Raw genomic sequence first — 65,084 nt, forward strand, 5'->3', positions numbered from 1 at the left:
TGGTGGCACAAACAAGAGATATATTTTAGCTTATCACCAGCTTTGCAATGGAATTGAAAATGTAGGAGATTAAAAAAATAACTAGGATTTATAAAAGTTAGAGTTTACACTCATATACATCACATCATATAGTATATATATTACATAGTTGTATTTAGTAATATTATTATTACCCACAAAGCATTTTCAATAAGATTTAACTGATGTTACTTTTGCAGTGCTCAAAATTGACCTCTTGAATAGCTCTCAAATCTCTAAGAACAACAACGCTTGTGGAAACACTAACAGCTCTTATTTAGTAAGATAAACAGGACGCTAAATTTGTTTCATTTTGAAGAAAGATGGTGCAGTCAATGCTGATTTATACAAATCGCTATACATGTATTTTAAAAGTGAGAGTGTTATCTGATTTCAAATGTTCAGTATTTGTTATGAATTGGTTGTTGTTGTAAAGGGTTTTCTGTGTAGAAATGTAAAAATAATTCGTGAAGACATCATGCCGATTATGCAAAAATAAAAACTCAGGAAAATTAGACCCCTAGAAGCTGAAAAAAGATAAAATGTGTTAATGAATTTTAGGTTTTCTTTTGCATTGACACAAATAACTATGACTGGTCCATCTCTGACTATTATGCTAATGCACTTTACAAACAGTGTTTAAAAACATTAATCTGAAATTCAGCTGAGATCAGCCTACCCGCGTTAGATCTGCTTTGACAAAATCTTGACAAAAATGCTGCTAGTTCCTATTAGACATCAACGATGTAAAAATGGTGAGAACATGCATGAATATAGTTCCCTAAATTCCTGCCTTTTTCTTCTTGCAGCCTAGATTGGGAATATCACTGAAGGAAGCTTTAGTGATATTAGAAATGTCTTTCAACCTCTATGCTGCTTTCCTCACTTCTCATTATTCTATTCATGCTGGTTACAGATATATACATGCATGCTGTCATGTCACTAACTCTGAATTCCAGAGAGGAGAAGAGGAGTGGGAGGGAGCAGAGAGAGACAAGGGAGCAATGTGAGAGAGGAAGGAGCAATGTCAACAGCTTTGATTCTAGTATAGTCAGCTTGAAATCCAGACTCTGGTGCAGTAGCACTTAGGTCTCTCCGGGGTGGAAGTATCAGTTTTTCTTTTTTGCTTTTTATACTTTTGAGCATCATGGTTTAACAACGCAGTATAAAATAAAAGAAAAAAGATCAGTAGGTCTAAGAGGGATTTGATGTCTACATTTAAAGGGCACTAAAATCTCTTTTTGAGCTGACAGGTGAATAAAACAAAGATGAGATATCCAAAAGGCTGGTCTCTGAAGGGGGTAAGTATTTGCATCCTTCCATGTTCTGTAAATTTAATGTTTAAAACTTCTTTATAAGATCAGATGTATATGAAGAATGTAAAAGAATCCATTTCAAATAGCAAGATGTAAGCCAGTCAGTCAAAAATAGCTGTTTGCTGGTGTCTGTGACAGCATCTTTGGCTGAGTAACCACCTATATTGGAGTCTAGGAAGAGTAACGCTTGAAAACTATAGGCAAAAATCAGCGGTAACATTTTCTCTATGAAGACTGTATATATAATACATTATATATACCTGATTAAGGAGTATATTCTTAAGGTATTATAATGAATGCATAATGCATTATAAATAACTGGTTATAATATGCTTATAATGTTTACTATTTATGAATATAGCTTTTTTTAAGAAGTATGTTAATTTCAGAACACATTTATAACAGTTTATAATCCATTATAACTATTAAGTTTTTTTTGAATTAGTTTAAGATTATTTTGATGGCACCTTACCTAACTAAGCTATTCTGCAATTTACATGTCAACTTCTAGCCTTCATTAGAGTATTAGTAGTGTGTCTGCTGGATACATCGCTATCTTTATTTTAATGGTTTCTCAACAGACTATACTGAGTATATGTTATTTTACAAATATGTTTAGCATTCAGCTCATCTTTACCTAAGTCTACCTAAATACTCCTAGAGTCTATATAATAAACATTGCTTTTTTTTAATGTTGAAAGTATTAGTTAACTCATCTCCTGGCCTCATATTACCCTTGCCACAAGAAACACTGGGAATATAGCATCTGCTACATACATACTAACACTGCATTTTGTGATGGTTTTCAATGATATGTCTGGTCTATAGGATACTTTGCAAGTATGTGCAGGCATTCTACCTACTCTACCTATGTCTACTCTTAGGTTTATATAATAATATTTACGTTTTTTCAGCTGAAGTATTAGCTACATTAGCCTCACAGAGAAATCACCTTGTAATCACTGTTCACAGAGATGTTGTAAGGTACTGTGCGGATCTCAAATAAATAAATATCTACATATGATATAGTCCATTATAAATGAATTAAATTTAATATGGTATTTACTGTATTATAAAAAATCACATACCTACATTTTATAATGCATTATAATTCAGTTTATGATTATTTCTAGATGTTATAATAAATCATGAGGTTTTATAATGCATTGTGCATTCATTTAAATTGCCTTAATTGTATGCGAGAGAATTGTGCCATCAATGGGATTAGAGGACTAAATAAGGAAAAAGTTTGATTTCTACACACTACGGGATGCTCAGGGACATATGGGAAATGCTCTAGTATGATTATAATGCCACTCTCACCTTTGCGTAGTTGTGACACTTCATTTCTAAGCGATTTGATTATACAGACCAGCTCTACATTTAATAAAAAATTAAGTACTTAATCTTACATCATAATACATTAATACTATCACTCTGTTGTATCCTATTTCCCAGTACTCTTAGGTGCTTTATCACAATTTGTTTTCTTAAAAGCACTACATCAATAAAAGTGATTAATTGATATAATAGAATGTTGGAACATCTAAAACAACCAGTGTTCAGTTCATATCTGTCACGTGTAGTGTTAAGCAGGGAGAGCACACAACCAGCATAAATGAAAATAAAGTGTTTTAATACCCAGAGAAGAAATAAAACAATATAAATACAGGTGGTCAGGCAATAGCAAGAAAGGATAATGTCCATACATGAAATAAAGAGCGAGATCGGACAAACAGAACTGAAACAGACAGGACTTAAATACACCAGGTAAAACACTAAATTAACTACACACAGTTGAAGACAATAAAGACAATTAACTAAAGTGGATTAAACGGAATTTACATGTCAGACGACAAAAACAATAACACTGCAGTCCAGAGAACGTGACAAGCGGAGAGAGGAATCTGAGGCGACGGATGGTTGACGACAGACCACAGAGCGAGCCGGAGGGACGATGGGAGCCTGAAGTAGAGCTGGGTGAAATGACGGACCATGGTAGAGAGGACAGGAGCGCACGTGGCGCGGGCACGGAGCGGAGCGCACGTGGAGGCGGGATGAGCTTTGGGGATCCAGCAGCCCCAGGTGGAGAGATCAGCTCACCCTCGGCCTGTGGTGCAGATCAGCGAGCTCCACCGCACTCTCCTTGCAATCGCCGGTTGTCTCCACCGCGGGCGAGCGCTCTGATGCCGCTCACGCACCCGGTCTGAATTAACTAAAGTGGTTTTAAACGGAACACATGGCACACGACCAAAAACAATAGCACATGTCCAGAGAACGTGACAATATCATCTAATCCATCTATATATGAGGTTCAACAGACAATGGCAATATCTGCTTGGGAAAAAGAAAGTTGAGAGTTCCTGCCCAATTGCCACATCCTATAAAACATCTGTTTCTAGTGGGCTTATTCTAAAAATAGTTTTTCTCTTTTTTTTTATCGCATTGTTTATTTTTTGAGCATTATTATTTTATTATTTTTGGATGCCTTTTAGAAAACCTGTAATGTGGAGATCTGGAAAAATCTGGAAAGTGTTCTGAATAAGACTGGAGAGGGCTATAGGGATGCATTAGTTGGAGTCATGATATAAATTTGTTGTGACATTGTTAATGAATACACACAGAAGTGCGACCATGTAATGTGGGAAGATGCTGCAGTGTAAATAAGATAAATAACACAAGGCTATCTAGTTTATTATTAACTTATTGTTAACTTAGCAATCATTAACCAGCCTTCAGGAGGAAGGATGCCGCCCCTAAAATAATGGCAGAGGAAACATTTGTATATGTTTTGCAGGATTATATAACATTATAATGTAGTATAACATTTAGTTTTTCCACATCTAGGTGAAAAAAATAATATTAATATCATATCATTCATTTAGATGTCATTCCTTCTTATACTGCTTTCTCAAGCTTCCCTCATTTCTTTTCATGCTGGTTTACAGATATACAGTCCTCTGACAAAAGTCTTGTCGCATGTGTACAAATTTACCTGAAGTGCAGCTTGAAATATATTTCTAATCAAGATTTATTTACAAAGAATATGACTCATTTTAAATCCCAACAGCTTTTGTAATAATGTTTCAGTGCAAAAGCCAGAAACTTTCAAAAGTATTCTAATATTCACAGCTTGGTAAAGCCCATTGAGTCAATTTTGCAAAGACATAAGTGTTTTTGCCATGTCATATAGGCTTCACCTGTGACTAAGAATGGATCAATTAGGTCTCAGGTGTATAAAAAGAACCCCAGTACACTCAGGGACCTTCACATTAACTCTCTGCAACTGGAGCCTCTGCAAACATGCCCCAAGATTCACCTAGGACTAAAGTGTTGATTATCAAGAGGCTGAAGACCAGATCCACTGCTGATGTGGCAGACACCTTCAATGTGTCTCAAAGGCGTCAAGTACAGAGGATAAAAAAAAGATTTGAAGAGACTGGAGACGCTTTTTGACAAGCCCAGGTCAGGCCAGACCCGCTAGATAACTGTTTAGGAGGACCGTTTGTTGCCTGAAAATCCAGGCAGCCATTTTTCCACTGCAGGAGGCTCCACAGGAGACCTGGTCACTAAGTCCCCCGTGTCAACCAGAACAGTTTGTTTGATTCTATCTCGAAATGGCCTCCATGGCCTAATCAGTGCCCAGAAGCCAACACCTCAACAAAAGACAGAAGAGTGGATTTTTCAGATGAATCTTTCTGTTGAATTACACCACAGTCTCCGCATAAATATTGCAGGAGATCTACTGGAGCCACATGGATCGGAGATTCAACCAGAGAAAACAGTGAAGTTTGGTGGCGGAAAAATCATAGTCGGGGTTACATCCAGTGTAGGGAGTGTACGAGAAGTCTGCAGGAGTGGAAGGGGTAGCATCAATAGTCTAAATGCCAAGAAATCTTAGCTACCTCTTATATTTCCCAACCATAAAGAGGCCCAAATTCTTGCAGCAGGATGGTGGCTCCATCGCATACTTCCATCCCACATCAAAGTTCCTCAGGAGAAGAGAGATCAAGATGCTCCAGGATTAGCCAGCTGATCACCCAGACTTGAACATCACTGAGCATATGTGGGGTAGGATGAAAGAGAAGCATGGAAGACCAAAACCAAAAAATGTGTGATGAACTCTGGGGCTTGCCAGGGACTGCTTTCTTTTACTATTCTGATTGACTTCATCAATAAGTTGTATGAATCATTGCCAACCGCATGGATGCAGTCCTTCAAGCTCATGGATCAAGTACAAGATAGCTAAATTTGGATCTCAGAAGCACCACTCACTTAATTTGCTGACATATTTTTGTATTTGCGAAGTCAGAATTTGTTCAATTTCTGTATAGAATGACAAAACTTTTGTCTTGCCAAGGTGACCTTTCTACTTTTGATTAAATGATAAATCTTTTTCTCAGTGAAACTAATTTATTCAGTGCATTAAACATCATTTGGGAGGAGTTTTAGCTGTTCATTAAGAACTATTTCTAACACTAATTGACTGTTGCTCTGTTGCTTAATTTAACCATAGTAAATAATAAAAGTAAGTAAGTTAATAGCAGGTGTTTCTACAAAATAGATAAAGCGACAAGACTTTGTTGTCAGGACTGTACACATGCATGCTGTCGTGTATATAATGATGATTGATTTTTAAATAATACACATGCAGATACACATACAGATAATCCAACAAGCAGAGGTGGCACTCACACGTAGTATAGACAAGACCGGATGGAAGAAACAAAGTGCAAAGTGGAATAATGACATTAATTAAATGAACATGATAACACAAGATCCAGAGAACACGAGATGGCACCTGTGACCGCGCGAGACGGGATCCAGAAGACTGAGGTGAAGCTGCCAAGGAAGAAGCTGACAGTGCCAGAAGGATAGTTTGACAAGGTGTAGCTGGAGAAGTGGAGTCCTTAGGGAAGCAGATGGTCTGCCAAGCAGCAGACCAAGGTGGAGCCTGATGGATGAGGGGAAGTGGAGAGGAGGAAGTTAGGAGTTATAAGTGAGCTTGGCAGGTTGATTAGCCAAGACAAAGTCTGAACTCAAAGGCTGGAGGCAGAGACATGGTGATGCAAACATTGCATTATTCCGTCTGGTTCTCTCTGACCCATCCAGATACAACCAATACACATGTAGCTGTAGCTTTCTATGCCTCTCTCTACTTTTAGTCCTGCTCTGGCTGGCGTGAAGTATGGTTCTCTGGCCTGATTTCACTTCTGGACAGCTCTCCATGGAGAGATTCCTTTTATCTTTCACCCCACCTGAAGCTGTGGAAGCTGTGGGTGGCCCCTGAGGTGACCACAGCTCATAGGTTCTGGTCTCCTCAACCGAGTTATTGACACCATCCTCTAATCCAGAGCTCCCTTAACAAGAAAGCTTATATGACCTGGAAGTGAAACTTCATCACCATGGCAGTACGATTAGACCAGCTCGACCCAGTCAAATTACCTGATTGGTACAGTTCTGGAGTTCTAAGAGGCCAGATTCTCTGCAGGAGGTTAACCCCAGACCAGAGCTTAAAGTATGACATGATGGTGATATCGGTTTTATAAATTTGGATGGATAAGTATCTGCCTGCTATTTCTCAGCGTTGAGAATACCTATAGTCCTGACAAATCTCAACTCTATTTGCAGAAGCATGACCTCAAACAATCAAGTGAACCTCCACCATGCTGCACTGTTGCCTGCAGATACTCATAATTATACCGCTCTCCATCCCATGCTGACCGACAAACTGCCTTCTGCTACAGCCAAATATTTCAAGAAATTTTAACTCATCAGTCCAGAACGCACCTGTTGCACATTTTTCTGCACTCAGTTTCTCTGCTTGTGCATACTTAGAGTCCCTTGGCCTTGTTCCTCACGTCAGGTATATAGCTTTTGGCTGCAATTGTTGGTTTGAAGGCTAAAAGGTAGTAGCACGCCAAATATTGATTTGATTTAGATTATTCTTTTATTATATATATATATATATATATATTTGAGTCATATCAGGAATTTCAGTATGGTCCGAGTCCAGGGAGGGAATGGAGATCTATCCAAGAAAGTGTATTTAATTGCACTGCATGCTTGATGGCATGATGTGTGCTGTGTCTTGATCATTAATTTAGTTTAATTTCCACAAGGTCAGACAACCTCCTTCTTGAGCAGGGATTATGATTAAGTCTTCATTTGTATAAAATGTTGTAAGCTGTCCTCCTGACAGAGTCTGTTGATCGGCAATGAAAAGACAGCAAAGCAGTTGGAAAAGACAGCAGCAAAACAATTGAATTTCTTCCGAGGTAGAAATCAACGGTATGTCATGATTTTCCGCTCTTAAAAATACAACATCACGCTGTAGAGGTGAAACAGGGAACTGAATTCCACCCCAGAACACCTGTAATTTTACTTCTGCATTCACACACGGCGAAATTCTATCAATTTACTGCAGTAATGTTCTACAATCTCATACTGGTATATTAGTGGAGCGAATTTCCTGAGATTTTATAAAAAAAGCCTATTCACACATCTTTAGTTCACACAACATTTTGATCTAGTTTCAAAGCAATTTATCCGGTAATTTTGCTGAATAGTCTGTATTTGTGAAAAGGAGTTTAAATATAAAATTCCATTCATATTTGTTATGATGGGTCTGAGGCGTGCTGATCCATTTTATTCAACAAAGGCATGGTCAAAGCAGGCAGACATGAAACACAGCAAACAGGACTATAAGAGGCAAGGCAACAACAGAATCCAAAAACAGGCAGATGTTGGGCCACACAGCAAACAATCAAAAACCAAAGTCAAAACCAAAGAATGTACAACAAGAGAAAAACAAGGCAAGAATGAATAAACAAGGCTATGCTAACTACAACAATGCTACATGCAGGTGAGGGGCCTGCTTCAGGATTTTGTAGTCCCAAGTAAGTAGGAACAGGAAGTAGCAGCAGAGGAAGCTCTCAGTTCATCCAGAAGGTTACGACTCCTCTGCTGGCTTGGCGTAACAGTATTATTGATACTGAAATTTATATAGCAAAACTATTGTTTCATTCAATTAAATTAATATTTGATTGTTTGAAATTCAAGTTCAAATATTATGTGGCCAAAACATCAATAGTTCTAAGCGTCACATTTCAGCTTTAAATATTTACTGCATCACATCTTATGTATGTGTATTGGATAAATTGTTAATCAAATTAAAATTAAATCTGAATTTATGAATGAAGCACTAACCTGTTGATCTTTTGATTTTCTAAAAGATCAGGATGAGCAAGAAAAAACACTTAACAAGATTTGATGTGCCTCCTGTGGTCTGTTTTTTCCACCTTTATCATCTGTATTCAATTCAATTAAATTCAAGTTTATTTGCTATAGCGCTTTTAAAATGGCTATTGTTCCAAAGCAGCTTCACAAAAGCAAATCATTACACAACAAAGCAAATCATTACACAGACAAAAGCAAATCATTTACACAACAAAAAGCAAATCACTACAGCAGGATGAATTCCAATACAAGAAAATTCAAGATAGAATTAGTTCAGGCGGAAGGTTAAGTTTTTCCTAGAAGCATCGACAAGGTCATCTCCTCCACGGGAGTCCACTGGAGGCTCGAAATTACCTAGATGCCTGCGGGATGTGCATCCCGAGGTGGAGACAAAAGGATAATTAGCGTAGCGGCCATTCATACTATTGGGAATCACGATGTACTGTAGCATAGAGTTTTATGTGAATCTTTATGAAGTATGCTTGCTAAAAGATATGTCTTTAGCCTAGACTTAAACTGAGAGATTGTGTCTGATCCCGAACATTAGCAGGAAGAGTTATTCCAGAGTTTGGGTGCCAAATGTAAGGCAACAAGACCACCTTTAGTGGACTTTGCTATCGAGGAACTACCAGGAGCCCTGAATGATGATATTGTACTATTTTTTGAAATATAATAGATACCTGTATTTTTCTAGTACCAGTATACTGGTGCATCCCTAATGTACATAAATAATACATATAAATATACATGCAGAATTCATCTGTCTACCTAGATGCCTCTTCGGGATGTGCATCCCGAGGTGGAGACAAGGATAATTAGCGTAAGCGACCATTTTCATACTATTGGGGAATCACGATGTATGTACTGTAGCATAGGTTTATGTGAATCTTTATGAGTATGCTTTGCTAAAAAGATATGTCTTTAGCCTAGACTTAAACTGAGAGATTGTGTCTGTCCCGAACATTAGCAGGAAAGGTTATTCCAGGTTTGGGTGCCAAATGTAAGCAGCTCGACCACCTTTAGTGGACTTTTGCTATCGAGAGAACTACCAGGAGCCCCAAAATGATGATATTGTACTATTTTTGAAATATAATAGATACCTGTATTTTCTAGTACCAGTATACTCGCATCCCTAATGTACATAAATAATACATATAAATATACATGCAGAATTCATCTGTCTGCTTCTGTCATCACTAAACACCAGATTGCACACTTAAAATCCACTCCAGGTCTTTTATCTCTTTATTTTTATATAAATAAGGAAGAATAGCCCAGATGTGAGCATTAGATTAGGTTTGAATTTTTATGTTTGAATATTGTTGCAACAATGCAACAATACCATTTTACACAGAATGATGTAATGCTTGAAGCAGCTCAGAATAACAGCACTGCGGGCTATGAGACAGCATAAAAAAGTTAAAATACTAAGGGAAGAATAGAAGAGGACAGACAACTGCACCTAGAGAGAAGTTTATAACAAGAACACAGAACAGTATATGCACGTAATACGGGTTGGATCTGTCTTGTCTCACGATACCTGATCTGCCAAAAATTTGCCTCTAGCAATCCTGAGTGTCAAATTGATGCATTCCTACTATTTATGAGTGAATTAAACAGATTTATCAGTACTCTTTATGAATCATTGCTTTCCTAGCATCAAAAATATTTTTATAGCCGCTAATCCACTCCAACCTCTAAACCATAACTATCTCTGTACAGTGTAAAGAAAAACATGACAGACAGATTGATGCAATTACATTCATTTATTGCAAAAATGTCAAATGAAGTACAAAAAGTACCTAAAATTAGGATATTTTGCAGCCATAGTCCTCTTGTGCGTAATGCAGTAGGTTTGTGTAAAGTGCATAGCAGAATTTATGTTGTTAATCGATAAAAATGTTCATCAAGATTATTTTCCGATCCTCTTTTCATGAACCCTGTAGATGTGTGCATCATTCGAATATACGTAACCAGAAATACAGCATGTCGCATGATCTGTGACAAATGTTAAGTAACCTTCCTTAAAACCCGTAGTTTGAAACATTTGAATTTATAACCAGTGTGTTAGATAAATAGAGATTAGTTAATTGTTATTTTATTGTTCTATTGTCAGTCACAGCATGTTGTTGGTGAATTTGTTATAGTGAATTTAACAACAACAAACAGAAAGGTTCATTAACTACATTGAAGATTCAAGTCGTAGAAAAATTGGAGATCCCACAGAAATGAATGATTTTATGATAAACTGTAAACCTCTGAGGTACTTCCAGACTTGACACAATTTCAGTTTAACAGAAATAGAAATCGCAGAAACAATTAATTAGATGCAACCTAAAAAACTGCTGGGCGGATGGGATACCTATAGATTTTCCAGTCCAAGAAATTTCAGTCCAACTAATTTTACAAGAAAATTGGGTAGCTTACTTCCTCAGGTGGTGGGAGTAGACCAAAATAGATTTATCCAAGGCAGACAGGACTTTCATAATGTCAGACGAGTGCTCAATATTTTACATAGCCAGAGAGAGGATAGAAGATACAGCTTCACTCTTTCTTGATGCAGAAAAGCCTTCAAATCGTTGAATGGCACTACCTTTTTGAGTGCTCCCGCATTTTGTAAACAGGTTAGATTACTCTGCACTGGTCTTACACATAGAAGTTTTGACCAATAATGTAGTATCTAAATCTTTTAGTATTACTACAGTAGGAGTTGCCCATAAGTGTCACCAAAGCCAGCAGAGGGAGCCCTTACCTCTGGATGATCTGTGATCACTCCCTCTGCTGCTACTTCCTGTTGTAAGACTATAAATACTGAAACAGGCCCCTCACCTGGAGGTTGCATTGATTGTTTGTTTGTTCCTAGTTAGCCTAGCCTTGTGTTCCCCTTGTTATAGATTCTTTGGTTTTGACCCTGCCTGTCTCTGATACTTTGATTGTTTTGCTGCCTGACCCAACCTCTGCCTGTTTTTTTGGATTTTGTTGTTGCCTTGCCTCTTATACTCCTGTTTGCTGTGATTCGATGCCTGCCTCCTTTGACCATGCTTTCATCAAATAAAAGCCTGCAAATGGATCCGCACGCCTCAGACCTCTCATTCATTTACAATAAGAGTCTCTTTCACTTTTATTATTTATCCTTGCAAGAGAACCATTCTCCATGGTGGTGAGGAGCATAATTATAATTCTGAAATCCGAGAAGAGTCATCTGGAACATAAATTATAGCACTGTTTGCAGATGACATTATTTTGTTCTTGAAAAATCTTGAAGTAGTTCTGTCTCTGCACTCCTGGATCTCATTGAAACTTTTGAAAAAATTATCTGGATATAAATTAAATATAAATAAAATATAAATTGTTAATCACTCCAAATCTATCTAAATCTCCAAATCACTCTAAAATGTTACTTAATAAATCAAAGAGATAAAATAACCAAGATTATGCTTCTCTCTGTCACAGTATTTGTTGTTTTGGTTTCGTTTTCAGTGTTCCTGTTTTTCCTCCTTATTTGGTCATGCTCCTGTTCTTGTTTTGTTAATACATTTTTTTAATATACTACATCATCAGTAGAATTTTTATCTATTTCAATGATTGGCAGGATAAATATCTTAAAAATGAATAAACTCTGAAAATGTCTGTATTTATTCCAAAACATTCCCTTACTTCCTCCTTAATCTTTTACTTACTAGAATTGTTTACTAACTTTATTTGGCAAAATAAATGCTCCAGGCTACGATCTAACCTTATTATGCCATCTGATAGAGGAAGACTTAAATGTCCAAACACCTAGTTGTAACTAACTGGGCAGCCCAACTGCGTACAATCAGGTTTTATTTTTCAATGTACAATAAAGATGACGTAAAATACCTGCAAATATTGTATTCTAAAGACTAATTGTTTTCTTCAATTTAGAAGTTTTATTTCCTCATCTCAAAATCAATCATTAGATACCCCTGTCATCTTCTTCTGATAGAGCAGTAATAATGGAGTTGCTCTTATAGAGGTTTGGTTTCTTCTTTCTATGATCTGTTTTTGTCTGGGTCTCTGGAATCTTCATGCATCTAATTTAAGATTATGGAAAGAAGATATAAAGGATGATTTTTTTTTAGAAGATTGGAATGAAAGATTGGAATGTGTAATTGATATGATTGACCAAATTCTGTCAAAGGATCCTAAGGTTTTTATTTTCTGTATATATCCTCTCAGCCCTGTCTTACAAGGCAAAAAATGCCCAAACAAGCAGGAGGTATGTTAATGTCAATAGATTGCAACAATAAAAAAAGACAAATGAATCAATATCGAATGGAATCAAGGACATCAGGACATAAATCAAATCAAATATAGAAATCCATATTGTCATAAAATTTAAATGACTATTGGCCGGCATTTACAGCTCCTTCTGTACAATGTATTTGTTTTTGTGAGAGCTTACATATTTTTGTACAAAATTGACTTGACTTGTTTTGTTTGTTACATGTAACAGTAAAAGTTTTTGAAAAAATTCTCTAAAGGCTGTACTTTTACTGTGTACTCTTATCTGACAAGACAGAGAGGAAGTTATTTGGAGAGAATTGAGAAGAGATAGAAAGGGTTGGGTTTCTCATAATCTCTGGTGCACAGACTTAAAAGTGCTGTATTTTATATTGACAACTAGCATATATTATGGGTACTGCATAAATTATTGGATAGCGTTGTTTTCCCACCTTTTCTCCTCAGACACAACACTTTTTGTTGCCAGATTAAAGGGTTAGTTCACCCAAAAATCAATCACGCTTATTTATATAGCGGTTTTAACAACACAGATTGTATCAAAGCACTGAACAGTATAAAATTATCCAAGAGAAAATTATCCCATGTTTTACTCATCCTTAAAGGGATAGTTCACCCCAAATTTTTATTTTATGTTTATCTACTTGCCTCCAGGACAATCAAGATGTAGGTGACTTTGTGGAAACTCAAAGTGTTGCAGTCTGTCAGTCATATAATGGCAGTCAGTGAGACTCATGGCTTTAGAGTCAAGTCAAGTCAAGTCAATCAATCATTTTTATTTATATAGCGCTTTTAACAACACAGGTTGCATCAAAGCACTGTACAGTATAATGACAGGGATATATAGTGGCGAGTGACCAATTTCTTATTAAATGCAGAGAGCGGTCTCTGTAGTCAATTCAACGATAGTCACTAGAAGTTAAGTGTCCCCAACCAAGCAAGCCAGAGGCGACAGCGACAAGAAACAAAACCCCATGCATATAGAATGGAGAAAAAAAACTTGGGAGAAACCAGACTCAGTTGGGGTCAGTTCTCCTCTGACCGGACGCCCACTTAACCTCCAGTTCAATTTTAAAGCGCAGCTGTGTCAGATAGTGTAAATGACTTGGTGTGTGCGTGTGCGTGTGTGTGTGTGCATCAGGATCTGGTGATCTGTCGGCGGGCGCATCTAGGTTTTCTGGTCTCTGATGAACATAATCTCTGGGTGCTGATCCACCATCTAGTCTGGATACAAACTGTGAAAACAGATTGAGAAAGAAACAGGACTAATATTAGCGTAGATGCCATTCTTTTCACGATGTCACAAGTACATCGTATTTTAGGAAGTAGTGTTCCCGGTTCCAGCAAATCTAAGTAATGCAGCCTAAAAATCCTTTAGCAGTTTGAATAATAAAGGTGTGTTGGTGTGTTATGTGTAGGCTAAGTTAAAAGATGTGTCTTTAATCTAGATTTAAACTGGCAGAGTGTGTCTGCTTCCCGAACAGAGTTAGGGAGATTGTTCCAGAGTTTAGGTGCTAGATAGGAAAATGATCTGCCGCCCATGAGTTGATTTTGATATTCTAGGTATTATCAAATGGCCAGAGTTTTGAGAAGCATGAGCGGGCGTGCAGGACTATAATGTGATAAGAGCTCGCTCAAGTATTGAGAGCTAAACCATTCAGGGCTTTATAGGTAATTAATAGGATTTTAAAATCTATTCGATGTTTGATAGGAGCCAGTGCAGTGTTGACAGAACTGGGCTAATGTGATCATACTTCCTAGTTCTAGTAAGGACTCTGGCTGCTGCGTTTTTGGACTAGCTGAAGTTTGTTTATTAAGCGTGCAGAACAACCACCCAATAAAGCATTGCAATAATCTAACCTTGAGGTCATAAGCGCATGAATTAATATTTCTGCATTAGAGGTTGAAAGCATAGGTCGTAATTTAGATATATTTTTAAGATGGAAAAACGCAGTTTTACAGATGCTAGAAACATGATTTTCAAAGGAAAGATTGCGGTCAAACAGCACACCTAGGTTCCTAACTGATGATGAAGAATTAACAGAGCAGCCATCAAGTGATAGGCTGTGTTCTAGATTATTATATGTGGGGTTTTTAGGTCCATTATTAGCACCTCTGTTTTTCAGAATTTAACATTAAGAAGTTACTCATCATCCAGCTTTTTATATCGACTATGCATTCTGTTAGATTCTCAATTTGGTGTGTATCACCAGGCTGCGCTGAAATATAGAGCTGAGTATCATCAGCATAGCAGTGAAAGCTAACACCATGACTCTGATAATATCTCCCAGAGGTAACATGTAAAGGTTGAAAATGCTAGGTCCTAGCACTGAGCCTTGAGGAACTCCATATTTCACTTTTGATCGATATGATACCTCCTCATTTAATGCCACAAACTGATAGCGGTCAGATAGATATGATGTAAACCATGCTAAAGGCGCTTCCTCTAATGCCAACATAGTTTTCTAGTCTATCCAAGAGAATGTTGTGATCGATAGTATCGAATGCTGCGCTAAGATCTAATAGCACTAATAACGAGATAAAACCACGATCAGATGATAGAAGCAGGTCATTAGTAACTCTAATGAGAGCAGTCTCAGTACTATGAGTGCGGTCTAAAACCTGATTGGAAATCCTCACAGACACCATTTTTTCTAAAAAGGAATACAGTTGTGAGGATACTACCTTTTCTAGTATCTTTGACAGAAAAGGGAGATTAGAGATTGGTCTGTAATTTACTAAGTCTTTGGGATCAAGATGTGGTTTCTTAATGAGAGGTTTAACTACAGCCAGTTTAAAGGTTTTGGGAACATATCCTAATGACAATGATGAATTAATAATGTTCAAAATAGGATCTATGACTTCTGGAAGCAGATCTTTTAATAGTTTAGATGGAATAGGGTCTGAACATACATGTTGCTGGTTTAGATGATTTAACAAGTTTGTACAAGTCTTCTTCTCCTATAATAGAGAAAGAGTGTAATTTTTCCTTAGGGGATCTAAAGCTCATTATCTGATGTGAAACTGTAGTTGTGGCTGCATAGTTACAATTTTATCTCTGATGGTATCAATCTTAGAAGTAAAGAAATTCATGAACTCATTGCAGCTATACTCTTGGGGCATATTAGCACCTGCTGATGCTTTATTTTTGTTAATTTAGTCACTGTACTGAATAAATACCGGGGTTGTGTTTGTTTTCTTCTAAAAGGGATGAAAAATAATCAGATCTTGCTATTTTTAATGCTTTTCTGTATGACAGCATACTCTCCCGCCAGGCAATACGAAATACTTCTAATTTGGTTTTTCTCCACCTGCGCTCCATTTTCCGGGCTGCTCTCTTTAGGGTGCGTGTGTTGTCATTATACCATGGAGTCAGATTGTTTTCTTTTATCTTTTTTAAGTGCAAAGGAGCAACTGTATCTAAAGTGCTAGAAAAAAGAGAGTGCATAGTTTCTGTTACATCATCAAGTTTTTGCATCGTATTGGATGAACTAAGGAATTGAGATAAGTCAGGAAGGTTATTTAGAAAGCTTTCTTTTGTGGTGGAAGTGATGGTTCTACCATACTTGTAATAAGGTGCAGAGTTTACAGGTTTAACTATACAGAGTTCACACAAGACTAGATAGTGATCTGAAATGTCATCACTTTGCTGCAGTACTTCAACCATTTTAACATCTATTCCATGTGACAGTATTAGATCTAGAGTATGATTTTGACAATGAGTAGGTCCAGAGACGTGTTGTCTAACCCCAATGGAGTTTAAAATGTCTAAGAAAGCTGATCTAATGAGTCTTTTTCATTATCAACATGGATATTAAAATCGCCAACAATTAAGACTTTATCTGCGGCCAGTACTAACTCAGTTAGAAAATCAGCAAATTCTTTAATGAAATCTGTGCTGTGTCCTGGTGGCCTGTATACAGTAGCCAGTACAAACATGACAGAAGATTTATCACTAGCACATGATTCTGTAGATAATGTTATATGCAGCACCAAAACTTCAAATGAGTTATATTTAAAGCCTGCCCTCTGAGAAGTACTAAGAATATTGTTATAAATTGTAGCAACACCTCCCCCTCTACCTTTTAAACGTGGCTCATTTTTATAGAAATAATTTTGGGGGGTAGATTCATTTAGAGTAATATAATCATCTGGTTTTAGCCAGGTTTCTGTCAAACAAAGCAAATCTAGCTTCTGATCATTGATCAAATCATATACATAAAGTGCTTTTGTGGAAAGTGATCTAATATTTAGCGAGCCAAGTTTTATCGTTTGCTTATTTGAATTATAGGTAGTTTTAATTTGTTGGACATTAATTAAATTATTGCTTTTGATTAGGTTTGGACGTTCTCTGCATATTCTAATTCGGGGAACAGACACAGTCTCTATAGTGTGATATCTAGGTGAAAGAGTCTCTATGTGCTGAGAATTAACTGCCTTCTGTGGCGTGAGGCAGCTAGCAGGCAGTCAGTTTAGCCGGTCTGTCTGCTTCTGACCTGGGCACTAGTTGGTCATGTTGGAGCTATAAGACTATATGCCATATTTCTAGATGAAAGGCGGCACCACCCCAAGAGGGGTGAAGACCATCTCTTTTCAACAGGTCAGGTCTGCCCCAGAAACTCATCCAATTGTCTATAAAGCCTATGTTGTTCTGCGGGCACCACTTAGACATCCAGCCATTGAGACCCAGCAATCTGCTGTGAATCTCATCACCCGGTAAGCAGGGAGGACCAGAGCAGATTACATTGTCCGACATCGTGCTTGCAAATTCACACACCTCTTTAATATTATTTTTAGTGATCTCCGACTGGCGAAGTCGAACATCATTAAGCGCCCGGCGTGAATAACAATCTTACGAAATTTCACGTTTAGCATTAGCCAGCACTTTTAAATTTGACAAGATGTCAGGCGCTCTGGCTCGGTAAGCATTGGACTATGGTGGCTGGTGTCTCTATTTTCACGTTCCGTACAATAGAATGCGCCAATTACTAGGGCACTTTGATCAGGTTTCTCAGTGGGTGCGTCACTGGGTGGGGAGAACCTGTTTGATGTTCTGATCGGAGCGGATGAGCGGTGTTTTGACCCGCGACTAGCCCGCCTCACGGTCACCCAATTGCCCTGCTGCCGCGGGCTCTGAAGCTGGAACCGAACAATGTACATGATTCACTGTACTAGTCGCATCCAAAGCAGTATCTACAGCCCTCGCATTCTTACTGTCCTCAATTAAAGTTTGGATACGTGTCTCTAATTCTAAAACCTTCTCTGTCAGCCTAGCTATTTCCCTGCATTTATCACCGTGAATCCTGATCGCTAACAGAGAAGGACAAGCTATACATGTGACAGACAGTGCAAGTGATGATGCAGGAGAAGCCATTTACTCACCGTAAGTTCACTTACCACTCTTGTTTTGATGAGCTTGTGAAAATGGAGCGAAGCAGCGCGAGAACAAATGAACAGGAGCGGGGAAAAAAAGCCCACAATCGGTAGCGCGGGTGGGAGGCGAAAGTGAATCGGCTATGAGTACTAACTCACCGCCGAGTTTTAGATTAAAGCGAGCGAACTAACAGCAGTCTAATTAGTTAGATTAATTTAATAGTATCAGCGATATGTACACAGTTAAATTATATTTGATCGTTAGAGAAGAGGTGATAAATTGAAAGCGAAGCTACGCAGCTACAAACAAACCAACCTCTCAGCAGACAGGAGCAATCGAGCCTCAGCAGACAGGATGGAGAGGCAAGTCTCCTTTATTTATAGTGATTTTAACAATACGGATTGTATCAAAGCACTTAACAGTATCAAATAGGAGAATAGAGTGCCAGTAATGTAAATGACAAGATTAAAGACTGTAACTTTTCAGATTGTATAAAGGACAGGGTTAGCATTTTTTGACCATATTCTAACTGCCTTAATCATTGGCCCAGCAGTCTTAATAGTGGGTTTATAATGGGAAGCAGCATAAGGAAAGATATGGCCCAGATGAGATTATGCCTGGACTTTGTAAGCATTAGTCACATTGGTCTACAGCTGTTCTGGTATTTTGTCTCAGCAGGTTAGACAATTCACATTATGGTGGAATTTGTGAATTACAGTCTTTAATTAGTAGTCCTTGGTGGCCTAGTAGTGTGCAATGCAATTAAAAAGCTCACATAAGCTCTCAACACAATGGAAATAAAAAAACAAACATAAGCTAACAACACAACAAAAATTACACAGCACAGCGGAAATACTCCTGACCACTAGGCAGCAGTTGGTCTACAAAAACAGCAATTGTATGCTCCGTCGGGTGTTCCAGTGTTGCCAGTGTTGCGATTACATTTGGATAAAATTACAGACCCACTGATTGCGTTTTTGGGGTTACTTTTATAATATACTGTAGCCACCTAAAGTGAAGATAGATCCTCATACTAATGTGTATTATACTTAAAATATACACCTGGTAACTTAAGAAGGGAAAGACAGATGTCTGAAAGCTATTACATGACATGAGTTTTACCCACAGCATAAGATGTTAAGGCAGAGATATGTAGCATTTGGAACAATCAGACACACAGTTTTCATTAGATTTAACAAATAATGTATTCATTAGATTAGCAAATAATCACAAAACTGGATGCCAGGGTGTCTGGTAAAAGACCCCAGTCGAGAGTTCTCCCTCTAAAATACCTTACCTATACCATGTTTAGTATTCATGTTTGAATTTGTCTTTGGATGACCTAATCGAGAGAGTATATTACATGTTGATACCTATGTGACATATTAGTGTTCCAAGAACACCCACTTGAATCACATATTAAATCACATAGTAAATCAAAGAGTAGTAAACTTTCCTTTCGAAAGTGAAAGCTTCCCTTTGTATGTACATGTGAGTATATGTTTCTTTGTTTGTTTGTGTAGACTGGTTATGTGTTGCTGTTTAGTTAATAAAACTTTTGTACACAAATTATGAGTTTCTGATTCTGTCACCACTACACAATAATGTCTCTTTACGATTTTGATCCAGCTTCATGCTTTATTGCATTAATACTGTAGGAACTACAGGATCTCCAGCCACTAAAATATCCTTTTTAAAGAGTTTTTATATCCTTACACTGAATGTTGCTGGACTAACAGATTAGTTGATAGCAGTTTAATTCTGCTTTTTGTTACTATTGGCAGCTGATAAATAATTGAAATTAATCAATTAATTGTAATTATTTATATAAATCCTTTTGATCTAATTTGCTACTCACCCAACAGCCACTCAAAGTGTGCTTGTCTTTTATAGGCCTGCATGTTCCACGTTTCTCTGTTTATATGAATAAACCCATTTTTTTCTACTACACAAACTCAAACTCACGTGAAGCTCATAGTAATTTCCACATTGCATTTTATCAGCTGTATTATCTCCAAAGCCAAAACATTCAATAAAAACACACTGTTCTCATTCATGTTGTGTCTTACTTTTGCCTTGATGAGCATATGTGTTTTTAATTTCATTGTGTTGTGAGCTTAATTTTTTAATTATTATTTTTTTCTAAGATACAACATATTTTCATGTCTGATCATGGTGATCATTGCCAAAGCGAGAGAGAGAGATGAAAGTATATCCAAAAGCAATAAGAGCTTAACCATTCAGGGCTTTGTAAGTAATTTGTAAGCAATTTTGTAAGCATGTTTTAAAATCTATACAATGTTTAATAAGGAGCCAATCCACTGTTGACAGAACTGGGCTGGTATGGTCATACTTCCTAGTTCTAGTTGCTGCATTTTGACCAGCTGTTGTTTGTTTATTAAGCATTCTGTTTCTCTGTATGTTTTTTTTTAATATTAATTAAACATCATTTTTTTGTTTTTGCATAATTGATTTAAATTTTTTTGTATTTAGTTTGGGGAACAGACACAGTCTCTATGGCTTGATATTTCAGTTAAAATCTCTATGTGCTGAAAATTAGCAGATTTTTTGTGATGCTAGTCAGCTAACACACGTTTTTAAGCCTGTCTGTCTGCTTCCAGACCTGGGCCCCATTAGTCAAGTATAAACTCTAAGGCTATTTGACATATGTCTAGAGAGAAGTGGCACCACCCTGGAGGGATGATATTAAATATTAAAAAAATTCATTGTCTGTAATTGTTTAGAAGTAGCATGGGTCCTTAAACATGTTGAAAAGCACAAAACTTGTGCTGCATGTTTTTTTCTCTCTACATCAAAGTAAAATGACTCTTAAAATATTTGTGGTCACCAATTTTATTTATGGTTGCCTAGAAACTAGGGGTGGCCCAACTTCCCCAGAGGTTTAAATCAAACAGTAGAATATGTAGGTATCTGTTGACATGTCACTTAAAAGAAAAGCTAGAAAAGGAAAGGGAAAACTTATGGTTTTGTAGAAAAAAGACAGGTGCTGATGATCACACAAGCAAGAAAAAGTAATGGAAGATATAGAAGCCATTTGAGCAGTGTGTGTTAGGAAATGCTACTCACTCTCTCCTCCACTGACCTACTTGCAGCAGCACACAGGACAGTGTGATGTGGTTGAGGGCTGAATGAGAAATGGCAACAGCCATCCCCTCCACTCTAACCATCTCTGTCAAATTCTCTGTTAAGGGGCAGCATGACGTTATTAAACATCCATGTAGTATTACATATATTGCTAATACATTTTTTTGTTGTTTTCCAGTGTTTCACACATCCACACTAATATGCATTTATATTAGTGTTTTTCAATATCATTAAAGGAACAAGGGAACATCTTTTCTAACTCTCCTCACAAGCATTTGAGACTTGACATAATAACAGTAAATAATTAAAGTTATATACTAAATTTATCCCAGTGTTAAAGTTTAAAGTAGCATTAGCCTTATGTATTTATAATGTCGCTTTAAGACTTTAACAAAGAGTTAGAGTTAGACTGATTGTTTGTTGTAACCATTGACAATCTATAATGCAATTCTATCCATTTTATTGTTTATTTGTATTCTTTAGTGGTAACAAGTCTTTCTTTTAGTCTTTATCTCTCATCACATTTCAATTCCAATAGCAAACTTTGGTAAAACATAAACCATTAAATGATTAATAGAAAAATTTAAATTAAATAATAGATTAAAGATTATAGAAAAAATAGACATTAAACGCTATGCAATTTAAACTCTAACACTGTTAGGGAAAGCCATCTTGATATAGTGGAAGCTAAGTCTGGTTCTCGTGTTTCTTTTTAGCCAGCTGATACTGGTCTAGTTTGCTAATCACCTTTGTTTTATCTAGGCAGATAAGCTGTTACTGGTTATATCGACCTTGTAACTTGCAAAAATCCATGTCATACTACTGTGATATTAAAGGGGTAAAGAACTGCCACTATTGTGTGATGTGATCTTCTTTTGCGGAGGAACCGCTTTTTTTATTTCTCAGTTCATGACCCTTTACTTTTTGTAGCAAACACTTGCAGATTGCACTTATAGTTTTGATATAATCAAGGCTGACAGAATTTCCTTGTTATAATTTTGAAACCACTACCAATATGAATATGGTGGACTTAATCGTGAGAGGAGGCAGTCTAGGAATGATGGGCTTTCTTCTCTTTTGTGTCTTCACTGTTCTTCTGGTGAATGTGATAGGTAAAACCGCCTCTTCTGGCAACTACTCCTGTCCTTTCTCATTTTCCTTCTCTTTTGCCATTGGCCAACATTGTAGCCTGAAAACAGAGAAGTCTTTGTACTACCCGAGGGTTATTTCAGCACATCCACAGAGGTGCCAGTCGGTTCCATTCTCTATGCCCACATGGATCAATGAAGTTCTAGAGAATGATGAGAGTGGTTGCTTTTGAAAAACCCAGTTCTTTTATGGCCTCCACACAGCTGAAGGGTTTGTCCAGTAGAACAATAGCCTCTGTATTTTATTGATGTTCCCATTCTGATGTTGTGCAATTAAAGTTGTTAGACTACTTTGAAACTGCTTTAAATTCAACATGAGTTTAGGGAACACCATCAGGGAGAACTGAAGGCTTTAAAAAGGATAAAAAATAATATATAAAGGAGAAATTAAAAATTTTAATAAGAGGTTCAGCTTTGCTCAAGAGTTAATTTGGGCTTTTTATTTCTGTGACTTACTTTTTGACACAGTTTTTTGACATAGGTCTTAAAGGGATGGTTCACCCAAAATGAATTATTTTAAAATGACTCATCATTTTCTAACCTTTAAGGTGTTTAAATTTAATGCTTTTTTTAGTAGATCTAAAACCGTCTAGTTTGTGATTTTAATGTACATGTGTGTATGTGTGTATGTATTTGTTTTAATCCTGACTGGTTCTTTTCTCTCTTTAGATAATGCCCCTAGATAGCAGACTCTTACGCCTCACTGGCTGTTGGCCCTCCAGATTGTGAGAGGATGCCTCCTCCCCAGGCGCGCACACGGCCCACCCTAGGCTTCCTGTGCTGCTTCAGCAGCAGTGAACCCCTGAGATCAACCTGAAAGACAGTGTACCGCTGCAGCTGCTGGAGTTCAGTGCCCCTATGCCCCAGAGGAAGAACTGCATGCCCGTTTCTCTGAATTAGTGGTTAGTATTTTCCATCTATTCTGGTGGTCCATAATCCATAATCTATGTAACATATAAGTGGAAAATTTAAGGGGCTAACTGTACAATCAGTAGGGCCTTTTGCACTGCAGGAACTCTGTTTGGAGGAACTAAATAAGCTCCTACTTCAAAGTAGGGTCTAAAACGTTCTAGGAACTATCAGTGATGTAAGTGTAAGCTGATTGGCTAAACACATACAAAAATGCTGTGATTTTAAATGCAGTGTAAACATTGTATCATCTTATTACTTTTGTAAACAACATTTACCTGAACACTTTGTCTACTGTCTACTTCTAGTTTTAGTTTAGTAAGACCCTGCTGCTTTTGACCAGATTAACCACAAGAGTTTTTTTTTTTTTGCCCTATTGGCAAAGGGCATCTCAGGCACCACACTGCTATGGTTTGAGCCTTAGCTCTTAGATAAGATCAACTCAAAATTGCCAGTACAGAACTGCTTGTGATTACATCAAATGCATTGTTTCATCACAGTTTCACCATCCATGCATGTCACACTTCTGTTTATTATTTTGCAATGGATACCTATAGCTGCATAAAATTCAAGGCATTGTGATAGTCTCCCCACAGATTACACTCTACTGACTGTAAATAACTTAACCTTATTTATAGGTGTAATGCTACTTATAATCAATATTTTGCAAAGAGGCACAAAATCACAGATTTTTAAATGAAATGTTCCGTCCTGGTAGAATGCTCTGCCCAACTCAATCTGAGCAATTGATTCTTTAGCCACCTTCGAGAAGCAGCTAAAAACACATCTCTTCCATCTTTATTTAACCCTCTAACTGTCATGACTCTGTGGCTCTTTCCGATGGCCACCTGGGGAACCCTCCCCTGGAGTACTAGTTTTCAGAACTACAATTCCCGACATGTCTCCTCAGCCCTAATTAGCTGTCCAAGTGTACCTTGTTAAGACTGCTATTTAAGCTGCAACCAGCCTCCAGCATATTAAGAAGTCTTATCAAGGTCCTGGCTGATAATTCCAAACGTTATTCCCTGCTGTCGTCTTCTTTTGTTTGACCTTGTTCTGTTTACCGATTATCCTGATTGTTTGCTGCCTACCTCTCGACCCTCTGCCTGTTTACCTGACTCTGATTATTATCTGTCTGCCTCGACCATTGCCTGCCCCTGTTTACGATTCTTCCTTACCTGTGATATTCCTTTATTGTTGCTGACTTACTGCTTGTTTGACCATTCTTATTAAAGAGCATGCAAATGGATCCAACCACTTCTGACTCCTCATTACACTAACTCTAGCACTCTTAAAAAAAAAAAAGATTGCACATATACACTTCTCTAATCTTGTCGTATTCTGTTTATTTGCCTTTTTATTTACTATACAATTACAAAAGCAAAAGGCCTCTAACATAAACTTGATCTATTCTTTTCTTAAAAACAAACAAAAAACCCCCACTTTGCTACATGTATTAACTGAGGCTTGTTATAGCACTGCATATCATTGCTCTTTTGTTTTGATTTTGATGGCTTACATTGTCTTCATTTGTAATTTGTTTTGGATAAAATAATCTACTAAATGTAAATGTTTAAGAAAAATTGAGTTTAATGATTGCAAAAATCTTTTTTCGTCCGGCTTTGCCAGCCCTGTATTTGAGTTAAAAACAGAATGTAGGAAGGAAAAAATAAAGCTCATTATTTGGAGAAGGCCCAATATATAGGAGCACTTAGGTAATTCACAGCAACCTCATGCTTGATACAAAAGAAAGGACTTGTAGATTAATTGTAGATTGATAAATATAAATAATGATTGTAACTGAAAAAATGCAGACTGCTAACATGAGCCATTCATTTAAACAAACAAGCAAGCAAACAAACAGTCTTATTGAACCACTGTGCAAAACAAAAAAATTAAATGGCTTGTCTGCACATGGAGCAAAAAGACATACTAAAGACATTTACTAAAGACAAAACAAAGTGTTTTCGTATATGTGGAATATGTCAAAATAACTCTTTGCAGTAATTAAATATTCTCTCACGGGACATTTTAAGTAACCTGATAGAACTGGTTCACAGCTGACAAGATTATGAGTTTTAACAGTTTTTGGAATATGATATGAGAAACATTCATTCAGGCCAACTCTCTACTCTTCTGTGAAGATGTGCACAGTTGTGTATATAATTTGATTTGTATTCATTAACTGATGAATCTTTATGAATCTGTGGGGTTGTGATTGTAATATAAATATGCTAGGTAGTACCTGCAATGTAATCTAGTTACTTGATATAACTGTAACTACAATGCAACAAGTGGAAAAATAATAGTGATTTACTAAAAATGCGCTAATTAAAGAACACTGATACAAACCTAATTTACATATCAATCAATGCAATAACCAAGCGCAGCTCAAATTAGTGTCACAAATAAAGAATAAAGTTTATTTTATTGTATAACTCCTAGTTGAGAGTTCCAAGTTATTTTATTTGCTAAAGCAAAATAAAAATAAGCTTAGCAAACATTATGTTTGGATAATGTGTTCTGTGGAAAAAAAATCCTTTTACTTCTGCCATGCACTCTCTGTTCTCTGTGGTGCCTCCTCCTAGCAATAATGTTATCCATTTCAAGCACAAAATATTGTATATATTATTGCTTTTTTTTTGGGCATTGAATAATGGCACAAATGCCATTCATTTGACAAGCATAAACTTTAGTTTAGTGCATTGTTTGATTCATTTGAGTATTCTCCCCTGCTTTGTTAAACTGACTCTATGTGTGTCATGAACTGCGCCTCTGTGGCTCTCTTCGACGGCCACCGGAGAAACCCTCTCCTGAGTACTAACAGTCTCGGACTACATTTTCCATCATTACCCATACCTAGGACTGATTACCTGCCCAGGTGTAACGCACTAAGCCCCTTTATAAAAGTGCTCAGTCTCAGCTCTTTGCAAAAGTCTTATCCTTGCCCCAGTTGGTAATTCTGAGCATTTACAATTCTGTTTGCTTGAACTGTTTATCGTTTCTCTGATTGTTTGCTGCCTGCCTTTTGACCCTTTGCCTGTGTACCTCAACCTTGGTTTGTTTACTGCCTGCCTCGACCCTCGCTTGGCACTGTTTACTATCCTGCCATTGCCTCTGATACCCCTGTCTCTGTTGTTGATCACTCCTGTATGAATATTCTTATTAAAGAGCTAGAAATGGATCCAACTGTATCTGACTCCTCGTTACAGAAGACTTCGCCACCACAGGAGCCAGCAGCTCTGTACCATGTGTACCAAGCCACCACACTCACTTCTCATCATCAGCAACTGCTAAAAGCTAACCACGCTAACTGAGAGCTAGCTCATGCATTGCAGACACTCATGCCACTTACCAGCAATGCAGCTAATCCTTCTCTTGATTTTCTCTGTCCAATAAGTTTGATGGCAATCCTGCCAAGTGTAAGGGTTTCCCAGTCCAATGATCACTGTTCATCAATCAGCAGCCTCACCTATATCCCACAGATGAGTTGCCAAGTTCATTATTGGCTGGGAAAGGTGCTGGATTAGTCTACCGTCATGTGGAAGGGCAGACAAGTGACTTTTCCTTTCTTACTCCGATTTCCTGTGTCAGTTCAGAGATGTGTTCAAATACCAAGTGGGAGGAGAGATTTACATTTACATTTACATTTACATTTACATTTACATTTAGTCATTTTGCAGGCGCTTTTATCCAAAGCGACTTACAATTGAGAAATACAGCAGCGATTCATTTTTTTTGAGAGACAAACAGACAGGGTAAGTGCTTATAACACCCAGTCACAGGAGTGTTCAAATTAGTACATGCCAGAAGGAAGGAATAAACAAGGAGGATGAGAGAGAGACAGAGACAGTGAGAGTAATTTTTTTTTTTTTTTTTTTTTTTTTGTAGATGAGGTCAGGTATTGCTGAAAGATGTGAGTTTTCAGCAGTTTCTTAAAGATTGACAGAGATCCAGCATTCCGGATAAGTGCGGGGAAGATCGTTCCACCAGCCAGGAACAGAGAGGCGAGAAAGTTCTGGAGAGTGATTTGAGCCTCTTTGAGATGGTACCACGAGGCGTCGCTCGCTAGCAGATCTCAGACTTCTAGAGGGTGTATAGATTTGTAATAGTGAGTGGAAGTAGACCCGGTGCTGAGTCTGTGGTTGTTCTATATGCAAGCATCAGTGCCTTGAACTTGTCACGAGCTGCAATCGATAGCCAATGTAAGGAGATAAAGAGAGGTGTAACATGGGTTCTCTTGGGCTCATTGAATACCAGCCGTGCTGCTGCATTCTGAATCATTTGTAGAGGTTTTATTGTGTTCGATGGAAGTCCAGCCAGAAGAGCATTGCAGTACCAGGGAACAGCTGCTTTTCTGCAACAAGTAACAACACAGCCACCTTACATACTCTTGCTGCACAAACCAGATGGAGTCCAGACCCCCTTAAACTGATGTACCGCAAAGGGCTTAACATCAACCTACAAAACGAGCTTGCTTGCCGTGATGATGGGAAAACCCTGGAACAGCTTACCATCCATGTCAACAATTTGATGAGGACTCGTCAAGGTGCCACAACTTCGCAGACACTCAAACTCTCAACTGTCACGCCTGAACAAAAACCAATGCAGCTCAACTATACTCGCGTCTATGTTGGGAGGAGCGTGAGAACAGTCTGGACATCTGCGAGCCTACTGTCCTCGACAGCCCACGTGTTCCAGAAAGGTTGCGGTGAGTGTTTCACCATCTCCGGAACCCCTTAGTCTACCAATTGTTTTAAAACTTAATGATGTGTGTGTAAAAGCTGATGCTTTAATTGATTCTGGGGCTGTGGGATTTAACCTTTGCTAAAGCTGATAATCTTCCCTTCTTCCATGTAATTCCAGTGTCAGTGGCAACTCTAGATGGTCGTTCATTGGGATCAGGAGAAATTATCTTTGTCACTCAGGAGATTACACTTCAAGCCAGTGCTCTACATAAGATTAGTCTTTTTACCATTGGCTCACCTCAGTGCCTCATCACCCTCTGGCTTTCCTGGCTAGAACAGCACAACCCCAATATCTCTTGGTCCCATAAGGAGCTCACTCAATGGGGAGAGAAATGTACTCACCTCTGTCTCTTCTCTGTGCGTCAGGGATTCTCCATGATCAAATCAATTAATCAGTCAGATTCCCCACTGATACCAACTGAGTACCAAGATCTGGCGTTGGCTTCCAGTGAACAGGAGGCCATGAAATTATCGCCACATCGACCATTTGACTGCGCTTTTGTTCACATCCCAGGCTCCAAGAATGGCAAGGCCAACACACTCTCCAGGCAGTTTGAGAAGACAGTTAAGCTCTCCCAGTCATTTACTCATTGAACCACTTCATCATCAACCCGTTTTCTCTGCTCCTATTGCCATGCCAATCAACAGGATTGGAGCCGTTATCTTCTTTGGGTTGAATATGTCCAGAACTCCATCTGGAAGGAGTCCACTGGACTGACTCCTTTCCAGTGTGTTCTGGGTTTCCAACCACCATTATTCCCTGGTCAGTCAGACCTTCTGACCTTCCTGCAGTCAAACACCTGGCTTCAGAGGGTAGAGGAGACCTGAAACTCCGCTCACATCCACCTGCAACAAGCAGTCAGGCACCGTGAGAGAACAAGCCAATGTCGTTGTCATTGAGAGAGTCTCTAGCCCTCACACCTAGGCAAAGGGTCTGGCTATCCTCCCAGGGATTTGCACCTTTTCCTTCCCTGCAATACCCTGCTGGATATGTTAGGTCCTTCAAAATCCTTAGACAGATCACTCCTGTTTCCTACTGTTTAGCATTGCCCTCTAATTGTTGTATTTCTCCTACTTTTCATGTGTCCTTGCTCAAACCCACTGGTAGCCCAGAGAGAGAGAGGACCAAGATAAGGCAGTGGAGAAGCGAAACCTCTCCCTTGATCATAGAACAAACATATGAGACCACTTCAGCACTAGATAAACTCCCGAATTCAAGAGTTGTGTCATTACAACAACCATTAGGGGTATACATGTCACAGCTCACCCTCCATCTCCTTCAATGGAGTCAATCAATCAATCAATCAATCATTTTTATTTATATAGCGCTTTTAACAACACAGGTTGCATCAAAGCACTGTACAGTATAATGACAGGGATGTATAATGGCGAGTAGCCAATTTTTATTAAATGCAGAGAGCGGTCTCTGTAGTCAATTCAACGATAGTCACTAGAAGTTAAGTGTCCCCAACCAAGCAAGCCAGAGCGACAGCGGCAAGAAACAAAACCCCATGCATACAGAATGGAGAAAAAAAAACCTTGGGAGAAACCAGACTCAGTTGGGGTCAGTTCTCCTCTGACCGGGCGCCCAGCACTTACTTCCAGTTCAATTTTAAAGCGCAGCTGTGTCAGGTAGTGTAAATGACTTAGTGTGTGCGTGTGCGTGTGTGCATCAGGATCTGGTGATTGGTCCACGGGCGCATCTAGGTGTTCTGGTCTCTGATGAACATAATCTCTGGGTGCTGATCCACCATCTAGTCTGGATACAAACTGAAAACAGATTGAGAAAGAGACCAGGACTAATATTAGCGTAGATGCCATTCTTTTTACAATGTCACAAGTACATACGTATTTTAGGAGTAGTGTTCCCGGTTCCAGCAAATCTAAGTAATGCAGCCTAAAAATCCTTTAACAGTTTGAATAATAAAAGGTGTGTTGGTGTGTTATGTGTAGGCTAAGTTAAAAAGATGTGTCTTTAATCTAGATTTAAACTGGCAGAGTGTGTCTGCTTCCCGAACAGAGTTAGGGAGATGGTTCCAGAGTTTAGGTGCTAGATAGGAAAAGGATCTGCCGCCCTAGGTATTATCAAATGGCCAGAGTTTTGAGAACGCAGCGGACGTGCAGGACTATAATGTGATAAGAGCTCGCTCAAGTATTGAGGAGATAAACCATTCAGGGCTTTATAGGTAATTAATAAGATTTTAAAATCTATTCGATGTTTGATAGGGAGCCAGTGCAGTGTTGACAGAACCGGGCTAATATGATCATACTTCCTTGTTCTAGTAAGGACTCTGGCTGCTGCGTTTTGGACTAGCTGAAGTTTGTTTATTAAGCGTGCAGAACAACCACCCAATAAAGCATTGCAATAATCTAACCTTGAGGTCATAAACGCATGAATTAATATTTCTGCATTAGAGGTTGAAAGCATAGGTCGTAATTTAGATATATTTTTAAGATGGAAAAACGCAGTTTTACAGATGCTAGAAACATGATTTTCAAAGGAAAGATTGCGGTCAAACAGCACACCTAGGTTCCTAACTGATGATGAAGAATTAACAGAGCAGCCATCAAGTGATAGGCTGTGTTCTAGATTATTATATGTGGGGTTTTTAGGTCCAATTATTAGCACCTCTGTTTTTTCAGAATTTAACATTAAGAAGTTACTCATCATCCAGCTTTTTATATCGACTATGCATTCTGTTAGTTTCTCAATTTGGTGTCTAACACCAGGCTGCGCTGAAATATAGAGTTGAGTATCATCAGCATAGCAATGAAAACTAACACCATGACTCCTGATAATATCTCCCAGAGGTAACATGTACAGGTTGAAAAGTAACGGTCCTAGCACTGAGCCTTGGGGAACTCCATAATTCACTTTTGATCGATATGATACCTTCTCATTTAATGCCACAAACTGATAGCGGTCAGATAGATATGATTTAAACCATGCTAAGGCGCTTCCTCTAATGCCAACATAGTTTTCTAGTCTATCCAAGAGAATGTTGTGATCGATAGTATCGAATGCTGCGCTAAGATCTAATAGCACTAATAACGAGATAAAACCACGATCAGATGATAGAAGCAAGTCATTAGTAACTCTAATGAGAGCAGTCTCAGTACTATGGTACGGTCTAAAACCTGATTGGAAATCCTCACAGACACCATTTTTTTCTAAAAAGGAAAACAGTTGTGAGGATACTACCTTTTCTAGTATCTTTGACAGAAAAGGGAGCTTAGAGATTGGTCTGTAATTTACTAAGTCTTTGGGATCAAGATGTGGTTTCTTAATGAGAGGTTTAACTACAGCCAGTTTAAAGGTTTTGGGAACATAACCTAATGACAATGATGAATTAATAATGTTCAAAATAGGATCTATGACTTCTGGAAGCAGATCTTTTAATAGTTTAGATGGAATAGGGTCTAACATACATGTTGCTGGTTTAGATGATTTAACAAGTTTGTACAAGTCTTCTTCTCCTATAATAGAAAGAGTGTAATTTTCCTTAGGGGATCTAAAGCTCATTATCTGATGTGAAACTGTAGTTGTGGCTGCATAGTTACAATTTTATCTCTGATGGTATCAATCTTAGAAGTAAAGAAATTCATGAACTCATTGCAGCTATACTCTTGGGGCATATTAGCACCTGTTGATGCTTTATTTTTTGTTAATTTAGTTACTTTACAGAATAAATACCGGGGGTTGTGTTTGTTTTCTTCTAAAAGGGATGAAAAATAATCAGATCTTGCTATTTTTAATGCTTTTCTGTATGACAGCATACTCTCCCGCCAGGCAATACGAAATACTTCTAATTTGGTTTTTCTCCACCTGCGCTCCATTTTCCGGGCTGCTCTCTTTAGGGTGCGTGTGTTGTCATTATACCATGGAGTCAGATTGTTTTCTTTTATCTTTTTTAAGTGCAAAAGAGCAACTGTATCTAAAGTGCTAGAAAAAGAGAGTGCATAGTTTCTGTTACATCATCAAGTTTTTGCGTGTCGTATTGGATGAGCTAAGGAATTGAGATAAGTCAGGAAGGTTATTTAGAAAACTCAGTCGCAGTTTAGATCACTGTGCGCTGTGCACTGGAGCTCAATAGTGCAACTGATGTGCTTACACTACAACTCACCTTCCCCGAAGAATGATGACTTTGAGATGACTCAGCAGATTTGGAGTGGATCTGTTAGCATAGCAACTTTACCTGTGGCCACATACCAACAGCTGTACACAGTACAAATTGTTTGAAAGCAGCTTTACAGAAAATGCAGTTATAAGTAATCAGGGTGACTGTGTCAAAGTACTGTCCATATGGTAGAACTGTATAGTTCCAAAATAAATGCAGATTAGTGTTTTATTAATAATATTGTACTGTATTTCTTAGTGAAGTTTCACATACACTACCTTTTGCTTTTATTCTTTTAAAAATATTTTTAGAAGATTTATCATTTATTTTTAGATGATTAGAGAATGACATGACATAATAACAGAATAGTCAGCTTCCTGGCTACTGTCCTCAGTCAGCCTTGCTGTTTATGCCCTGTGACTTATCCTGATTAGATCTTGATGAGAAGGGAGTTGGCCAGTCATTATGAAAGATTGTTCCTGTCAGTTTAGGAGCTAAATAAGTATTAATCTAAAGGCAAGTATTAATGCATGTTGCTGGAGTGTTTTGACAGCACTCAAACAGATAATTCACCCAAAAATGCACAGTCCATCATCCAAGAAACACCAAAGTTTTTTTTTTTTCTTTATGAACAGATTATACTCTCTTTCGTAATGTGAACTGGGAGTCTTGACGTCCCCCCAAGGAAATTCTGGGAAAGTAGTTAATTAAAAGTCACTGTGTTGCTAGTGTTTCTCCCTTTATTGTAGCTCTCAGATTTCATTTAGATTACATGCAAATATGCTTTTGTTGTTAAAAAAATAGACACATAGGAGACAAAGGGGTTTAAAATGGTTAATATCTTACCCTATTTTTTTATTGGTAGGTATTACAGTATATCTGCATATTCAGGTTAATTATTCTTCATTTCTGTGTATCTGTATGAGGTTTCTGCTTGGTCACTATTGGCTGGTTTCCTGTTATATATTCCCCATATGACTTCCTTACATTTCACCATCTCTAAATTGTTCCTTCTCTGTCTTTACTGCATCTCACTCCCTGCAGCTCAGTCCCTTTAGCACTGCCTTTTGGTGTTTCACTATTAATGTATGATTTTTGTGGTACAATTCACTCTGTAATTTACACTTTCTGTAGTTCTCTTTTTCTGTCTTCTGTAAAAGATTAGTATGATATTTTACTAAATAGTTTTGATAAATCTTTTCAGATTTATTAAGTATTACTTTATAAAGTATTAAGCTATCAGCTCCATCATTTCAAACAGACACTGCCAGAGTAAGTTACTTTTCAAAACATGGCCTTTGCATCAGGCATAATCTGAAAGTCTAGTGAAAAATAAAATTAATGTAATGATAGTCATACTGATGTAAATGTAAAACACAGTTTACCTTATAGTTAGTGAGCTGTGCTTACTGTAGTTGTTATACTTACTAGGTTTTATTAATGAACCGCAAATATGGTTATTAGTTTTGTATTTTGTATTGTGTTCATTAATGATCTTTTACTTTAATGTTTTTCATAAACCACTTGAGAAGCTTTTAATTTGAATGATGTAATATAAATAATTGTGATACATGCTGAAGTCACATACTGACTTCATCATTCTAGCACATAAATCACAACAATGGTAACAATTAGTTATATTACATTTATTAGTTATATAAGCATTTTATTTGCTCTTTTGATGTGCTACTACTGACACAAGACAGCAAATTAAATTTGCTAATAAAAACAACAAGAACTGTAAAATTTATTTTGCCACAATGCACTCTGGGAGTCAGTGGGTAGCTATGCCATGAGAATTCAACTTAAAATAATTGTTAAAATACGTACATTTTTAGAGCAACCAGTTTCCTCAGAGTTTTTAAATAAATTCAACATAACCGGTTTTTAGAGTGCACAATGCATACACTTTACAGCATGAATTGTGGTAATTCATATTTAAATTATACAATTGTTTGTATTGTTTCAGTTATGTTTATAATAAATAAATACATTTTCATTTAGGGAACATGATTAAGTAGCCCTATTTAATATTATTTTAATACATTATTATATTATATTAGATAAATTTGTCAGATCAGTTGTAGAATCAGGAAATTCTACTACTAAATATTATACACCCTCAGCTTTTATAGATATATGGATATATGTATGACTCAGCTGTCATGTCCTCTCCTTTCCTCAGGATGAACTGGATCTCACAGACAAAAACAGGAAGCCATGTTTGCTTTGCCTGCTGAGAAAAATGGCAGATCTATTGCAGCAAGAAAAAGGTGAGTCCTTCACAGCATGATCATTAAAGGTTTTTATGTTACTGGATACTTTTTTATTTTGCATTCTTTGTAAGAAAGAAAATAATTTTTTTGCACTGATTTATATTTTTCATTGTGAGACAATGAAATGAGAAATGAAAAATCTGAAACCTCTGAAAATAAACAACACTTATCACACACACAGCCTCTCCCTTCCTCCTTTGGAGACTATCCTTTTGAATTCCATGTCTGTGGTCAGCCACTTTCAGGATATTACTCTCTTTAACCCTGATTACAGAGGGAGAGGAGACATTGGATTCTTTCAGAAGCCTCTGTGGAATACAAATTTAAACAAATGGGTTTTAGCCGTTTCAAGGTTGTTTTTATGGAAGTGGTATTGTTTTAAAAGGACCTGCAAAATGAACAACAGCTACTTCAGTTCCTGTCTGAAAATGTTATATTTGATTCCATTATATTGTGGCGAGGAAGCACAAGAGAAACAGGTGAGTGGAAATCCCCGGAGGGCGTATTTATTAAACAACAGCAATACGTGAGCAGTGAGTTCGGTGAGCACAGCGGTGAGTCCGGTGAGTGCAGCAGTGAGTCGTCTTCCGTGTTTCCAGTGCTCAGAGTAGTGAGGGAGTCCACGGTGAGGTAATGGGAAATTAGCTCAGGTAGGCCCGTCACGGTGTGGCTTCTGGGAGACAAAGAGAGAGACAACAGGTTAGCATCCAACTCGAGTCTCGTGGCTCACTGAAGCCGCCGCCTGGCCGGGCTTATCTGGCCCGCGGCTGACGAGCTCCAGGTGCGGTGAATCCGTCAAAATATCTACAAAGTCTTATATAAAGCTTAGGTCCATGATACCCACATGCTTGTGAGGTAGGAATTATAGGTAAATTGGTTTGCATTGGATTATAGCTACTAAAACAGATCCTGGAACAAAGTTGTCATCAGTTGAGGATCTCTTGATGTTCCTGCAATCAAAAATGATTTCCTCTTACAGCAAAAGTTTAAAAAGAGAGAAAAAAATGATCAAACCAAATCCAGGCAAAGGAAGCAGATCCAAACAACAGACGTCTTGGAAAAAACAAGTTTTAGAGAATTGCAGTAATAGAGAATTACCATACAAACCCACCACATGACCTGCTTAAAATGCACAGCAGTGTAAACGGAACAAGCAAAGCTGTGTGTTTAAGGAAGCAATCAAAAGAAAGTTCTGAAAATTGGAGCTATTTTTCTGGGGCTCACTGTAAGAGAAAACTATTAAGTAAATATCTGCACAGCCTTGAGATATCACTTGTTCATGACCTCAAGGTCTTCAGTTCTTCTGTTTGTTAGGAACACTGTTTATTCACTTGCCACTTATGCAGATGGCTAAAGCATCCTTTAGATTCTTTATTGCAACAGACAGCAATTCAACTGTTTTCAATAAGAAGGTAGAGTTTACCCCAAGTTCATTCATTTCTTAATCCGAATTTCTGTGTAGTGCAAGAGTTCTGATTAACTATTTTCATGCCTCTGTAATAGCATTTTATTTTTTTATTTAAACATATCTTTTATGTTAAAATAATCAAATTCTAAATAAACATGGAAAGCTTTAAAGACAGCAATATTATTATTTGATATTTGTTTATTAATTTTGAATCTCCAAAAAATCTGATATTGTTTTAAAAATCTATATTATTGTATTAGCTCACAGATTCCGTTGTGGCAGTTACCAACTACAAGGTCTGGTTCACTGACTGAACAACAAATAAGCCAATATCTTGCTGTGGTCTACTGAACAATCATTTATCAGACGAAAATTCTGTACTACTTAAAATAGAATCTTTATCCTGTGTTCATTTCTTAGGAACAAGAGGACCCCAACAAGCTTGCTACCAGCTGGCCTGATTACTATATTGACCGCATTAACTCCATGGCAGCTGTAAGTACTTCCTTTATGTTTCAAACATGTACAACAAACTTTTGTACCCTTTGTGATAAAATCAATTTTGATGTAAATTAATGTGGAATAAAAATTAATGCTGAAATAATAATAAATGTATGCTAGTAAAATGTCATTCATTTACATCGTCATGAATATAGACTGCCAAAATATAATCATTCTATAATGTCTTTATAGAACTGTTATATAATAATAAGCTACACTGCAGATGTAAGCTGCCCTTAACAACACACATTATAGTGATTTTGCAGATGCTTGTTGGTTATTGTCAGTGGATTCCCAGCCTTGGTCTAGTACATCATGTCCATGCAAATTATCTTCATTATTTATCTTAAATGCTTTAGCAATCAAGGTCTTGATAGAGAAATATGATATGTCTTGGGTTATTTGACTGTAACCCTGTTCCCTGTAAAAGCGGGAATGAGATGCTGCACTCTAATGCTAATGAGAACATTCTTTGTTTGACTGGTTGTTGAAGCATGTCTGTCAAACACGCCAAAGTTCGGCTTATATAACCTTGGTTAGCCATCAAGTGTTAGACTGTGTTCTAGATTCTTACATGTGGGCTTTTTAGGTCCAATTATTAGCACTTCGGTTTTTTCAGAATTTAGCATTAAGAAGTTATTCATGATCCAGTTTTTTATATCGACTATGCATTCTGTTAGATTCTCAATTTGTTGTTTATCACCAGGCTGTGCTGAAATATACAGCTGAGTATCATCAGCATAGCAGTGAAAGCTAACACCATGTCTCCTGATAATATCTCCCAAAGGTAACATGTATAGGTTGAAAAGTAACGGTCCTAGCACTGAGCCTTGAGGAACGCCATATTTCACGTTGGACCAAGTAACCACCTTGAAAAACTCTTCATATGCTCATCACGAGAGGAGCATTCTAAGGTGGTACTCTCCATCTTGGCAGAAGAAAGAGAAGGAGTATCTTCCGTCCATTCAGAAGAAGCGTGCTTGAGACGCAGACTAGAGAGCACACCTCAAGCAGTTTGACATGCAATCTCCAGGATTGTGTTGAGGGAGCAATGGCTCACTGTTTCTCTCTGAAGAAAGCTAGCCACACTCAAAGCACTTTGATTGAGAGGAGATCGCATTCTCCCTTGAGGCTGAGGACAGTGTGTTCTTCCCCCACCTCTTTTCTATGCCATTTTTTCAAAGAACGATAGCTTTCTGCTTTATTTATTTTTCTTTCTTTCTCTTTCTCTTTTTTCTTTCACACTCACACACACACACACAATGTGGTCCTTGAAGACAAAGCCTAAGGATGGCTCAGTTGGGGCCAGTTCTCCTCTGGCTGTATGACAATACATTACCATATTTATGCGTTATAACTAAATTAAACGATTCAATAATATTTAAAAGGTTTCTTGCCAATACTGTGTCATACTTTGTCCTCATTCCACCTAAAAGTTCTTTGAAATCAAAAAAAAAAATCATTTTCTTTCGGAGGCCAATATATCCAAAAATATTGAGGAACATAGGACAAATATAAAAAGAAGACTGAGCCCTTGATGGCAAGCCATACACGCCTATATGATCTGTCCACAAGGCTCATCTAGGTGTTCCGGTTTCCGATGAAGATCATCTCTTGGTGCTGATCTGCCATCTGATCTGGATATGAACTGAGAAACAGAATAAGAAAGAAACAGATATTACAATAAATTACATTCTTTTATGATGTAACAAGCTGTTCTAATGCAGACTAAAAATCCTACAATGATTTTAAATAATAAAGCTTATTAGTGTGTTATGTGTAAGTCAGGTTAAAGAGATGGGTCTTTAATCTAGATTTAAACTGACAGAGTATGTCCGCTTCACAAAGATTATTCCAGATTTTGGGTGCTGAAATAGGAAAAGGATCTGCCACTCGCAGTCGATTTTGATTATTCTAAGCATTATCAAATGCCAGAGTTTTAAAAACGCAGCAGAAGTACAGGACTATAATGCTATAAGAGCTTGCTCGAGTGTTTAGGAGCTAAAAAATTCAAGGCTTCATAAGTAATTAACAAAATCTTAAAATATATCCAATGTTTAATAGGGAGCCAGTGCAGTGAAGGCAGAACCGGGTTAATATGGTCATAATTCCTGATTCTAGTAAGGTCTCTAGGCTGCTGCGTTTATCAAAGCGCACAGAACAACCATGTAGTAAAAGCATTACAATGGTCTAATACTGCATTTGACATTGAGAGCATAGGTCACAATTTAAATATGTTTTGGGATGGAAAAACAAAGTTTTACAGATGCTACAAACTGGTTTTCAAATGAAAGATTGCTTTCAAACAGCGCAACTAAGTTTCTAACTGATAAAGAGGAATTAACGGAGCAGCCATCAAGTGCTAGACTGTGTTCATGATTATTACATGTGGGATTTTTAGGTCCTATAATTAGCACCTAATTAGCATTAAGAAATGACTTGTCATCTGTTTTATATTCACTGTGCATCCTTTTTAGTTTTTCAATTTGTTGTCTTTCATCAGGCCGTGAAGAAATAAAAAAAGTTTCATAGCATAACAGTAAAAGCTAATACTATGTCTCCTTATAATATCTCCCAAGCATTCCTATCCCAGTGTTCTGTGGTGTTTGCCCTACAGCACCTGAGGGAATTCAAGAGGGCATTTGCCCTGACGCTTAAATGGCAAAGCTTATGACTGGGAAATGTCTGTCTGTGAGACTCTTTTGAGTATTTTTGCCTGTTTTTATTTAGGACAATAACTCTTCTAACTCCTGATTGATTCTGGGTGTGAGGGTAACTTCATAGATAGGGCTCCTTAGCCGCTCAGTGGGGGATTTCTGCCATTCCTCTTCCTGAACCTATCCCAGCATGTTCCCTGAATGGCACCTTAAATACCACTGTCTCCTGTACAACTCCTCCTGTCTCCAGTCTCGTTGTGTCTGGCAATCACAATGAGGTGATTACTCTGTACCTTATTGATTCCTTGAGTGCCCCCACTATCTTGGTTGGCTTTGGCATGGCCCTCACATAGATTGGTCTAGTAACTCTGTTTTGCCTTCCAGACCCTAAACATCAATTCATTGTTGAGGTGAATGCCTCTGAGGTCGGAGCAGGTCCGGTCCTCTCACAGCGGTTGCACCAGGATGAGAAGGTGCATCCCTGTGCCTTCTTCTCGTACTGCTTCAGTTCCTCTGAGCAGAATTACAACATAGGTAACTGGGAGTTGTTAGGCTGGCTGTCAGGCTGGTTTAAGGAATGGCTTCACTGGTTGGAGGGTGCAGCTCAGCCCTTCCTGGTCTGAACAGATGGTCTGAGCTCCCGTCAGGCTTGCTGAGCCCTCTGGTCTGGTGTTTTTGCACTAGAAAAAGGCTCTTGATCGTTATTCATGGAATTGAAGTTAAAAATCACAAACCTTTGACAAAAGATGGCGCTATACCTCGCTTTATTGACCTATTGCCAGTCTCTAACTCTAATTAATACTGATATGTGTGGTATCTTTTTTTTTGTACAACTAGCTTCACATTTCATCAGAAAAAGCATTCTGAAAATAACACACTTCCTGCTGCTAGTTGGTAGCACTATAACTCCTAATAGTCACATCTATGTGATAGGCATTGTACAACTTAACACTCCCTGAGGTTTGAAAATCAAACTATGTATGTGGATTTATTAGACACTTCCTGTTTCTCATTTCTTGCTATAACGTCATCATTGACTTGCCATGGGCAAACCATTTGAGATCAAAAATTCCTTCGCATTCCTTAGCATCACCAATGTCTTGAGATCATGTTCACTGAATAGGAAATTCTCAGAGGAGTATATACATTTTTAGTGCATGCACTTTTCTGAATAACCAACTTTCTGTTTGGCAGAGCCTATAACATACAGCATGAAAGTTGTTGGGCCTCTAAGGGCCATTAGGATTCCAACATATATACCAGCTTTCAAGAGTTTAAAATGTTGAGAATAGTGGGAAAAAAAGAAACCTTAAAAAAACAATACAGGTTTGACAGTGGGGCCTAATAAGGCAGTTGTCTATGGCCTGGTTGAGTTAGTTGTTAAGTTAGTAGTGTGCTGTCACAATATTCAAGAGACAGTTTCACACATCTAATACTGTATATCGATTAACATGCACCAGTTTATATTCATAGACAAAACTGACTTTTGTGTTACTATGTGTCACGGTTGTGGTTAGCAGGAGAGCACACAACTAGCGTAAGGGTAAATTAAACGCTTTTATCTACTCAGAGATGAAAATAAACTATATAATTACTTCAGAATGCAGCAGCACGGCTGGTCTTCATTGAGCCCAAAAGAGCCCATGTTACATCTCTCTTTATCTCCTTACATTGGCTCCCGGTTGCAGCTCGCATCAAGTTCAAGGCACTGATGCTTGCATATAGAACAACCACAGACTCAGCACCGGTCTACTTCCACTCACTATTACAAATCTACTCGCCCTCTAGAAGTCTGAGATCTGCTAGCGAGCGACGCCTCGTGGTACCATCTCAAAGAGGCTTAAAATCACTCTCCAGAACTTTCTTGTTCTCTGTTCCTGGCTGGTGGAATGATCTTTCCATACATAGCCGGAATGCTGGATCTCTGTCAATCTTTAGGAAACAGTTGAAAACTCACCTCTTTCAGCAATACTTGACCTCATCTTAAAAAAAAAAAGAAAAAAGAAAAGAAATTCTCACTTCTCCTTCCCCTTGTTTATTCCTTCCCTTTCTGTCTTGTACTAATTTGAACACTGCCTGTGACTTGGTGTTACAAGCACTTACTCTGTCTGTTTGTCTCTCAAAAAAATGAATCGCTTGATGTACTCTCAATTGTAAGTCGCTTTGGATAAAAGCATCTGCAAAATGACTAAATGTAAATGTAAATGTATAATTACAGGCAGGCAGGCAGGCAGGCAGGTAGACAGGACAAAACCACATGCACATAAAGACGAGATTGGACAAACAGAACTGAAATCACAGGACTTAAATATTCAACGGAATTACTTAATAAACTACACACAGCTGAAGACAATAAAGACAAATTAACTAAAGTGGGTTAAACGGAACACATGACAAACAACAAAAACAATAACAAAAAGTCCAAAGACGTGACACTATGACATTTGACACAAGCCATCTTGCAAAACCTTATTTAAGAAGTTTAAACTGACAAGGTTTTATTTGTTCCATGAGCTGCAAAGCACTACAATATTTTACATTGGCAGAGAAGTGCAAAACAAATTACAATTATGAAAACAAAATAATAAATCACATATGCAATCTAAAAAACAAGTTAACAAATTTGGAAAAAAAAACACACAAGTCAGAAAACACGACAAACCAGATAAACTGAAAAAGGCAGGTATAGTTAGAGAATGGATTACTCACTGAACAAAAGATCAAAAAAAGATATAAACAGGAGACAAGATATAGTACAGCAGACTAGTAGTACATACATCCACCTCAGCTGGAGGGACCTGCTTGATTGCATCTTTGCCAGGAGGATAGCAATCTCTCCTCACAAGACAGAAGCGTTCCAGGCTGCCACAGAAGTCTTAAAAATGCCCCTGAACCTGGGAGGTTGGTGGGCGAATTGGATCACATAGCCGAGCCGAGGTGTCCCCATAAGCCAGCAAGAAGGGTTAGGGAATGCCATACGCATGCCCAAGCTCCTTGCAAGTGGCACCATCAGAGTGGGCCGTGATTTGTTATCAGGACAGCACCCAGAAACCAGTCGTCAGCCATGAGAGGCTCAGGGCAAGGTGGCATGTGACACCTCGGCAGTCCAAGCAAGCATGGCTAGCTTTTTGGTCTGACCTGGCTGAAGCTGCAGCACTCCTCAGCTTACGATAGACCATGATCTTTTCCTCATGAAATGAGCGGAGTGCCCTGAATCGGCCCTACCGAATCACTTACAGCAGAAAATTAAACCGGGTGAGGACCAGAAGGTGATGCTATATCCTAAAGGATGGAGTGGCAGGGTTAAAGTGCCATCAGAAGCAGGGCCTCACAATGAGTGTTGTTCTAAATACTCAGACACTGAAGAGAGCACTCGCCACTGTCGTTCAAGATCAGGAAACAACCACACCCAAATAGAAACAGCCTAAACTGCACTTTTAAAAAGGTTTGAAAAGGCTGTGCACAGAAATTGCTCTTTAGGTAAGACACTCAGGGGAATCACCAGAACGCCTCTAATTCTGTAATGAATGCTACCCAAAACAGCTTCTGCTTCAGCTTCTCCTCTTTGTTTGTGTTGCACTTCAAGCTCGTAGTTAATGGACTGTGCTACGACAAAATCTAATGAGTGGTTACACCTGTTGCTTATTTATACCAGCGTGTGGAGTGGCTCAGGATTAGTTAACCACTTGCCAAATTTAATTTGCCGTTTTCTCTTATCAGAGCTAATATCAGAGCCCAATAATTGAAAAATGTTGTGTTATTTCCCATTAGCCAGAAAAATACATTTTGGAAGCAAAATAGCTCAAAAATCTCACAAATGACCATTAGACTGGACGTGGTTTTATAGCTTTTCTGGATCATTCCTTGACTGCTTGTTTTCAGTTTTATATATTTAAAACCACAGTAAAAGTTTGAAAAAAGATCACCTTTATTTCAGATGCAGACACTATTTGCTTTTGATGAAGAGGAAATGGAGATGAGAAACAAGGTAGTAGAGGATCTAAAGACAGCCCTCCGGACGCAACCAATGAGGTAAGAGAATGCACTTTTCTAGATTGGGATGTCCCTGCAGTCTGTGGGGATTATATTATATTTAATATATAAACTTAATTTAAGCCCATGCTGTCTTTAGACTCTTACTTAGACTCTAGATGAAAGAGTCTTTTTCATCTCTGCTGGTAAACAGAGCTTCTTCTTCTCTGAGTCACAAAGAAAAATGTGTAAGCTGTCAGTCACACTGTACTCAATCACCTCGAAATTAAAGGCAACTTAAATGGGACTGACTGTTATATTTTTTGTAATTAATCCCCATGTTGTTCCAAACCCATCTTCAGAACACAATTTAAGATATTTTGGTTGAAAAGCTGGAGGATTTTGACTGTACCATTGACTGTCATCTAATGAACACTGTCAAGGCCCAGAAAAGTATGAAGGAAATAGGCCATCTGCCATCAGTGGTTCAATCTAAATTGTATGAAGCGAAGAGAATACAAGAATGCACTTTTTCAGTTCAGATTAAAGTGTAAATACATGTAGAAAACATGTATTATGTTGCGGCTGACAGAAGTATGCGGTTTGCATGCAGTAGATACTGTATGTTTTGTGTAAAACATATACTATAGGCAGATTGAAGTTATTTCTTTCATACTTTTCTGGGTTTATTACTTGGCAGTCAATGGGACAGTCAAAGTATTTTTTGATGTGTTTTAAATTAAGGGGACACTTAATTTCTAGGAATCAGTTTTTACTTATATTTGTGAATTTGAATCTTTTTGAAAAACGTGTGAATGTGTATGCAAATCATGTTGAAAATGTCATGAAATCATGGCCTAAGATGGACACAACTCAGGCAACTTGCAATATAAAAGGAATTAAAACATTTTTGACTATAAATAGAAGTAACCCATCAAGTAATTTGACAGCAGCTAGCTGGGTCTCAAATGTAATCCACTGATGGATATGGTTTTGAGGCTTAAAGGTATTTTTTTCACCTCATTAATGCAAATGCAGTGTTTTAAGCAGAAGGGAATTAAAATGTGAAATACAAGTCAGCCAAGTTCTTTAAATCTAGAACTTTTTACATCTAGAACACTTTACATTTGTTAAAATAAGTCAATGTAAATTAATATGAACAATACATTACATTATTTATTCTTCATTTTTGTGCTTTTAGCTTTATTACAATAGCTAATTTACGGCTTTAGTCATTTTACACTGTTATAAATCTAACAAGTGCCACAATTAGATGAACATCAACATTTGTCATGCAGTAATTGACTCTGTCCAATATCGAAGAAGGTGCAAACACTCTCTATCAAGCAAACCTTATCTTCAATGTTATTGCAGGCTTTTAAAAAAACAAATCCTTTGCAACAATCTGACGTAACCTACAGTAGTATAAAGAGATAAAAGTTTGCTTTTTTCGGATCAGGTTCAAATAAAAAAGAAAAGGTTACAGTTAACACTGTACATCTGTTTACTCTTGTCAAATAATTTTCTGTAAATGCCATTTGATTCACAAACAGTTTTTTCAATCAAAACATTTTTAACTACTTTAGCTAAAATAAGATAAAAATGTAATAGTAAGTTTTTTTTTTTTTTATTTGTTAACCCCCATCCATCCACTTTCTTCCGCTTATCTCCTGTGCTGGGTTGCGGGGGCAGCAGTCTAAGTAGGGATGCCCAGACTTCCCTCTCCCCAGACACTTACGGGGGAAGACTGAGACACTCCCAGACCAGCCGACATAATCCCTCCAGCATGTCTTAGGTCTTCCCGGAACATGCCTGGAACACAGGATTATCTCTAGTCATTACCTCTCAACCTCCCACACTAACTCAGATTCACCTGGTTGCCCGTTTATGCAACATTGCAACAGTGTTTATTGTCCTGTAGCAGCAACAGAAAGCTGTTGTCAGCAGCTGAGGAGATCTGTGTTGAAATGCTGTGTTGAAATAGGCTTGCTGCAAAGCCCCATGAAAAGTAATACTACTTTCTTGACTCGTCATCTCTTCATAGACATACCTTTAGAGAAAAGTCATCTTTACGGATTAAGATTATAATGATTTTTTTTTCCATTTCGTTAAGTGGTAATTTGAAGCTTTCTACAGATCTATTTATCTTATGTCTTTGTGTTTTTCCCTGAGTTTCAATTCATTTTGTCAAATGTTCCTGTTCTTGACAAAAGGCATCATGCAAAAGCGCATTATGTTTGCTTTTTTTAACAAAAAATTCACGAACAAAAAATACTTCTTTTTGTATTAACTTATTAAAAAAATAAAGTGAAAAATAAAGTCTTTACATGCATCTTTGTGCCGTTTTGAAGCACTTAGCATATGTGAAAAGTAAAAAAAGTTGGTATATGTGTCATGCTTGATGAAAATAAGAAAGTTCTTTAGTGAAGGGGCTTGGCACGTGGTAACAGAGCTGAATATCACCCCCAAAAGTTGGCAATGGTCGTAATGAAGTTGCTTGGTCTGCACAGGAGTTGGTAAGATCATTGTCCTTGTCATGAAGAGTTACCAGGTTTTATTTGACTCCTTCCAACAGGACGATAGCTGAAATGTTATGAAATTTCACATACCCATTTCAATTAAGACAATGTTTGATATAAAAGCAACATTCTGTAGAAGTAGTCCTCATTGAAATGAATAAATAAATCAGTCAATCACTTTTATTTATATAGCGCTTTTAACAATACAGATTGTATCAGAATACTGAACAGTTTCAAATAGGAGAATACAATGATAGGGATGTATAATGTCGAGATTGAACATTTTGTTATTAAATACAGAGATGGTATCTGTAATCAAATTGACAAAAATCACTAGAAATTAAGTGTCTCCAAGTAAGCAAGCCAGAGACGACAGCGGCAAGGAACCAAAACCCCATCCATACAGAATGGGCTCATCTAGGTGTTCTGGTCTCCGATGAACATCATCTCTGGGTGCTGATCCACCAACTGATCTGTATACAAACTGAGAAACAGAATAAGAAAGAAACTAATATTAGCGTAGATGCCTCTCTTTATTATCTAGAACACAGTCACTTGATGGCTGCTCTGTTAATTCTTCTTCATCAGTTAGGAATCTAGGTGTGCTGTTTGACAACAATCTTTCACAACAACATGTTTCCAGCATCTGTAAAACTGTGTTTTTCCATCGTAAAAATATATCTTAATTACGACCTATGCTTTCAACATCTAATGCAGAAATATTAATTCATGCGTTAATGACCTCGAGGTTAGATTATTGTAATGCTTTATTGGGTGGTTGTTCTGCACGCTTGATAAACAAACTTCAGCTAGTCCAAAACATGATCATATTAGCCTGTTTCTGTCACTTCACTGGCTCCCTATTAAACATCGGATAGATTTTAAAATCTTATTAATTACCTATAAAGCCCTGAATTGTTTAGCTCCTCAATACTTCAGCGAGCTCTTATCACATTATAATCCTGCACGTCTGCTGCATTCTCAAAACTCTGACCATTTGATAATACCTAGAATATCAAAATCGACTGCAGGTCGCAGATCCTTTTACTATCTAGCACCTAAACTCTGGAACAATCTCCCTAACGGGAAGCAGACACACTCTGTCAGTTTAAATCTAGATTAAAGACGCATCTTTTTCATCTAGCCAACACATATAACACACCAACACACTTTTATTACTCAAATCCGTTAAAAGGTTTTTAGTCTGCATTAATTAGATCTGCTGGAAACAGGAACACTACTCCTAAAACACAATGTACTTGTGACATCGTAAAAACAATGGCATCTACGCTAAAATTAGTCCTGTTTCTTTCTTAATCTGTTTCACAGTTTATATCCAGACTAGATGGTGGATCAGCACCCAGAGATTATGTTCATCAGAGACCAGAACACCTAGATGCGCTTTGTGGACAGATCACCAGATCCTGATGCACACACACACAAGCCATTTACACTATCTGACACAGCTGTGTTTAAAATTTAACTGGAAGTTGTGAGGTCCCCTTTTCCTGCAGAATGGAATCAGGAGGCCCTGGTCAAAGGTCAATGCGTGTTCGGTCTTTTCTTTGCATCTCGTTAAAAATCACTAATATTTATTAATCTTTTGGGTTTCCAATTATAGTACTGACCTTATACATAATTTTATTTGACTCAATCTTTCGTGATTTTATTTATATTTATTAAAATGTAACTGCTGATCCCTCTAGTTGTGATTTAAATTTGGATCATTAATTAACTATAATATTTCCTAGTTTTGACTTATTGTTCGTTTAGAGTCTGGGTCGCTTAGAGACCTTGTTTGGCCAGAACAGACTCACGACACATCTGGGCTAGTCCAGGTCATAGTCAGAGGCTACCCCTAGATCGCTTACCTTAATGCAGCCATCTCCTAGATAGACTCAAAAAGAGTAATTTTTATGCGTTCCCTAAGTAATAGCATGCTAAGCCAGTTTGGTGGTCAGAAGTCAAGAAGTCAAAAATGTGCCCCGGCTCCATCCATTGATCGTTGATCTGGCTCACCCCACGCCAACAATGCGGAAAACCTCAGAATTCACTAACCTACTAGAAAAGTTATTTCAGACAATATTATAAGTTAACCAAGATTGGCGTTTATTTTATCAGGCAAGAATAGTTTCCAAATTGGTATAATTGATAAACATTTGCACAACTGATCAGCAGTACAAAAATAACACAAAACAAAATAAAACAAACTTAAAAGGTCATTATACCTGGTCTTTAAAAAGTACATAGTGTAGTGTATGAGGACATACACCACACTACGGGCCAATCTGGCTACGGAATCGCGCCTTGTTGTGTTTTGTCACTTTCCTTATATACTCAGACCAGACAAAGAGATCCCAAATGTAATTGTAAAAACCTTTTTGGTGTTTAGGTTCCTGTGCTCCAGGGCCACACCTGGCTGGAACACTTTCAGAGACCCAAAAGGAGGACACACCCTTCTCAACAGAACACAGTTCTACTAAGTTCTTAATCTTTTCCATAATATAAGTGATTACTGTGATATTGAGACCAATTTACCAATCACACTGAGACCTTTCAAATGACACCAAACATGAAATTGAAGAACCATAGGTTCACAAGACACATGACATATAATGCCTTATTCCTAATGAACTTTTAAACCATCTCTTTTTGGGCAGAAGGAGGGGAAGCAGGAAGAGCAGAGGTGATGAGGGTGTCATAAAGGCAACAGGGGGGTGGTGTTGTTTACACTCCTTTTGAAGTCCTTTTGTTCCTTTGAATTCCCTTCTCAGATTAGTCTTATTGCATTTACAGGTTTTGGTTCACCTCCTTACAAAGTTAAGTGCTGTGCGTCCGGTCAGAGAGAACTGGCCCCAACTGAGTCTGGTTTCTCCCAAGGTTTATTTTTTCTTCATTCTGTATGGATGGGGTTTTGGTTCCTTGCCGCTGTCGCCTCTGGCTTGCTTTGTTGGGACACTTAACATCTAGCAATTATCGTTGAATTTATTACAGAGACCGTCTCTGCATTTAATAACAAATTGTTCACTCTCGTCATTATACATCCCTGTATAGACTCTGTATAGACAACAAGACTCTGATTGGTTGAAATCGTCTCGGGTTACTTGACTGTAACCCTGTTCCCTGAAAAAGCGGGGCGAGATGCTGCGCTGAATGCGCTAATGAGAACGTCTTTTGTTCGACCGGTTGTTGAAGCACATGTGTCAAACACGCCAAAGTTTGGCTTATATAACCTCGGTCAGGTGACGTCACCTGATCACGAACACCTGGAGGTTATAAATAGATGTGGCGCGAAACATCCTCAGGTCAAATTTTTGTCTGAAAGGACGTCCAGTCACGCCCACAGTGCGGCATTGAGCGCAGCATCTGCTTCCCGCTTTTTCAGGGAACAGGGTTACAGTCAAGTAATCCGAGGCGTTCCTATCAAAAGCTACTCGATGCTGTGCTGAATGCGCTAATGGGAACGAGAATACCAACGCCGCCGCACTAGGGAGTGTCTGGACCCCAGCGTTGTGTAGTGTGTGCGCGCGCAACACTGAAGAGGTCTCAGACATTACTCTGGGATGTCGACTCTCAAGGACATGCGAGCCGGAGTAGCATGGACATCCAAACTATAAAATCTAACAAATGTGTGCGGAGAGGACCAACCTGCCGCATCACAGACTTGCTGCAAGGCGCCTCTTGCTAAAGCCATCGACGATGCAACCCCTCTGGTTGAATGAGCTCTAACTTCTAGAGGCGCAGTTTGACCACGCGCCTCATAGGCTAGAGGCAATAGCATCTCTCACCCAGTGTGACATAGTCTGTCTAGTGGCAGCCGCCCCGGTTGCGGCCACCATAGCATCTGGCTGCTCTGACTTACGCCACTGGCTGGTGCACGGTGGGCGTAGATCTGGAGAAACACGTACTGGACACAGTAAGTGAAGTTTCTCCTGCTCCGGTGTCATGAATGGCGGAGAGCAGAAGGCTTCAAGGATGACCGGTTTATAGTCGAGAATGGAACTTTCGGAAGATAACTAGGGTGAGGATGCAAAATAGCTTTTACCAGCCCAGGGCAAAATCTAGGCAGGATGGCGAGACTGACAGAGCCTGCAAATCCCCAATTCTCTTCAGAGAAGTAATAGCTGTTAGAAAAACCATCTTTGGGGTCAGAAACCTGACAGGCGCTGACTCTAGTGGTTCAAAAGGGTGTCCACCAAGCCTTCAAGCACTATAGGCTAGATCCCATGAAGAGAACTGTCGCCCCTGCTGGGCGGCCTCAACCTCTTAGCTCCTCGAATGAAGCGAACAACTAGAGGGTGTTTCCCTACGGAAGCCCCTTCAATCAGAGCATGGCAAGCCTGAAATGGCGGCCACGTAAGTTCTGAGAGTATTAGGATGTGTGCCTGAGGACATTTTCTCTTGCAGAAACTCTAGCATTGAAACAATCTGGCAGTAAACTGGGTCTGCATGGTGTGTTTTACACCAACTTTCGAAAGATGCGCCATTTCATGGCATATGTTCTTCTAGTGGAGGAGCCTAGCGCTAAGAATAGTCTCTATTACATTGGCTGAAAGGCCAGCATCACTTAGTTGGTCCCTCTCAGGGGCCAGGCGTGAAGATTCCAGAGCTCGGGGACGGGGATGAAATATTGTCCCCTGTGCCTGAGAGAGAAGGTCCCCTCACACCGGAATCGCCCACGGCGAGCCGTTGAGGAGAGATATTAGATCTGAGAACCATATTCTGGTTGGCCAACAGGGCGCTATGAGTAAGGGCGAGACCCTGTTGACGGACCTTGGCTAGGACTCCGGGAGCAGAGCAATCGGAGGAAATGCGTAAAGGCGCATTCTGGGCCACACATGGGCCATCGCGTCCAGACCCAGGGAGCTGGATGAGTCAGAGAGAAAGTAGAGGGGACATTGTGCTGTCTCCTGTGAAGCAAAGAGGTCCACCTCTGCTTCCGTAAAACCTTTCCCAGATTTGACTGACTACTTGGGGTGGGTTTCCATTCCCCATGTGTCACAGCTTGTCTGGACAGCAAGTCTGCTCCCTGTTCATGTGACCGGAAATATAAATCGCCCTGAGGACAGGAACTTGTCCTGCGCCCAAAGCAGAACCTGCTGCGCTTTCGTTCAAGCGGCGCGACCGCAGTCCGCCCTGGCGATTTATGTAAGAGACTACTGCCGTGTTGTCCACCCGCACTGGGACATGGTAGCCTCTCAACTGCTGGAGGAAGTATTTCAGGGCCAGAAATACAGCCTTCATTTCGAGAGCAATTGATGTGCCATTCGAGAAGATGACCTCTCCAGATCCCTTGGGCTGGACGGCCATCTAAGACCGCTCCCCAACCCGTGGTGATCGTCTGTCATTAGCATCTTGCGACGACAACACGGGACCTAGAGTGGGACCCAAGGTCAGAAACCGGGTCTGAACCACATAGATAGGATGCACGAAGCCCTCGACGCGTAACCCTTATTTGCCTCTGGGGATTGGCCCTTGGATGAAATCCCTGGCTCTGAGCCACAACTGAAACGGTCTCATGTGCAGGAGGCCCAAAGGTATCACTGTTGAAGCAGCTGCCATGAGACCTAGAACTCTCTGAAAGTGATGAAGAGTGACTTTCTGGCCTAACTTGATGCTCTTTAGGGTGTTTAGAATGGATTCGAGCGTGCAGGAGACAGCTGTGCCTGCATCGTGGTCGAATCCCACACGACCCCCAAATATGTTGTCCTCTGAACAGGGAGAAGCGCGCTTTTCTTGGCGTTGAGTCTCAACCCCAGCGATCCGAGATGAGCTAGGGCGACATCCCGATGTCGAGCGCAAGCTCTTGAGACTGAGCCAGAATCAGCCAGTCGTCTATGTAATTTATAATGCGGATGCCCTGGAGTCGTAAAGGAGCCAGAGCTGCATCCATGCATTTTGTGTATGTCTTGGGTGACAATGCTAGGCGAAAGGAAGAACCCGATACTGGTAAGCTTAGCTGGCGAACCTCAGGAACTTCCTGTGTTGTGGCAATATTTCTATGTGAAAATATCGTCCTTTAGATCGATTGTCACAAACCAATCGCCCGGTTGGATTTGAGAAACAATCATTTTTATTGTTAACATCTTGAACTTGTATGTTCTGAGGTGATGGTTCAATCCTCGAAGATCTAAAATCGGACGCAGCCCCATCTTTCTTGGGAACGAGAAAATACCGGCTGTAATAGCCTGACTGTCTGTCTGGTAGAGGAACACGTTCTGGGCCCCTTTTTCCAGCAGAGTTTGCAACTCCTGTATCAACAAATGCGCTCGTTCGGTTTCACGGAAGTGAAAATCACGCCGTTGAAACGCGGAGGGCGATATGCGAACTGAATCCTGTAGCCTCTTTCTATGGTCTTTTGGACCCATGGGAGATATTTGGCAGAAGCTTCCACGCTGCCAGCTTCTCTGAAAGGGGCACTAATTTTGACACCGTTTTGTTGGGGTTGTTAGATGTTCGCGTCCTGAAAGCGTGGCAGGAGGCGACGAACATCAACGTTTGGTTGGAAACCATTGCTCCCCGAAACACCACTGGCGGCGGAGATTGAACAATGGCTTCCTGAGGGTGCCGGGAAGGAGCATTTATTCTCTGTTGGAATTTTTGCGCCCCTCCCGGGAAGAGGCACCCCACGGTGCTGAGTGCACCAGCATCAGGACTTCTTCTTTGCGGAGATTATGCTCCGCAGGTCCGGATCTCCTTGAGGCGGACTGTGAAGCGCGGCGAGCCGCACCCCCAGTCTCTATGAGGGGTGCTCGGCTCGCCACACTGTCCCTCTGTGCCTCACGCCTCAAAGGAACCGGACCTGGTCGGGACCGGGTGGCCGACGGTCCCGACTCTTGAGCACGGCGGGGAAGAAACCTCACGAACGCTTCCTCATAGCGTTTACGCCTCCCGAAACCTAGTGGCGACGGCATTAACTGAGTCGCCAAATAGGCCGGAAGGCAAGACAGGGGCATCAAGGAGGATGGCGCGGTCTTTGTCCTTGATGCCCGTGAGGTTGAGCCACAGATGTCTCTCCATGGACACCATAGCAGCCATAGAACGGCCGATGGCACGGGCCGTCTGCTTGGTCGCGCGGAGAGACAGATCTGTGGCTCGGCGCTAGCTCTAAAAACGCCTCTTCATCTATGGACCCGCCTGTGCTCAAGTCCTTCAGCAGATCAGCCTGGTGCGCCTGCAGGACCGCCATGGTGTGCAGGGAAGCACCAGCCTGACCCGCTGCCTGAAAGCTTTCCCCACCAGCGAAGATGTCATACGGCGCGGCTTGGTGGGGAGGGTCGATTTTTTTAGGGGCGATGAAGTTCCAGGAGAGATAGCCATGCCGCGTCTCTTCCACCTGGGGCATCATCGAGTAGCCCGATGCCTTCGCATCCACGATAGTCGAATAAATCGACATCGATGGCACGAAGACACGGGACGAATAAGGCTTACTCCCACGGCGCACCAACTCCTCGTGGAGATCGTCAAAGAAGGAGAGACGTCGCTGAGGCCCCTCCCCGGCCACCCGACAGAAATCTGTCGTCTGAGTTTCGGCGCTTGGGTTCTCTCGCTCCTGGGGCCAGTCTAGATGTAATCTTTCGACTGCATGAGGTTACCACCTCGAGTAGCTCCTCGTGCGCTTTATTGTCGCGGGAGGAGCTCTGGTGGCACTTTCTGCTTCCCCAGAAGCAAGAGATGAAGTCTCCTCGGTCCGTTCAGAGAAGCGCTGGGGCGCGATAGAGAAAGCGGACGCGAGGGCTTCGCGATCCGGCGAGGCGCGAGAGAAAGGGGCTGGTCCGTCTCACGCGGCTCAGCCGGATCGACACGTGATCCACTCGATCCTCCTTTAAAAAGGCGAGGCAAGCGCGAAGCACCTTGATGGAAAACAGATCACAGTGCTCCTTTTCGCCTCGAGCCGAGGATCGCGTGCTCTTCCCCAAGCACTCGAAACAAAAGTTATGACGATGCGTCCTCGGAGAGCTGCCTCTGGCACGGAGGCAAGCATCTCCTTCCTGATGCGTCATACTTTTTTCCTTCTCTTATATATATTTTATATATATACTTCTTTTATTTAGTTATTTTATTTATTTATTTATTTTTCTCCTTCTTCCTCACACACACTCACACACAATGCGGTCCTTGAAGACAAAGACCTGAGGATGTTTCCGGCACATCTATTTATAACCTCAGGTGTTCGTGATCAGGTGACGTCACCTGACCGAGGTTATATAAGCCAAACTTTGGCATGTTTGACTACGATGCTTCAACAACCGGGTCGAACAAAAGATCGTTCTTATTAGCGCATTCAGCGCAGCATCGAGTAGCTTTTGATAGGGAACACGACCATCCAGAATTTTCTAACAGAATAGAGAACGCGAAACAGACTACTTTTACTCGTTTATCAACAGAAAAGCTCTTTGAGGTGGATTTTGAAGTGTTAATTTTGAAGACAACAAGCTTTAAAAGTGAGTTTTGACAGTTTACGTTTATATTAACTTCACAAGTCATAAATGTTTCAGCAACTCAATGTAAAATTAATGGCTTTGTAATGGGTTTTAGCTATTTGGATAAATTTATATAACGTTAAAAAAATGTTTACGCAGTGAATGGATTTAGTATTGAATGATCACGACTACATATATAATATGGCATTTGCTCAACAGTGCCCACTGCAACTATTAAATATTAACGATTAACTATTAGGCTACATAACAGAAGACTTGATGGACGAAGACGCATCAGCCATTAACAGAATTTTCAAACAGCGAAGAGCGGGATGTAGAGCACCTATCTACAAGCGCCAGCACAAACAGACCTTCCGCTTCTTTATTAACAGAGGAACTTCATATGCTTAAGAGAAGCTCAACTCAAATTATCAAACAAAGAGAGGAGGAAATTCAAAGGTAAGATTTTGTAATAAATTATCCAAACCACTTGCACATTCTTATATATTTCATGCAGTTGTGTACTTTACGTTATCTCAAAAGTTCTCTCTCGATTTGCAAATTCAAAGAAATTCAAGATTTAAATAATTAACCATCCTTGGTCATTGTAAGCTATCAATGACACAATTTCAGCTCTTCTTCTTCTTCTCTTGGTTAATGGCAGATTGCAAACAACCTTTAGGTGCATACTACCACTTAATGTAATTGTGTAACATAATTTGAGTGCTCATATTCTAACTTATTAATCATTTGTCATTTAGAAATTTAAATAATGCTTTACTTGTATTTCTTATCCCCTCTCATCTCTTCTTCTGTTCCTAGTATCACCATCAGGTTTTGAAGCACCTGTCTTTCTGCTGTTAAAATACAGCAAAATATGATATGTTGTGTATTTTCTTTAACCCTGCAGTTCTCACAATTCTCATTATTCTTTTTCCCCATTAAAAACATGGAGCTATTCAGTCTTGTGTGATCTACTCTCAGCCTTTCTTAGTTATTACTATTTCTTCTTGCCTATTCCTTCCTCTATAATTTTTGATATTAACAGAATTTTGAATTTTATAATATCCCCTTCCTTTGTCTTCCTCCCACTATTTCTGCCATTTTTCAATACTTTTACTTTTAACTATTGCTTTTCCCTCTAATTTCAATGCTATCCTTGGTTTCCTCCTATGAATGCTAAGACACGTGGACAAATATGGAAGTGACTCTTTTTTCTGCATTTTACCGTGTTGCTCATTATAACTATTCACACATGATTCTGTTGATTTTATGAGTGGAATAATCAGAGGTGTTCAGATTAGTCATCAATGAAACAGTGCTGAGTGTGTGCCCACGCTAGACAGGCTTACTGAATTTTTACTTGAGAACAAGGCAAATTGGGAAATGCATGTTCTGTGTGATCTTTTAGTCTCTGTTTTTAAAAGAATGTGATTACCTGATTCTGCCCTATCTCATATACATATAATTCATTATATTAGAGAAGTCTGAAACTCAGCAAATGTGTCTAACTTTTAGATCACAAAGATGATGGAGAAATGTTTAGTGCTGGTGTGGCGGGAGGGGGGAATCGTTTTTAACAGCAACGCTTAACTCAAAGAAATCCGACTACGCCACCCTAGGGATTATTCCCAGGGAACAATTATAATTGGACACAGGTTCGGATCCCTCATAAGAAGTTAGGCCAGACACTTGGGTAGCATATAAAAGTATAAAGTTTATTAATACATAAACTTTAAAATACGGGGGCAAAAAGAAAAAGCACCGCTTCAAAACAAAAGAATATGAATACAGAATTAATCTAAGGTTGAGGCCCTAGAACAAAATCACATACATCCAGCAGGGCTGAGGCTTCCAGTGGCAAGAGGAGTTCGGTTTTACGATGGCACACTTCCACACACACACCTGTGCACTCAGATCACACTACTAAACACTCAGTGTTACACAGCATACCAAGAACCACCACCAGAGAGAAATCCAACCACCGTGGGACCCCAGCTCCTGCAATGAAGCAAAAACAAAATAAAATACAAAATTACAACAACATCAACCTCAAAGTATGACAAACAATACATTAAAGCCACGCATGACCACAGGGTACAAACAAAGAAAAACCAAAAGACTTAAATCAAATACAAAATCAGGGTTACATCCAAAAAAGTAAATTTAAACCAAACAATTCGACCAAGAAAAGAAAATAAACTAAATTCACAGAATGAAATGGAACAAAACAAAAGACAAGTGTAACGAATGAGAACAAGGAATTAAAATTGAATTCCCCAAATTCAATTTTAAATATTGGTAGCATCTTTACAGTGAGAATATTACGCGCAATAAATAGTTATGGGCACCGGTTTGTCACTCATGCCTTCCGCACACAATAATGGGTACAGGAAATCATGCCTATTTTGTGCAGTAACAACAATGATACCTCCGCAAAGCATGTTAACAGGTTAAAAACACCAGCTCGGAAGAATGCACATTACCTGAAAGGCGGACAGTCATCAGCTCCACTAATTCGCAACAATGCAAATGAGACACTATAATGGTACACAGGAACACTTTAAAAACCACATGTACTCAACGGGTCCTAAAAACATCTACCAGTTAAAGTAGAGCGTGCTTACCTGCAGCTAGTCCACACAAACAATGAACACGGGCGGAAAAATCGGACGTGGCCTTTTAGTGACAACCAATCCAGCCTTAAATGGATTGACCCAGTCCCTGATAGGTGAAGACTGATGTCAATCACTTAGTCCCGTCACACTGGTCTCAGGGCACAGCTTTTTGTGAATCTTGTAAGTAGTAAGTTACAAACCTATACCTATACAAATCTTTAACAAGTTTTCATCCTTAACTTTGAGGCAAGTATCAATACAAAATGAGTAAAATTGAAATAAATTAACATTTTCCTACTAAAATTAAATTGAATTAATGCTAACATAGTCTTCTGCGTTCTGCAACACAAACACATCTTAGATTTAACTTACGTTTCATGAGCTTTACCATAAAGAAACAAGTCATTCACATTAAATATGATAGAATCTTGTAGTGTAGTATTGTCATATGTGTATTTTGCATTTATATGCAGGTGAAGACTTTCTACTGTTGGGAAGATGCTATTTCATGCCCATTTGAAGACTTTGAAGGATCAGAAGACTACCAGTATTTCTCTTTTGCCAATGTCTGTACAATGGAAGCTTATTGTTAAAGGGTTAGTTCATCTCAAAATCAAAATAGTCATTATCGCCTTATTCCACACACCTATTAATTGAAATTCCTAAATAAAAAAGATTGCAAAACGTCCATATGAAAAATCCATATAAAAAAGTTTATACCAAGTTTTCTCACGACTCAAGCATTTTAAATGATGACAGATTTATACTTTAATTCTCATTTAAACATTTATCAGTACACACATCAGATATGGTAAAACAAAATACTTGGAAAAAATGTTTTTAAATTGTGAATAAAAGTTCAGTTTGTTCATAATATACAGTGGTTGAGTCTCCTTAGAAAAGTTGGGACTAAACTGCTCTATTCATATAACTTAGTTGTACTACTGTTTTTTTATTTTAAAGCATCAAAGTTGCAGTTGTGAGGAGTGGAGGAAAAGAAATATGTCCCATTTCTTTCAAAAGATCTTTGTGTTTCAAGAGAAACTAAAGTCTTTTGGATTTGGAAGACATAAGGGTGAGTAAACAATCAGAACAATTTTCTTATTTGCATTTTAGTTGTTTAGTTGTTTCCAGGATTGTAAGTTCACCCAAAAAATTAAAATTGTTATTATATGCTCAACCTTATGTTGTTTCACACTCCTAAGATCTTAGTTTTTAACTTTTGATGAAATCCAAAATCTTTCTGTCTTTCACTGGTAGCAACACAACTTTCACATTCAAGATCCGAACTTTAAGAAAGACATTAGGCTAATACATGTCACTCACATCTATGGTTTAACTTTTACCACGTATTTACAAAATAATTCATCCAAAGTGCATTATTGTGACCGTGTCAGCTCTTGTGTGAACACAAGAAGAATGCATTTGGTGCTCTTTGGAAAGTGCATTGCAGATCAATGTTTTTGTAAATAAATTGTTTTTTTTTTTTTTGTGCAAACGTGCATTCGCTGACATTGCTTCATTAAATTGAGGTTAATGAGTCACATGGATTACGTTAATAAGGTCTTTCCTACTGTTTCTATGTAAGTTGCATTGCTGTTTATGGAGGAAAGAATGCTATTAGATATTATCAAAATATCTTGAAAAAAATCCTCCTGTGCGTTCTTTGTTTTTATAGCATCTTCTGCATATTTATATATATAGTTATGTATGAGGCCCCCAAATGTCCCAGTGTAAAAGACTGATCTCTAAACAATACAGTCAATGTTGGAAAGGGTTCAAATATGCAGAATATGCTGGAAGAACAGTAGGCAGTGGAACACAACTATTACAGAACAGTTGTGGATCATCCAAGATGTCTTGTGAGAATATATAAATCTGTGTTATGTGAAATAGCTTACTCTGGACAGTATTAAATAAACAATAACATGAGGCATTTCTCTGATCCCTCTTATTTTTGTTAAAATTATCTACATTTTGCATATTCTGAAAGGAGTATGTGAGCACAACTGTATAATCAGGGTATGTTTGTAACTAGTCAGTGTGATTATAAATGCAATCACTTTACTTTTGTCTTTTCTAATACAAATTATTCATTTAGTTCCAGGAAGAAAGAGCCACACCACATCCCACTGTGTTGAACGTCTGACTGGATAGAAGTCTTCAGTGAAAAGAATCTTCAGCATTGAAAAAATGGAGGATCTGAAATTTGCAGCAGTTGAGGTGGAGGATTTTTTGTAAATGACAAATAAATGCAGGGATGTTGTATGCAAAGTGGGAGGAAAGTAACTAACATTTGTAACATTTTAGTGTCATTGTATTTTATGTACTGTAACATTTAACTTAATTGTATTGTGAAATTGTCATGAATCGCACCTCTGTGGCTCTTTCCTGATGTTCAGTCCTCTCTAGAGCACTAGCTTTCTGAACTGCATTTCCCTTAATGCCCTTACCCTAGTCTGATTACCTGCCCAGGTGTACCTGCATTAGATTAGCTAATTAATTTGCACTCAAATGCTCTATCATTGCGAAGTCTTACCCTGCCCCGCTGGTAATTCTTAATGTTATTTTCCATTGCCTCTGTCTTTCCATATTTCAATGTCCAGCTTTGTCTGTTTATCATTTATTCTGATTGTTTGCTGCCTGCCTGTTGACCCTCTGCCTGTGTACCTCAACCTGATATTATCTGCTAGCCTGGACCCTTGCTTGAATCTCATTATGATTCTGCCTTTGGCTTTGACATCCTTGTTATTGTTGGCTCACGGCAGCAACACCTCCCACTATGACCAAAACAAATCTAAGCATTAACCCGCATCACCTCGACTTTCTTTGCCTGAGAAGTCTGATGGAAATCCTCACTGACGTGTAAGGGTTTTCTGCTTTAATGCTTGCTCTTCATCAATCAACAGTCTCACTTATATCTCAAAATGACTCTGCTGTGTTTTTTTTACTGACTGGCAGTGAGTTTAACGCCATGTGGGAGGGCAGACAAATGACTTTACCCTCTTATTCCGATTTCTTACGCCAGTTCAGGAGGTTGTTTGAACACGCGCATGAGGAAAAGAAGCCGGAGAACAGCTTCTTTCTCTCTAAGGCAAGGTAATCATACAGCTGCCGATTAAACATTAACGTTTCGCACTCTTGCAGCGCAAACCGGATGGACCTCAGAACCCCTGAAACTCATGTATCGCAAGGGTCTCAACACCAATCTACAGGCCAAGCTCGTTTGCCATGATGAGGGGAAAACCCTCATCGAGGTGTCCCCATTTCACAACCAATTGAACTCCCTGCCGCAAACTCCCTGAACAGGAGAACCATGCATCTCAGTTACACTTGTTTGAGCTCAGAAGAATGGGAAAATCGATTGAGGAATCACCTCCGCCTCTACTGCGGACAGTCTGGAAATCTGCGAGCCTCATGTCCTCACCTGACCCCATACGTTCCAGAAACGCTGCAGTGAGTGTTCCCCATTCCTCCGAATTCCTTAATCTGCCCCATTCTTCTAAGGTGTAATGATGTATGTGTAAAAGATTGATGACTTAATTGATTCTTGGGCTTCTAGGAGTTTGTGGATCTACACTTTGCTAAGCCATGCTATTTCTCTCCTTCCATGTAATCCCGGGTGACAGTATGGCATTAAATGGACGTCCATTGGGATCGGTAAAGATCAACTTTGTCACTCAGAGATCACGTCTTCAGAAGTGCCCAACATAGGAAAGGCTTCATTCTGCGTTATGGAAACTCCATGATCTAATGTCCCCAACAATTGGATTCTCCTGTAATACCGGCCAAATAATAGGACCTGGTGGCGACTTTAGTGAGCAGGAGAGCTACTATATTACCTCCACACACGCCCATATGACTGCTGCTATTGAGCTCACCAAAGGTGCTCTACCTCCTAGAGGTCGTATTTTTGATCCCAGTCCCAAGTCCTAGAGCCATGAAATTTATATTTGGAAAGAACTGCTGAAAGGTTTCATTCGACCCTCAACCTTGCCAGCATCATAGGTTCAGGTTCTTCTTCGTCAAGAAGGACAGAGGTCTTTGTCCATGTATTGATTTCTGCAGTATGAATGACATTAATTGTGGAGAGTATCGTTACTTTGCCTTATACCAGCCGCCCTGGAACAACTACGCCAAATACTTCACTAAATTGGATCTGCAAGAGAGCCTGCCAATCACGATCAGAATCTATAGGAGGAGGAGACGAGTGGAAGACGGCATTCTCCATAACCACAGGACACTTTGGAGCATCTGGTGCATGCTGTTCGATCTCTCCGACAGTACTTGCCATGTTTCCAGGCGTTTGTCAATGAAATCTTCTGGGACATGCTAAAACAATACCTCATTGTCTACATTGATGACATCCTGTATACTCCCAGATCTTTATCCCAGTAACACACATCAGAGCAGTCGCTTGAGTATCTCATTGCACAGAACCAGCTCTATGCAAATTGAAGAAATGTGAGCTTAATCAAGCCCAGGTCTCTTTTCTTGCAGGTACATTATCAGTTCTGAGGGGTTTCACCATGAGACGAACACAAAGGTCTCAAAGCCGTTCACCAAATTTCTAGCTTTCCTCTAACTGCTTTAATCAAGTAGGGCACTCATCTGCTCAAATGGACACCTGAGAGTACCAGTTTCCAGGCTGTCAAGGAGGAAATTCACCACAGCTCCCATTCTTCATCACCCTGATCCCCTAAAAAGGGAGTTGGTGATAGAGGTGGATGCGCCGCACACCGGCATTGGGCCATACCATGGATGGAAGTCAGCCAAACTGTTCCCCTGTTGCCTTCTACTTACACGCCAAGCTTAACAACGCTGAACAGAATTATGATGTAGGAGATCGGAAATTACTAATACATGAAGGGTGGCGGTATTGGTTAGAGGGGACGCAGCCACCTTTCACCGTGCTCACTGACCATCGCCAACTTAGAGTATATCAAGCTGCTAAGAGACTAAACCCCAGACAGGGCAGATGGTCTTTCTTCTTCACCAGGTTTCAACTTCAAAGTCACGTACATCCCCAGGTCCAAGAACGGCCAAGAGCTGACGCGTTACATCCACGGCAATTCGAACGGGTGATGAGCACTCTTAGTCATGATCCTATCCTCTCTCGTAGTCACCATTGCACCTGTACAGTAGAAAATCATTACGGATATCAACAAGGCACTCAACCATGAACCACCACCACCTGACTGTCCACCCATGCTCACACCTATGTGAGACACTGGGGTCACTACATTCACAGCATGCAGGACATCCAGCATCCGCCACTGCACCTTACCACAAAATAAATTCTGGTGGCCTGATTTACAGTTAGATTCATTACAACAATGCTCCTCTTTTAACGTCACCAAATCATCACATCAACCAGCCAGCCAGGCCTGCTGCAGCACTACTGGCATTCCCCAGAGACCCTGGTCCCATATACGCCATGGATTTTGTTATGGATCTCCCTCCTTGGAATAACTTCACAACCATCCTCACAATCATGGACAGATTTTCCAAAACCTGCAGGTTCGTGCATCCACTGAAACCTACCACTGCATGTTGAGACAGCAGAAGTTTTAATGGATCAGGGTCTTCCAGTTTTTACAGATTACACAAGCCAACCACCATCATGAGAGTCTCGGCCTATACACCTAGGCGAGTGGGTCTGTAGCCTATCCACTCAGGGATGTGCACCTCCACCGTCCATGCAAGAAACTAAACCCTAGGTATGTAGGTCCATTTAAAGTCATCAGACAAATCACCCCAGTTTCATACCATCTAGCCTTGCCTTCTAATTATCGTATTTCTCCCACTTTCCATGTCATTGCGTCAAACTCTACGAGTGGCCCGAGAGGAGAGAGGGACCAGGACTGGCGAGCGGGACAGCCCTCGCTTGAGTAAGCCTGCCCGAGTAAACCGTCGCCCTTGTTCCACAATGCCGAGGGCGGGTCACCACAGTACCTCATGGGTTGGGAGGGATGCAGACCAGAAGAATTTATCGTGGGTCAATGACTCTTTCCGATGGCCACTGAGAGAACCCTCTCCAGAGTAATACTTAGCTTTCAGAACTGCATTTCCCATGATGCCCTTTACCCTAGTCTGATTACCTGCCGAGGTTGTACCTCGTTAGATCAGCTATTCGCTACACTCAAACTCTCTATCATTTGCAAAGTCTTATCCCACTTGCCCGGCTGATAATTATGAGCATTATTTTCTATCAACTCTCTTTCTGTATTGGCTGTGATCTGTTGCTCACGTTTATTTCTGATTGTTTGCCTGCCTGCCTGTTGACCCTCTGCCTGTGTACCTCAACCCTGATGTTAATATCTACCTGTCTAGATACTTGCTTCGAATCTGATTCTGCATTCTGCCTTTGACTTCCTTATTGTTGTTGTCAATCCCCTGCCTGTCTGACTATCTCGCTTATTAAGAAGGGCTCGCAAATGGATCCAATTGTCTCTGACTCACCCTTTACAGAAAAATTAAATACTACTTTTTTTTTTTTTTTAAACAAGATACACATTATTTTTATGTTGTAATCTGGAAGATCTATTTGCACAAATAAATATTTGTTTGCTTCACCACTGTATCTGATGTATTTGCAGTTACTGATATTCACAAAATGTTGTTGAACTCAGTTGTTGAATCGGGTATATTATTCAATGGGAAAAAAGGCATTTAGTAGTTCTTTGAATGAATTTATATTGCCACAGTTAAGGTACAAATGGAGCTTTCTCACTGTTAGGTAGTACATAAGGAAAATGTGGTACTTGCAGTGAAGGTACAATATTGTACCAACAAGTTTTAAAAAGAAAAGAATTCCATTTGGTTCCCCCATGGTACAAATTATGAGGTTAACTTCTACGGTCTGTGTTTGTTTATTGGTCTGGCTACGAACACAGCAGATGAGTATTCGGGAATATAAGATGTTAAAATATCCAGAGTTATTTAAATTATAAAGATTGGTGGTGTGTCTGATTAAAACACTGCAAATCACTAGTCCTTTGCTCTACATTGCCCACTGGATATTTGTATCAATAAGTCATAGATAAATCGTGTTTTAGCAACAGATATCACATCAAATTTTCATGGAGCACATTACAAAATGTTGAGGAAGAAATTGACATGATGGACAGGATGCACATTATCAACAGGATAAACAGGATGATCTTATGTCATTAATGCATCCCTAAGGAAAGGCTCAAAGGACATGGTTTTGGTGCCCATTCAAACACCTACATCTCACCACATTGCAAAGAATAAGAAGGAAGCGAGGTCTATTTATAGACCTCAACCTGGGCAATGTAGTGCTATCTGTATGGAAAGGTACTACACTAGAAGTTGCAACTTACTAGGAATTATGGGAAAACTAGGGCAGAAAATAAAAGTTATAAATTATATCTATGAGTCAAACTCTCAACAATGAGAAATTAAGTTATTCCCAGGTTATTGTGCTAGGATGTTTCCCCATATATATATATATATATATATATATATATATATTTGTATAACTCACATGATATCAAAACTAGATGATTTTAAAGTTATTTTTATTTAATAAAACAGGAGCATGTAGCTTTCCACATTAAGTGAAACCAAGATGTATTGTGTTTTTATATCACTGTGTATTTCTGAAGGAAGACTATATTTCAAATTTTTTATTGTTATTTCATCCTGCATGTAAGGCATTTGTAAGCTCAGAGCTGCTTTGTCTACAGTTGCTATCTGGAAACCTCCATTTCTCATGTGCTTAAAACACCTCCTGCTGAGTAGATTATTAATATATATATATATATATATATATATATATATATATATATATATATATATATATATATATATGTATAAATTTTTAACTACGTGTTGTTTGTAATAGTTTTTACTTAGAGTTTGTAGAGTTAGTTAGACTCCTTAACATGTTGCTGAACAGTCCTTGCTTCACTAACATCTGTAATCCTTAGCACTGAAAATGTTAATGAATACACGATCACAGAGACTGTTCATAATAGGATTATGATTATCAGATCAGGACTGAACTAGCTGAACTTTTAAGGAATCAGAAGGCACTTCAATAAACAAATGTTTATTTTACGTGGTAAAGACTGTCTGAATGAGAACCTGGGAGAACTGTTTCATGAACTGTTGGTAAATGTGAGATTAATAAATTAAACATACTTCTCTGACTGAGGAGAAACATACATGTATACATTTCAAATGGCACTTTATATCAAAATAGTACTAAATATAAGGCTAATATTTATCTCTGCTTTTTAAATATAGGTATTTAAAATAATACAACAGACGTTGGTATGTTTTAGTAAAATGTTTGGAGGAGAGGCAATCAACAATATAAACCCATGTGCTGTAAAAAACTAACAAAAACAAGTAGAGTAGCAAAATAGGGCTCCAACCATGAAACGGTCAGTGCATCATCAAATTCTAATGTGGAAATTGAATAAGGGGCTAATCCAGACAGTA

At 39.1% G+C, this 65,084-nt stretch overlaps 1 long non-coding RNA gene across 3 annotated transcripts; it reads left to right on the top strand.

Annotated features, from left to right (window-relative positions):
• The first annotated feature begins 34,479 nt into the window (after window positions 1-34,479).
• Window positions 34,480-59,901, top strand: LOC122334879. 3 transcript variants are annotated; one of them, XR_006248821.1, is made up of 5 exons: window positions 34,480-34,511; window positions 36,343-36,417; window positions 43,018-43,112; window positions 54,387-54,453; window positions 57,086-57,107. It is a non-coding gene; the product is annotated as an uncharacterized LOC122334879 (long non-coding RNA). The 3 variants fall into 3 exon arrangements; XR_006248822.1 differs by lacking the exons at window positions 54,387-54,453; window positions 57,086-57,107 and adding an exon at window positions 59,760-59,901; XR_006248823.1 differs by lacking the exons at window positions 54,387-54,453; window positions 57,086-57,107 and adding an exon at window positions 54,254-54,279.
• The last annotated feature ends 5,183 nt before the right edge of the window (window positions 59,902-65,084 follow it).

This window comes from Puntigrus tetrazona, unplaced genomic scaffold (genome assembly GCF_018831695.1).
Source record: "Puntigrus tetrazona isolate hp1 unplaced genomic scaffold, ASM1883169v1 S000000664, whole genome shotgun sequence".
Taxonomy (NCBI): Eukaryota; Metazoa; Chordata; class Actinopteri; order Cypriniformes; family Cyprinidae; genus Puntigrus; species Puntigrus tetrazona.